This window comes from Primulina tabacum, chromosome 1, assembly GCF_025594145.1.
Source record: "Primulina tabacum isolate GXHZ01 chromosome 1, ASM2559414v2, whole genome shotgun sequence".
NCBI classification, from domain to species: Eukaryota; Viridiplantae; Streptophyta; class Magnoliopsida; order Lamiales; family Gesneriaceae; genus Primulina; species Primulina tabacum.
Genome location: NC_134550.1, coordinates 29,633,788 through 29,705,876, shown reverse-complemented (window position 1 = coordinate 29,705,876; position 72,089 = coordinate 29,633,788). Strand labels below are relative to the sequence as shown.

General features: G+C 38.7%; 3 protein-coding genes and 1 long non-coding RNA gene across 5 annotated transcripts; 3 read left to right on the top strand and 1 right to left on the bottom strand.

The window, feature by feature from the left end:
• Positions 1–30,446: 30,446 nt before the first annotated feature.
• LOC142543548 (vacuolar cation/proton exchanger 3-like) lies at positions 30,447–44,381 on the bottom strand. Of its 2 annotated transcripts, none has more exons than XM_075650886.1 (13): positions 44,253–44,381; positions 43,862–44,158; positions 43,698–43,765; positions 43,588–43,616; positions 33,761–33,954; positions 32,469–32,672; positions 32,239–32,373; positions 32,034–32,150; positions 31,901–31,954; positions 31,669–31,785; positions 31,073–31,166; positions 30,911–30,993; positions 30,447–30,794 (listed from the first exon to the last, which is right to left on the bottom strand). In XM_075650886.1, the coding sequence occupies exons 2-12, from the start codon at positions 44,126–44,128 to the stop codon at positions 30,983–30,985; spliced, it is 1,290 nt and encodes a 429-aa protein (XP_075507001.1). In that variant the 5' UTR covers positions 44,129–44,158; positions 44,253–44,381; the 3' UTR covers positions 30,447–30,794; positions 30,911–30,982. The 2 variants fall into 2 exon arrangements, with proteins under 2 accessions (XP_075507001.1, XP_075506991.1); XM_075650876.1 differs by having other exon boundaries at positions 30,918–30,993.
• Positions 36,575–37,312, top strand: LOC142543555 (uncharacterized). The gene has a single exon (XM_075650900.1). It carries the CDS (start codon positions 36,575–36,577, stop codon positions 37,310–37,312), a length of 738 nt encoding a protein of 245 aa, XP_075507015.1.
• LOC142543561 (uncharacterized) lies at positions 44,262–44,903 on the top strand. Its single transcript, XR_012819778.1, has 2 exons — positions 44,262–44,394; positions 44,742–44,903. It is a non-coding gene; the product is annotated as an uncharacterized LOC142543561 (long non-coding RNA).
• A 14,247-nt stretch (positions 44,904–59,150) lies between these two features.
• On the top strand, positions 59,151–60,158 carry LOC142507378 (uncharacterized). The gene is made up of 3 exons (XM_075619501.1): positions 59,151–59,205; positions 59,303–59,391; positions 59,604–60,158. Exons 1-3 carry the CDS (start codon positions 59,151–59,153, stop codon positions 60,156–60,158), a joined length of 699 nt encoding a protein of 232 aa, XP_075475616.1.
• The last annotated feature ends 11,931 nt before the right edge of the window (positions 60,159–72,089 follow it).

Here is a 72,089-nt window from a genome sequence, read left to right as displayed (position 1 = left end):
TTTTTCTGAAAATTCTTTGATGTATTTCGGTTTTGCATGATAAAACCTGATCATGTACTGAAAAATAATTGATAATATGACTTGATTGAGGTTTTAAAGAAATCTAGACATGCCTGGTTTCGTTTCGAAAGAAAACGAACGAAACGACGACGACGCGGCACGGAGGAGTGGAACGTTTCTTTTGTTTTCTTTCTTGCTCTCGGTTTTTTCTATCTTTCTCTCTAGCTAAGACTCACGATTTTACCTCTGAATACACTCTGAATTTCGGTGGTGTGGAGAGGGAAATAAGTGGTTAAAAGAGTGGAGAAGAATGGTGCAAAATATAAGGCCAAATCAAGACCAAGTCTCCCTCAAATTTGAATTTGAATTGTGGTTTGCTATCAAATCTTTGTTGGATGCTTCTAGAATAGGGTGGCCGAATTCTTGAGTTTATTAGACTAGGAAAATGCTAAATATTTACTTAATTAAGGTGGACCAAGAATTAAAAAGATCATTATGCTAATTCAACCAAGAATGGGTCAAAGGGTGATGAGTCGGCAAGGCATGTTGCTTAATCATCTAGGGGCCGAAATCTTACAATAAAAATGAAGGGAAAATATTGTTTAGTTACTAAATTTATAACCCTTAAAAGCCTCACCTATCCTTTAAATAATTTAGTGAACTAATCCTTTAATTAAGTAACTTAAATGAGCTTATTTCTTAATCACCTCAAGTAACTTAAATTAAATCCTCAAAACATCCTTTTTAACTTAAATGAACTTACTTGCTAGCTAAATTAACTTCTGGAAATATTTCTCGAATCTTAAATTCTATCTCAAAACTCCAACTCCAGTCCGGCCTCACTGAAATGCTAAAAAATCAAACTACTAGCATGAAATAAAAAAATAATTAACTTCAAAGAAATGCATTAAAATAATCTTGCAATGAAGTCAATTTAATTTTAAAAATCTAGAATTATGCATGGCTTATACGTAGACTGATTTACGGGTTCTACATTCTTCCCCCCTTAAAAGAAATTTCGTCCTCGAAATTAGAACTCACCGAATAACTCAGGGTATCGACTTCTCATCTCCGGCTCAGACTCCCACGTAGCTTCCTCCTCTGAATGGTTGAGCCATTTTACTTTGACTCACTTAACCAACTTGTTCCGAAGTTCCTTCTCCTGCCGGTCTAGGATCTGCACTGGTCTCTCCTCATAAGACAGGTTCGGAGTAAGTTGCAACGGCTCAAAGTTCAGCACATGCGAAGGATTTGCCATATACTTCCTCAGCATGGAGACGTGGAACACATTGTGTACTCCGGCCAGATTCTGCGGAAGAGTAACACGATAAGCTAGCGTCCCAACTCTGTCAAGGATCTCAAACGGTCCAATGAATCTCGGACTGAGCTTCCCTTTCTTCCCAAATCTCATGACACCCTTCATAGGTGCCACTTTCACAAATACATGATCGCCCACTGCAAACTCCAAATCTTTCCTCCGCTGATCGGCATAGCTCTTCTGTCGACTCTGAGCAGTCCTCATTCTATCACGGATCTTGACTACTACATCTGTTGCCTGTTGAACAATCTCTGGACCCAACTCTGCTCTCTCTCCTACTTCATCCCAATGGACAGGAGATCTGCACTTGCGGCCATACAGTGCTTCATACGGAGCCATACCAATAGAAGACTGGAAGCTGTTGTTATAGGTGAACTCAACCAATGGTAAGTTTGACTCCCAACTCCCGGAGAAATCAATGACGCAAGCGCGAAGAAGATCCTTCAAAATCTGAATAACTCGCTCCGACTGCCCATCTCTCTGCGGATGGAAAGTTGTGCTAAACAGCAACTTCGTACCCAAAGTCGAATGCAAACTCTTCCAAAATGAGGAAGTGAATCGGGGATCTCTGTCGGATACGATCGAAACTGGAATACCATGGAGTCGGACTATCTCTCGGATATACAGCTCTGCATACTGAACCATGGTGAAAGTCGTCTTAACAGGCAAGAAGTGCGCTGATTTGGTAAGACGATCTACAATCACCCAGATAGCATTCGATCCTCTGGCTGACCTCGGCAATCCGGTCACAAAGTCCATGGTAACATTCTCCCACTTCCACTCGGGAATAGGGAGAGGCTTGAGCAAACCTGCTGGTCTCTGATGCTCGGCTTTCACTAACTGGCAGGTCAGACACTCGGACACAAATCGTCTGATGTCCTTCTTCATACCAGGCCACCAATACAATAGCTGCAGATCTTTGTACATCTTCGTACTCCCAGGGTGAATGGAGTACGGGGACATATGGGCCTCTGACAAGATGTCTGCTCGGATAGAATCACTGCTAGGAACCCATATCCTGTCTTGGTATCTCACAATACCATCACTGACTGAATACAAGACACTACCCTTGGCTTCATCTCTCTTCTTCCACTGTGCCAATTGCTCATCTGCTGACTGACCACTGCGAATACGGTCCATAAGGGAAGACTGAATAGTCAAGGTAGATAAACGAGGAACTCTACCTCGAGGATAAGTCTCAAGATCAAACCTCTGCATCTCAGTCTGAAGAGGTTTCTGAATCGTCAAATGAGCCATCACTGCGACTTTCCTACTCAAAGCATCCGCAACTACATTAGCTTTACCCGGGTGGTAGCTAATGTCACAATCGTAGTCTTTCACAAGCTCCAACCAACGCCTCTGACGCATGTTCAGCTCCTTCTGCGTAAAGAAATACTTGAGGCTCTTGTGGTCGGTAAAGATCTGACACTTCTCTCCATACAGATAGTGCCTCCAAATCTTCAAAGCAAAAACTACAGCCGCTAACTCCAGATCATGGGTAGGGTAATTCTTCTCGTGGATTTTCAGCTGTCGAGAAGCATACGCTATCACCTTCCCATGCTACATCAATACTGCACCAAGACCGAGCTTCGAAGCATCGGTATACAGAACAAACTCACCGGACCCTGACGGCACGGCCAAAACTGGTGCTGAGATAAGAGCTTGCTTCAAAGTATCGAAGCTCTTCTGACACTCCTCGCTCCAAACAAATTTCACATTCTTCTTGGTCAGTGCTGTGAGTGGAACTGCAATCGAAAAGAACCCCTTAATGAACTTCCGATAATATCCTGATAAGCCAAGAAAACTGCGGATTACTGATGCATTCTGAGGCACAACCCAATCTCTGACTGCTGCAACTTTTGCTGGGTCTACCTCAATACCACTGCTAGAAACGATGTGGCCTAAGAACGCCACCTTCTCTAACCAGAATTCGCATTTACTGAACTTTGCGAATAATTTGTGCTTCTGCAATGTCTGCAACACTGTGGTCAGATGTCTGCTGTGCTCTTCCCGACTCTTGGAGTAGACGAGAATGTCATCTATGAACACTATCACAAACTGGTCAAGATACGGCTGAAATACGCGATTCATGAGATCCATGAAGATCGCTGGCACATTCTTCAGTCCGAACGGCATCACAAGGAACTCGTAGTGGCCATAACGAGTCCTAAAAGCAGTCTTGGAAACATCAGCATCTCTCATCGTCAACTGGTGATAACCAGAGCGCAGATCAATCTTGGAGAAAATCGAAGCTCCCTGCAACTGGTCAAATAGATCCTCAATCCTCGGAAGTGGGTATTTATTCTTCACTGTAACCCTGTTCAACTCCTGATAGTCAATACAAAGTCTCATAGAGCCATCCTTCTTCTTAACAAACAAGACTGGCGCGCCCCAAGGTGAGAAGCTAGGGCGAATGAACTCCTTGTCCAGAAGTTCTTGTATCTGCTTCTTAAGCTCTGCCATCTCTGTCGGTGCTAGTCGGTACGGCGCTTTGGATATCGGAGCCGTACCTGGCATAAGCTCAATGGAAAACTCCACCTCTCTCTCGGGTGGCATACCAGAGACGTCTTCGGGAAAAACGTCTAAGAAATCTCTGACAATCGGAACATCTGAGGCTGACTGGCTGGGTTCCTCGGGGACAGATAAAAAGTTCGCTAGAAATGTCCGACACCCTCTATGCATGAGCTTCCTGGCCTGAACATAAGGAATAATGCGCGGTAAAGGAAAGTACATGTCCGGCTCAAATAAGAACTGCTCCATTCCAGGCGGTCGGACAAGAACAGATCTCCGCTGGAAGTCTATCAACACTCTGTTCCTCAATAGCCAGTCCATCCCCAGGATGATGTCAAATTCTGGCATCGGTAGCACGATCAGATCCGCATAAACAAGATTACCGTGCAGCTCAAGGTCTATATCTCGTATAACATTGGTAGCTGCCATCTCCTCGCCTGACGGCAACACTACTGAAAAGGCTGTATCTAGCCCAATGGTCTGGATCTTGAGAAAGTTTGCAAAGACCTCCGAAATAAACGAGTGAGTGGCCCCTGAATCTATCAAGGCCTTGGTAGCGGAACCAGATATAAAAATTCTCCCTGAAAGAGCGGAGCTCTAAGTTGAATCAAGTAGCTACAAGAACTAAACTTATAGACATGCAATGGTCAAAGTTCTTCTAACTTAAATCTCCAAAATACTACTGAGTAGAGCATGCAATCCTATCACAGTTCTAAGTTCAATCTTAATCCTTATTCCCAAAACACGGAATTTCAAATAATAACTTAAAGTTTAAAGGTACCTGTCAACAACATAGTCTCCGAGTTGGTTTCCGCGGAATGGAGAGCAAAAACTCTGCCTTGGGTAGGCAGATTCCTCTGAGGGCACTGCAGCAACATGTGGTCTGGACTGCCACACTTAAAACACTTTCCTGAGCCAGACATACATGCTCCAGGATGGCGGCGTGAGCACTTGGGACAGACTGGGTGCTCATAAGTCCTCGGGGCTGGGCGTCCCCGCTGCTGCTGCTGGCCTCTGTTTCTTGGCGGTCCGTGAAAATGCCTCTTGTTCTGCTGCTGATGCTGATGAGGAGGAGGGCGGTGTGGTACCTGGACTGGGCGCTTGCCCTGGCGATCCCTCTCGATATCCTGCAGATCCTGCTCTGCGGCTAGGGCTTTGGAGACAGCAATCTCATAAGTAGCAGGGTCAGACACCCTAACATCCCGGCGCAAGATCGGCCGTAGACCCACCAGGAAATGCATCAACTTGGCTTTGGCATCATTCGCGATCAGGGGCACAAAATGACAGCCCCTCTCGAACTTACGGATGAACTCCGTAACCGTCATGTCTCCCTGTCTCAGGCTCATGAACTCAGTGGTCAACCTGGTGCGCACTTCCTCGGCAAAATATTTGGAGTAGAAAACCTCCGTGAAACGTGTCCATGACAGTGTAGCAAAGGTCAGGGCTACTGATGCTCCTTCCCACCATAAGCGGGAATCTCCACTGAACAGATAGGTGGCACAACGGACTCGGTCTGCATCTCCCAGCTCCATGAACTCGAAGATAACCTCGAGGGATTTGATCCATCCCTCGGCAATCATGGGGTCAGACGTCCCAGAAAACTCCTTTGGACGCATCTTCATGAATCGCTCGTAAACAGCCTCTGGCCCTGTCGGCCTAGTCACCACCGCATTGTTCCCCGCAAACTGTGCGAAGAACTGTGTCATCCCAGCTAGCATCTGGGCACTCATGTCAGGTGGGGGCGGTGGTGGAGGTGGAGGAGGAGGAGGTGTCTGCCTCTCTTGTCTCTAATCGTCATCGTCCTCGCGACGGTGCTCGCCACTACCTCTCGGGCGTCCTACTTGACGTCTAGGGGGCATACTGTTCCAACATAACCCATACGTAACTAACATGCATAATTCCATAATTTATTTTTTATGAACACAGAAATGCTGAAAAATCTGGTCGAAATTATTTCATGGAAGCATGCTGACAAAATAATTCATGCTTTAAATAAAATGCTGAACTGTAAAACTTACAGACCGAAGGCGTGGCTTCGTGAGCTTCTCGTGGTCAGTAGTAGTGTAACCCTATACAGAACCACCGCTCTGATACCAACTGTCGAGGCCCGAAAATCCTTGCTTGAAAATTTGCGGAAAATTAAAAATTTTCTTTTATAATAAATGGAGTGCCTCAACCATAAAATCAACTGATGAATCAAGTTCAATGTTTTAAAAAAAATATAGCAGCGGAAGAAAATAAAGTTTGCCGTAAATAACAATTTAAAAATATTCAACAGCTGATAAAATGTCTGAGCATAAAAAAATGGCAAGTGCTGAAACTGAGGTCCTCGGGTGCCACTACTGCCGACCCAAGCTGGCTCACTGGTCCCCGCCCTCGGCCCTGGCCTCATCAGTACCTACAACAATCAAGTCTAGTGAGCCTAAAGACTCAGCATGCAAATATCGTAGGTAACGAGTAAATACTGAAGTAAAATGTGCATGGGATAAAATATCATGTCATGAGGCATACTGAAAATAACTTGTACTGAGCAATTATAATACGTGCATAACTGAACTGAAATCATAGTAAAAATGTTTGCTCCTTGGAGCCCTGTACTGAAATAACTGGTAAAAATTTTCTGTTGAGATTATGGTCTATGCCTGTGGCCTCTGCACTGAACTGATCGGTAACTGGCTACCGGGGAGTATAAAACTGAACTGAGCTGGCCGGTCACTGGCGACCGGGTGGTACAAAACTGAACTGATCGGTCACTGGCGACCGTATAAAATAATGCTCCCATAATAGTGAATTGACCACAAGCCATATCGCATAAATCTCAAAAAAATAAGTATTTTCTATTTTCATGCACGTAATATAATTAAATGGCATAATGAAAATATCCTGTATATTTTACCAACTGGATTGGATCGCTCCCAGGCTCGCTGCAACCTACATATGCCATGAAAAATATGCAATATCTTATACTTGACCAAACTATGCAATTAAGTTTGAAAATGCGACAATTACGTCTAACGACTTCGTATTTAATCATGACTCCGAACCAACCCGAACCGACACTGAACCGACGTATATTCATGAATAAAATACGCTTAAAAATTATGAACTAATGCTCCTAAAATAATGAGGGTCGAAATCTAGGTGAAATGGAGGCCAAAACAAGAAACGCTCTTTCGAGAGTCAATTTGGCACATCGCACCGTAAATTCTCGTACGACCTCAAAAATGATCCGAATCACGAACGGTCAAAAACATGACCTTCCTAACTCAATGGGGCACTGTTCAGTCCAAGTCCATAGGCTAAAAGCTGACCGAGAACTCGAACGAGCCTCCGAACTGACACAGCAACTTGCTGTAAATTTCCAGCAGCTGCAACCTTGCTTGCATCGCGTCGTTTGCGAGACTTTTGGCCATTGGGGCTTGAACCACCAACCAAAGCCTCTCCACAACGTCCCAAGGAATGATTCGAACCATGGCTAAGGGCCCTAGGCCAGCCACAATCCTCACCTTTCCAGCAACCAACCGGAAACTCTTACCGAGGGCCCTCATGCGTGCGTGTTTAGTGTTTTGTTTTGATTGCTGTCTCGTGTCGTTCCAGTGGCCATTTGATTGACCATGGCACGATCTAGACATCTAGGGGCATGGTATGAACCATGGCTAAGGGCCATAGGCCAACCAAGATCCACACCAAACCAACTAACTTGAAGTACATGTGCTGTCAAAACCGAAGGGGCCGAGAGGGGAGGGGGCTGTTCTTGATGTTTTATGTAAAAACCGATGAGCCATGGACCAAGCCACCAAAAGGGCGACTTCGTCACGTCTTAGACATGCTAGGGGAGTGATCTAACCATGGCTATAGGCCCCTAGGGCAGCCATGATCAGATCCTTTCCCTTGGACAACCAAACTGAATTTTCGAACAGTACAAATGGACACATGTAGAGTTGCTGTCCTTTCCTTGTTTTCCAGCTAGTATGGGGTTAAACCAATGGACAAGTGGGGTCCTAATGCATCCTATTACATGCATAGACGTCGCCTTGGGAGCCTGGAGTCGATCCATAACCTGAAACCACAAAACAATAAGGAGCCGTGAACTGCACAAGAAAAATCGAAATCTGCATGGATGTTTTTCTGAAAATTCTTTGATGTATTTCGGTTTTGCATGATAAAACCTGATCATGTACTGAAAAATAATTGATAATATGACTTGATTGAGGTTTGAAAGAAATCTAGACATGCCTGGTTTCGTTTCGAAAGAAAACGAACGAAACGACGACGACGCGGCACGGAGGAGTGGAACGTTTCTTTTGTTTTCTTTCTTGCTCTCGGTTTTTTCTTCCTTTCTCTCTAGCTAAGACTCACGATTTTACCTCTGAATACACTCTGAATTTCGGTGGTATGGAGAGGGAAATAAGTGGTTAAAAGAGTGGAGGAGAATGGTGCAAAATATAAGGCCAAATCAAGACCAAGTCTCCCTCAAATTTGAATTTGAATTGTGGTTTGCTATCAAATCTTTGTTGGATGCTTCTAGAATAGTGTGGCCGAATTCTTGAGTTTATTAGACTAGGAAAATGCTAAATATTTACTTAATTAAGGTGGACCAAGAATTAAAAATATCATTATGCTAATTCAACCAAGAATGGGTCAAAGGGTGATGAGTCGGCAAGGCATGTTGCTTAATCATCTAGGGGCCGAAATCTTACAATAAAAATGAAGGGAAAATGTTGTTTAGTTACTAAATTTATAACCCTTAAAAGCCTCACTTATCCTTTAAATAATTTAGTGAACTAATCCCTTAATTAAGTAACTTAAATGAGCTTATTTCTTAATCACCTCAAGTAACTTAAATTAAATCCTTAAAAAATCTTTTTTAACTTAAATGAACTTACTTGCTAGCTAAATTAACTTCTGGAAATATTTCTCGAATCTTAAATTCTATCTCAAAACTCCAACTCCAGTCCGGCCTCACTGAAATGCTAAAAAATCAAACTACTGCATGAAATAAAAAAATAATTAACTTCAAAAAAATGCATTAAAATAATCATGCAATGAAGTCAATTTAATTTTAAAAATCTAGAATTATGCATGGCTTATACGTAGACTGATTTACGGGTTCTACAAAACCCACGGTTCAAATTCTGAAATTCTCCTACGATTCAAGCATGTTCTCTTGATTAATTTATCATGTTTTGTCCCTAATCAATCATATTTTATCATGTATTGGCAGCGCGTCAGTTGGGTTCATAACGATTTTTCAAATCAAGCGTAAAATCGTAAAAACGTTGAAAATATTTATATCGTGCCGTAAAATAATCGAACCCAATATTTTTTCATGCATAATCAATTAAATCAAGCATACTATGATTTGTATGATGTTTTAAAAGAGTTTAGAAAACGTGCCTTTGTGTTTATAATGCTCGATTATTCGATCTTCGGCGAGGTGCGACGTTGGACGACCGGATGACGAAGAACACAAGCTTTTCTTTCCTCCTATTTCTCAGAAATCTGAAGTTTTTGTGTGTGTTACACGACTGCTAGGGTGTGAATTTGTGGTGTTTTCAAAGCCTAGGTGACTTATTTGTAAATAAATTAACATGCTAATGGGCTTTGTTTTGGGCTTGCAAGTTTAAAGGTAATTGGGCCTTCTTTAAATAATTAAATTGGGCTCAATAACACTTAATTAAATAAAACATAAAAGTTAATAAAATTAGTTACTCAATAATAATATTTTTGATCTTTTAAAATTCTTTGTTTGCCTAAAACCGGTTTCCCGGAAAAAATCGAGCTCGACTCGTAAAATAATTCGAACTCCAACATTTTTAGAAAAATTAAATCATTTTTAAATCATATTAGGAAGCCTTGCCATTATTTAAATAAAAATACATATTCTTGTCTTGGTCGTCATCGGTCTCCTTTTCCATGCCTATTATCGAATATCCGGGTAAAATCCTTAATTTCATGTAAACGTGTCATATAATCATTTAATCATGCAATTATACATTTAATCATATAATAAACATCATGCTAACATTTAAAATCAATTAAATAAAACAATTAAGCAATTAAAATAATTTTGCATGCATGTGGTTTACGTAGGTTGATTTTTCGGACGTTACAAGGTGTGTCATGGGCTTCCTTCATAATAAGATCTCTCAAGGAATTGTCACTAGGAACCCATAACCGATCTCGATAACGAACTATACCATCCACCTCTTAATATAATTTTCGGCCATTGGCTTCATCTCTAGCTCTCCACTTTTGTAACTACTCATCATAAGACTGCCCATCACGAATCTTGTCTCTCAAAGTCGACTATACTGATAGTGTGGCAAGATTAGGGGCATCGCCCCTAGCATAAATTGTAAGCTCAAATCGCTGTATCTCGGACTGCAACGGTCTTTGGAATGATAATTGAGTAATGACTGCCGCTTTCCTGCTCAATGCGTCCGCCACTACATTAGCTTTTTCCGGATGGTAGTTAATGTCACAATCATAATCCTTTAATAATTCAAACCATCTGCGGTGTCTAATATTCAATTTTTTGGGTGAAGAAGTATTTCAAGCTTTTATGATCGGTGAATATTTTGCACTTCTCCCCATAAAGGTAGTGTCTCCATATCTTCAAGGCAAAGACTACTGCTGCAAGCTCAAGATCATGAGTAGGGTAGTTTTTCTCGTGAATTTTCAACTGTCTCGACGCATAAGCTATAACTCGGTCATTTTGCATCAGAACTGCGCCCAAACCAAGTTTAGAAGCGTCGGTATAAAGAACATACTACCCTTGCCCCGATGGAATAGATAACACTGGCGCTGAAATCAAGGCTTACTTCAACTTGTCAAAACTATCTTGGTACTCGGGTCCCCATACAAACTTCGCATTCTTCTTCGTCAAGGCGGTCATAGGTACCGCTATAGATGAGAACCCCTGAATAAACTTGCGATAATAGCCAGATAGTCCCAAGAAACTGCGAATCTCGGTAACACTCTTTGGTACTGTCCACTCTTTCACTGCCTCAACTTTACTTGGATCGACTTCCACTCCACTACTAGAGATGATGTGGCTTAAGAATGCCACTCTATCAAGTCAAAACTCGCACTTGCTGAATTTTGCATACAACTTTATATCTTGCAGTACTTGTAGTGTTGTACTCAAATGGCAACTATGCTCCTCTCTGCTCTTGGAATAGATTAAGGTATCATCGATGAATACTATAACAAACTGATCCAGATACGGCTGAAATACGCGATTCATGAGATCCATGAAGATCGCTGGTGCATTGGTCAACCCGAATGGCATGACCATAAACTCGTAGTGCCCATATCTTGTGCGAAATGCTGTCTTGTGAACATCTGACTCTTTCACTTTCAATTGATAGTATCCAGATCGCAGGTCAATCTTAGAAAATATCGATGCTCCTTGCAACTGATCAAATAAATCTTCAATTCTTGGCCGTGGATACTTGTTTTTGATAGTGACCCTATTAAGCTCTCGATAATCAATGCAAAGAGGCATACTACCATCTTTCTTCCTCACAAATAATACTGGTACGCCCCATGGAGAATAACTAGAGCGAATAAAACCCTTGTCTAGAAATTCTTGGATTTTATCTTTTAGTTCTTTCATTTCAGCAGGTGGTAGACGGTAAGGCGCTTTAGATATAGCAACAGTGCACGGCATAAGATCAATAGAGAATTCCACTTCACGATCAGGTGGAATACCAGTTACGTCCTCGGGAAAGACGCTAGGAAAATCTCTGACAATATCAACATTCTCTAATTTTTGACTGACAGGATCAAGTGTGGTAGTAACACATGCTAGAAAAGCTTGGCATCCTCGTTTAATAAGCTTCCTCGCACATAGACAAGAGATAATGTGCGGCATTTGCTTGTTCCTTGCCGCCTCAAAGACAAAAGATTTACCACTAGGTGGCCTAATAGACACTGATCTCTGACGAAAATCAATCGAAGCTCCATTCGCTGATAGTCAATCTATATCGAGTATAATATAAAATTCGGGCATAAGAAACACGATAAGATCTACCCGAACTACATCTTTGCATAAACGAAGCTCCAGATTCTTGACAATTTTAGAGGTGAGCACTTGATCCCCGGATGGAATAGAAACTTTGAAACCCAAACCCATATCTTGATGAGTAATATTCAGTCTTTTGATGAAGGTTTCAGAGATGAATTAATGTGTAGCTCCTGAATCTAGCAATGCATAGGTAGCTACCCCCTGAATGTTAATCTTCCTGCGGCGAAAATGTATTTTAAATCTTATCGTGTTGAAGCTTAAGAAATTTCTATCATTAATTTCCCAAAGTTATATGAAGATTACGTTTTGAACTTAAGCACTTCTTGAAAAAAAATTGCATTTTAGCCCTATAATTTTTCGAAATTTGCGTTCTAGTCCCCAAATTTTCTAATTATTACATTTTAACCCTTATATTTCTTTCGAAAATTCTTATTTTGATCCCTTAAGTTCCGAAAATTGGATTTGTGGTCCTTAAGAATTCGGTAATTTCATTTAGGTCCCTTAACTTTCGATTAATTGCAATTTGGTCCATTAATTATCGAAAATTACATTTTAGTCCTCGAACTTTCGAAAATTGTACATTTGACCCCAAAATTTTCGAAACCCCTATAAATCCCTTAGTTATGATTTTTTTTATATTTTGACCCTCAAACTTTTTATTTGGAATCAAATCATCCTTTACATAAAATAAGGCACAAAATTAATATCATTTTCTATGGTTTCTAAAATCATAACTTAAATCCAACTAAGTAGAACATGCAACCTAATTTCCATTAGGTTAAACTTAATCCCAATTTAAATTCAATAACCAATTTAGCATTTCATGCATTACTAAGCAATATAAAAATGTTAAATGACTATATTACCCGTGATAAGTGTAGTGTATGCCTCCTCCTCATCTTCTTCTGCATTCATAACATAAGCTCGCCCAACAGCAGGTGCTTTCCTCTTCGGGCAATCAGCGGTCTTGTGCCCAGCATTTCTTGCAGTAGAAACACTTAAATGATCCCCATTCACATTTGCCAAGATGTAAACGATTGCACTCCTTGCATGGTTGCCTCTCAGCAGGCTTTGGTGCTCCAGGATTCTGTGGCTTTTGTGGTGCTTGCTTCTTGAATTGACCTTGGGGCTTTGGAGGCCCTTGAGGTCTAGACAGACCCGTGTATGGCTTTTTATTTGGTTGATTATTGTTCTGAAAGTGCTGCCACATGTGCTGAATCTCCAAATCAATGTCCCTCAAAGACTGCTCAGACTGGAAAGCATAAGCAGTAGCAGTAGCATAATCCAATGGACGCATCATCATAACATTGTTTCGAAGGGTAGGTCATAGGCCATCCATGAAATGGCTAAGCTTCACTGCAGGATCCCCAGAAATAAGGGGTACAAAATGACAACCCCAATCAAACTTTCTCACAAATTCAGCAACCGTCGAGTCTCCTTGGCGGAGGGTCATAAACTCCCTCATCAGTCGCCCTCTAACATCGGCAGTAAAGTATTTCTCATAAAATATTTCCTTGAAACGAGCCCAAGTAATAGTAGCAAGATTAACCCTGTGCTCGGCTCCTTCCCACCATAAAGAAGCATCATCTCTAAACAGATAAGTGTTACACCTAACACGGTCCGCATCCCCCATATCCAGGTAACGAAAGTGTACCTCAAGTGAATGGATTCAACTCTCAGCAGCAAAGGGATCGGTGGTGCCAGAAAATTCCTTCGGCCCTAGCCTTCAGAACTGATCATAAATGTCATGCTGTGGCCTAGGTGCCTGCTGCTACTGCATCTGCTATAAATGCTGTTGTAGCTGCTGCTATTGTAACTGCTGCTGCTGTATCTGCTGCTCGAAGAGACGAGCCATCCCCTCTAAAGCACGGGTAACAGCATCCCCTGGAGAAGGAGGTGATGGTGCATTCCCTTGATGATTCACACTGTTTCTTCTTGATTCTCAACAATAAGGGTACGTCTAGGAGGCATTTTATCTGAATGTTTTCCAAATTCTAACGTAACCAACATGCATTTAAATCCAAGTTCCCTAATCATATGACATATCCTAACTCATTTAACAATTTAAGCATGCAAAGCATAAATACTCAAAAAGCTTGTAAACATGTAGCGTAAACATATTATTCATGTCGTCATGCAGGTAACATCATACAGAATCATATAAAGCATGTAAAAACTTACAAATTTGAGGCTTGACGACTGATCTTTCCGACGCTGATGGTGGCACAACCCTTTACAGGACCTTTACTCTGATACCAACTGAAAAAGTACTAAATTTTTTTTTAAAACTTAGTTTAATTCGGCCAATCACCCATACTACATGAAAATATTTTGCTTATTTCAAAATAAAACATCAACCAACTAGTATTTAAAATCAAGTGAAATAGTCAAAAAAATGAAATCTTCAAATGTTTACCAAACCTAAAAAGCAATAAATTTGAAAAGTATAGCCCATACTAAACCTCTCAAAAATCCCTCAAAAGCATGACTAAATAATCTTAAAATCTTTTAACGTAAATCGTAATCATAAATCATAATTGCTGAAGAAGTAAAAGCGCTGGTCCTCTGGTTGTGTGCACCTTCAGTCCAGTCAGGTCAACAATCAAGACCTCCATCAAACTCACCTGCATCCATCACACCTAGTGAGTCTAAAGACTCAACACACCTAATCTTTATAACAAATAATACGTATAAAAATAACAAGCAATAGTGAAAATACTTTTACGTAAAATTAACATTTTCATGACATGCAAACATAAACCTTAACCTTTTACTTTTCCTCAACATAACATGACATAAATCCTTTTATTATGATTATAAACATTTTCCTTTTCCTTTATTGAATTCAGATCGTTAATTGTGACTTTCCTCAAATCTCAAAAAGTCGATGGATCCATCTACATGAAATTGCAGTACTGAGCGGCGGGGAACACCAGAAACACTCTCACCGATCAACTGCGCCCTGGCCTATCCTCATTCAAATGAAAATACGATCTTCGGGCTCCCTCTGGGCCTTTTCCCATAAATGGGCTTCCTCTGGGGCTTTTTCCCTCACGACATTCTCATTCTTACCTCAAACCCTCATAACCTCAATAGTCACAATTACTTCACTTCAACGTTTTACATTCTCATCACTTTATAAAATCATGCATAACATATCATTTTTTTTTTTGAAACCAAGCATGCAACATATCTTTTAAATGTCCACATTAAATCATAAAAATCCAATAGACATTTAAAAATCATAATTTAATCATGTAAAATTTCATAAACATTTAAAATTACTCATATTATCATAAAAACAACATTTCGAGCATTTAATTTCTAGGTGTAAAATAACAGTTTTACCCTAGACGTAAAATTTCATGTTTTTGACATTTTCTTAATTTCATTAACTCTAACATGTCTCAATTAATTACTTAAGCTTAAATTAAAATTCTCATAATTTTATTTAGCTTAAAAACTAGGCTTTTTAATTAATTCGTAATTAGTCGTTTTAATCCCGAAAAATTTCAAACTTTAATATAAAATTCTTAATTCAAAACTTAGTCTTTTTATATTATTTTAGTCCTCATGAACCATGACTCGACTCCCGTGAGCCATTTTTCGATATTTAAACTAAAAAAGAAACCTTAATCGAACCTTATGTGTTAACCTCGAGCCATATGTGTTTTTCCATGAGCCACGCCCGAACCATCCTGAACCAACCACGAGCCAGACCCCCTATGGACCCTACTGGACCCTTAGAACCCATTAGGACTCACCCCAAGCTCGAAACCGAAGCTACATACCAGTAGCAAGCCATGGCCGAGAACTTTACTTGGCTTAGGACTCTAACCAACCGAGCTAGGCCCTGGACCAACCTGTCGTGCACCCTCTTAGGACCCTAGTGAGACACCCTAGCCCAGCCCGTGACCCCTGGCTGAACCGCAACGTCGCCTGCGCGCTGCTGCACCAAGGCGTGCAGCAGCAACCCTCTCAAGTGGGAGTCCTAGTGTACAACCCGTAAATTAGACTACGTATAAGTCATGCATAATTCCTAGTATTTTAAATTAAAATGATTTTATTGCATGAGTATTTAATTACTTTTTTTTGAATTTAATTATTTTATGCAGTAGTTTAGTTGCTATCTTTTCAGTTAATTAAGTGAGGCCGGACTGGAGTTGGAGTTTGGAGATAAAATTTAATATTAAGAAAACATTCCTAGAATTTATTTAAGATAAATAATAAGTTAAATTAATGTGAAAGAAAGTTTAAGGAATTATTCGAATAATTTGAGATAAGTAGTAAATAAATTTCAATAATTAATTTCTTAATTCAATAAAATATTTAATGAGTAGATAAAACTCTAAAGAATTAAAATACAAGATTTAAGAAATATTTTCCCCTCCATTTTTATCTACAATTTTCGGTCCTTCCCTAATTAATTTAAAAATAGTTGTCAACCCATTTATTTAATATCTTCCCCTATCCATTTCATGATAAATAATTCACTAAAAAAATTTTATCACCACTAATTAATATTTAAGCAATATTCTACCATGTTATCTAGCAATATTTCCCTTTTTTTTTCGAAATCGGCCACTACCTTTGGAAGATTTAAAAAGTTTAACAACTCATTTCCTTGATTTCTTTCCTTATCCATTTTCTTGGGAGATAATTCCATCACACTAAATCTTCAATAATTATTAATTAAGCAATTTACCACCCCATTTAATTGAATAAAATCGGTCATCCCTTGATTTTTTTTAAAAGATTTTAATTAGTTGGACAATTTATTCTTTAATTATCTTTCCTTAACTTTTTCTAGGTAGATATCTTCCCCACCTTTTAATTCACTAACAAATAATTAATTAAGCAATTTTCTTCTTGAACCTAGACTAAATTTCGGCCCCTTGCACCTCTAATATTCCCCAAAAATCTTTTGATATCCTTCATATTTTCCTTATGTCACAAATTCATGGATAGCAAGATTTTTGTTACCATTTAATCTCCCATTCTATCTTGCAATTTCCATTCACTCTCCTAACCATTATTCCCTCTTCTCACCACCGAAAATCAGAGGAACCTCAGTGTAAAAAAAAAAACCGTGAGAAATCTGAGAGAAAATAGAGAGGAAAATTCGAGTAAAAGAAAAGAAAGAAGAAGACTGCTCCTCCGCGCCGTGTCGTGTTTTTTTTTTGTTTTCTTCAAAACAAAAATCCAGGCATGTATATGTTTTTAGTTACCCTTCAATCAAGTCATATAGGTATTTTTAAACAACGCATGTACATGATTTTATTGCAAGAAAATCGAAACTCATATCAATTATTTTCGAAAAAAGTAGATGCAGATTTCGGCCCCTTCCCTTGCTACCTCACGGGTTGGCTTGTTTTAATTGTTTCAGGTATTGGTTCGACCCTAGGCTCCCAAGGCTGCTTCTAGACATGTACTAGGACATGTTAGGACCATGTTGGTCCAATAGTTCAAGCCCCATGCATGCTGGAAATCGGATATGACAGCAACTCCCTCCTAGTGTCACTTGTGTTTCAATTTTCTGTCATCTTGCTGTCAAGGGAGAGTTTCTGATCTTGGCTGCCCTAGGGGCCTATAGCCATTGTTAGAACACCCCCTATCATATCTAAGACTTGACCAAGTCGCCCTTTCGAGGCTTGGTCCGTGGTGGAATCGGTTTTCAAATAAAAGAAACAAGAACAGCCCCCCCCCCCCCCCCCCTTTCGGCCCTTTTGAATTCTTCATGTGTCCCTCGGTTTTCGGTGGTTTTGGGTGGACCTTGGTCGGCCTCTGGCCCTTAGCCCTGGTTCACACCCTACCCCTTGATGTCTAGATCGAGCCATGGTCAATCAAATGGCCACTGGAATGGTCCATGACAGCAAGATCCATAGCAACCTCCCACGTGCAGGTTTAGTGCTCGGGTGGGACGTGTGGTTTGATTTCTGGAGTGGTTCGAATTTTGGCTGACCTAGGGCCCTTAGCCATGGTTTAAATCATTCCTTAGGACATTGGTAAGAGGCTCTGGTCGGTGGTTCAAGCCCCAATGGCCGATAGTCTCGAAAACAACACAAGGAAACGGAAGCGCGGCTGCTGTAATTTTGACAGCAAGTAGTGCTGAAGTTCAGAGGTAAGTTTCGGGTTCTTGTTTAGATTTTAGCCTATGGGCTTGGACTAGACAGTACCTCATCGAGTTAGGAAGGTCATGTTTTTGGCTGTCGTGATTCGGATCAGTTTAGAGGTCGTACGAGAACTTACGGTGCAGTGTGCCAAAGTGACTCTCGAAATAGCGTTTCATGTTTTTGGCCTCCATTCACTAAATTTCGAGTACTCTAATTTTAGGAGCATTATTTCATCATTTTAAGAGTATTTTAATCATGACTAAATGATGGTTCGTGGTTGGTTCGGGTTGGCACGGAGTCATGGTTAAATACTAAGTCGTTGGGCGTAATTGTCTCGCTTTTGGAGTCAATTATAAAGTGTGGTCAAGTTAAACCATTTGCATATTTTTCATGTGAGATTTAGCTCACAGCGAGCCTGGGAACGGTCCAACCCATTCGGTAAAATTAATACAGGATATTTAATTTCGTTGTTTAATTACATTACGTGCAAAAATATAAAATATTCATTTTTGAGAATTATGCGATATTGCTTGTGGCCATTTCACTATCATGGGATTATTGTATCACCCGGGGGTCACTTACCGGTTAAGTTCAGTTCCACCCAGTATACTGTGGCATTAGTCTGATCAGACAATCATTACTTCACCCGGTAGTCAATTACCTGTTCAGTTCAGTACAGTTCATAGGGCCACTTGGGTAGAACATATTCTCAACAGAAAATTATTATTTCATGACAGGGCTCTACGGAGCGAACATTTCACTTATGATTTTAAGTTCAGTTACGCACGTATTATAATCACTCATGACATGATATATATTTACGTTACTCCAGACTCATGACATTTTACCTTGCATGCAATTTTATTATTTATTTACTTACTCGTTATTTATGATATATGCACGTTGAGTCTTTAGACTCACTAGACTTGATTGTCGTAGGTACTAATGAGATCGGGACCAAGGACAGGGACCAGTGAGCCATCCTAGGTCGGCAGTAGTGGAACCCGAGGACCTCATTTCAGCATTTACCAATTTTTTTTATGCTCAAACATTTTATCTTTCGTTGGATTATTTTAAATTGTTATTTTGCAAACAAATATTTACTTCCGCTGCTATTTTGAATATTTAACTTCATCTATCGGTTGAACTATGAATGAGACATTTTAATTATTTAACGAGGCATTTTAATTATTTAAAAAGAAATTTTTTAATTTTTTCGCAAATTTCTAACACGAATTTTTGGGCCATTATAGCTGGTATCAGAGCAATGATTCTGTATAGGGTTGTGCTACTACTGACCTCAAGAAGCTTACGAAGTCACGTCTTCGGTCTGTAAATTTTACATTTACGCATTTTATTTAAAGCATGAATTATTTAAACTGCATGTTCTCATGGATTATTTTTACGTTCAGATTTTAATTGTTCAGTATTTATTTAAACTTAAAATAAATTATGAAATTATGCATGTTGGTTACGTATGGGTTATGTATGGAACAATATGCCTCCTACACGTATTCTTGAGCGTACGAGAGATGATGAGCCTCGCCAGGAGGACAGAGAGGAGCAGAGGCAGGAGAGGCACGGACCTCCACCCCCTCCACCTGACATGAATGCCCAGATGCTAGCTGGGATGACAAAGTTCTTCGCGCAGTTTGCGGGGAACAATGTTGGAGCAGCCAGGCCGACAGGGCCCGAAGCTGTCTATGAGAGATTCATGAAGATGCGTCCTAAGGAGTTTTCAGGGACGACGGACCCCATGATTGCCGAGGGCTGGATCAAGTCCCTCGAGGTTATCTTCGAGTTCATGGAGCTTGGAGATTCAGACAGAGTTCGATGTGCCACTTATGTATTCGGAGGAGATGCCCGCTTATGGTGGGAAGGAGCGTCAGTAGCCCTGAACTTGGCTACGCTGAGCTGGACACGCTTCACGGAGGTATTTTACTCCAAATATTTTACTGACGAAGTGCGTTCCACGTTGACTAGGGAGTTCATGACCCTGAGACAGGGAGATCTGACTGTTGCGGAGTTCATCCGTAAGTTTGAGAGGGGCTGCCATTTTGTGCCCCTGATCGCGAACGATGCTGGTGCCAAGTTGAGACACTTTCTGGATGGTTTACGACCGATCTTGCGCCGTGATGTTAGGGTGGCTGGCCCTACTACTTATGATGTTGCCGTCTCCAGAGCTCTAGCTGCAGAGCAGGACCAGCGTGACATTGAGAGGGATCGCCAAGGGAACCGACCGATTCCAGTACCACACCGCCCTCCTCCTCCTCAGCAGCAGCATCAGAATAAGAGGCCTTTCCACGGCCCACCCAGAAATAGAGGCCAGCAACAACAGCAGCAGCGGGGACGTGCAGTCCCAAGGACCTTTGAGCACCCTGTCTGTCCCAAGTGCTCACGCCGCCATCCTGGAGCATGTATGTATGGTTCCGGGAAGTGTTACAAGTGTGATAGCCCAGACCACTTGCTACCGCAGTGCCCACAGGGAAGTCTGCCTACCCAAGGTAGAGTCTTTGCTCTCCATGCAGCAGAGACGAACCCACACACCATGCTTATGACAGGTATCTTACAGCTTTAAGTTTATATTTGAAATTCGATGTTTTGGGAATCTGGGTTAATATTTTGAACTTAGAATTGCGATAGGATTGCATGCTCTACTCAGTATTATATTCGGTAATTAGGTTAGAAGAACTTTGACCATTGCATGTCTATAAGTTTAGTTCTAGTAACTATTGGGTTCAACTTAGAGTTCCAATCTTTCAAGGGAGAATTTTTATATCCGGTTCCGCTACGAAAGCCTTGATAGATTCAGGGGCTACTCACTCGTTTATTTCGGAGGTCTTTGCTAACTTCCTCAAGGTCAAGACCGTTGGGTTAGATGTGGCGTATTCAGTAGTACTACCTTCTTGGGAGGAGATGACAGCTACCAATGTGGTCCGAGACATAGACCTCGAGCTTCATGGCAATCTTGTTTATGCGGATCTTATCGTACTACCGATGCCAGAGTTTGACATCATTCTAGGGATGGACTGGCTATTGCGGAACAGAGTTTTGATTGACTTCCTGCGGAGATCTGTTCTAGTCCGACCACCTGGGATGATGCAGTTCTTATTTGAGCCAGACAGGTACTTTCCTTTACCGCGTATTATCCCTTATGTCCAGGCTAGGAAGCTCATGCATAGAGGGTGTCGGGAGTTTTTAGCAACTTTTATATCTGTCCCCGAGGCACCCAGTCAGTCAGCCGCGGATGTTCCGATTGTTAGAGACTTCTTAGATGTTTTTCCTGAGGACGTCTCTGGTATGCCACCCGAGAGAGAGGTGGATTTTTCTATCGAGCTTATGCCAGATACGGTTCCGATCTCAAAAGCACCGTACCCACTAGCACCGACAGAGATGGCAGAGCTTAAGAAGCAGACACAGGAATTCCTTGACAAGAAGTTCATTCGCCCGAGTTTTTCTCCATGGGGCGCGCCAGTCTTGTTTGTGAAGAAGAAGGATGGCTCTATGAGGCTTTGCATTGATTACCGGGAGTTGAACAGGATGACAGTGAAGAACAAGTACCCACTTCCGCGGATTGAGGATTTATTTGATCTGTTGCAGGGAGCTTCGGTATTCTCCAAGATTGATCTGCGTTCTGGTTACCACCAGCTGAGAGTTAAAGATGCCGATATTTCCAAGACCGCTTTTAGGACTCATTATGGCCACTACGAGTTCCTTGTGATGCCGTTCGGTTTGACGAATGCGCCAGCGATCTTCGTGGATCTCATGAATCGCGTATTTCAGCCGTATCTTGATCAGTTTGTGATAGTATTCATAGATGACATTCTCATCTACTCAAAGAATCAAGAGGATCACAGCAGACATCTGACCACAGTGTTGCAGACCTTGCAGAATGCATAAGTTATTCGCAAAGTTCAGTAAGTGCGAATTCTGGTTAGAGAAGGTGGCATTCTTAGGCCATATTGTTTCTAGCAGCGGTATTGAGGTAGACCCAGCAAAGGTTGCAGCAGTCAGAGATTGGGTTGTGCCGCAGAATGCATCAGAGATCCGCAGTTTTCTTGGGCTACGAGGATATTATCGGAAGTTCATTAAGGGATTCTCCTCTATCGCCGTTCCACTCACATCATTGACAAAGAAGAATGTGAAATTTGTGTGGAGCGATGAATGTCAGAAGAGCTTCGATACTTTGAAGCAAGCTCTTATCTCAGCACCAGTTTTTGCCATGCCATCAGGGCCTGGTGAGTTTGTTCTGTATACCGATGCTTCGAAGCTCGGTTTAGGCGCAGTGTTGATGCAGCATGGGAAGGTGATAGCATATGCTTCTCGACAGCTGAAAGCTCATGAGAAGAATTACCCTACCCATAATCTAGATTTGGCCGCCGTAGTTTTTTCCTTGAAGATTTGGAGGCATTATTTGTATGGGGAGAAGTGCCAGATCTTTACCGACCACAACAGCCTCAAGTATTTCTTTACGCAGAAAGAGCTGAACATGCGTCAGAGGCGTTGGTTGGAGCTTGTGAAGGATTATGATTGTGACATTGCTACCACCCGGGTAAAGCTAATGTAGTCGCGGATGCATTGAGCAGAAAAGTCGCCGTGATGGCTCATTTGACAGTTTCGAGACCTCTTCAGACTGAGATGCAGAGGTTTGGTCTAGAGACTTACCCTCGAGGTAGAGTTCCCCGTCTATCTACCTTGACTATTCAGTCCTCTCTTCTAGACCGTATTCGCAGTGGTCAGTCAGCAGATGAGCAGTTGGCAAAGTGGAAGCAGAGAGATGAGGCCAAGGGCAGTGTCTTGTATACAGTGAGCGACGGTATAGTGAGATATCGAGACAGGATGTGGATTCCTAGCAGTAATTCTCTCCGAGCTGATATTCTATCAGAGGCCCACATGTCGCCGTACTCTATCCATCCAGGGAGTACAAAGATGTACAAAGATCTGCAGTTATTGTATTGGTGGCCGGGAATGAAGAAGGATATAAGACGGTTTGTATCCGAGTGTCTGACTTGCCAGTTAGTGAAAGCGGAGCATCAGAGACCATCAGGTTTGCTCAAGCCTCTTCCCATTCCCAAGTGGAAGTGGGAGAATGTTACCATGGACTTTGTGACCGGTTTGCCGAAGTCAGTCAGAGGATCAAATGCTATCTGGGTGATTGTAGATCGTCTTACCAAATCAGCGCACTTCTTGCCCATTAAGACGACTTTCACCATGATTCAGTATGCAGAGTTGTATATCCGGTAGATAGTCCGACTTCATGGTATCCCAGTTTCGATCGTGTCTGACAGAGACCCATATTCACTTCCTCGTTTTGGAAGATTTTGCATTCGACCATGGGTACGAAGTTGTTGTTTAGCACAGCTTTCCATCCGCAGACAGATGGACAGTCAGAGCGAGTTATTCAGATTTTGGAGGATCTTCTCCGTGCTTGTGTCATTGATTTCTCAGGGAGTTGGGAGTCGAACTTGCCATTAGTGGAGTTCACCTATAACAAAAGCTTTCAGTCGTCTATAGGAATGGCTCCGTTTTAAGCACTGTATGGCCGTAAGTGTAGATCCCATGTTCATTGGGATGAAGTAGGAGAGAGAGCAGAGTTGGGTCCAGAGATTATTCAGCAGGCTGCCGATGTAGTAGTCAAGATCCGTGATAGGATGAGGACTGCTCAGAGTCGACAGAAGAGTTATGCGGATCAGAGGAGGAGAGACCTAGAGTTTACCGTGGGCGACCATGTCTTTGTGAAGGTGTCACCTATGAAAGGTGTCATGCGGTTTGGAAAGAAAGGGAAGCTCAGTCCGAGATTCATTGAACCATTTGAGATCTTCGACAGGGTTGGGACGTTAGCTTATCGTGTTGCTCTTCCGCCGAATCTGGCCGGAGTACACAATGTGTTCCACGTCTCTATGCTGAGGAAGTATATGGCGAATCCTTCGCATGTCTTGAACTTTGAGCCGTTGCAACTTACTCCGAACGTATCTTATAAGGAGAGATCAATGCAGATCTTAGACAGACAGGAGAAGAAGCTTCGGAACAAGCTGGTTAAGCGAGTCAAAGTCAAATGGCTTAACCATTCAGAAGAGGAAGCTACGTGGGAGTCTGAGCCCGAGATGAGGAGTCGTTATCCTGAGTTATTCGGTGAGTTCTAATTTCGAGGACGAAATTTCTTTTAAGGGGGGAAGGGTTGTAGAACCCGTAAATTAGACTACGTATAAGCCATGCATAATTCTTAGTATTTTAAATTAAAATGATTTTATTGCATGAGTATTTAATTACTTTTCTTTGAATTTAATTATTTTATGCAGTAGTTTAGTTGCTATCTTTTCAGTTAATTAAGTGAGGCCGGACTGGAGTTGGAGTTTGGAGATAAAATTTAATATTAAGAAAACATTCCTAGAATTTATTTAAGATAAATAATAAGTTAAATTAATGTGAAAGAAAGTTTAAGGAATTATTCGAATAATTTGAGATAAGTAGTAAATAAAGTTCAATAATTAATTTCTTAATTCACTAAAATATTTAATGAGTAGATAAAACTCTAAAGAATTAAAATACAAGATTTAAGAAATATTTTCCCCTCCATTTTTATCTACAATTTTCGGCCCTTCCCTAATTAATTTAAAAATAGTTGTCAACCCATTTATTTAATATCTTCCCCTATCCATTTCATGATAAATAATTCCCTAAAAAAATTTTATCACCACTAATTAATATTTAAGCAATATTCTACCATGTTATCTAGCAATATTTCCCTTTTTTTTCGAAATCGGTCACTATCTTTGGAAGATTTAAAAAGTTTAACAACTCATTTCCTTGATTCCTTTCCTTATCAATTTTCTTGGGAGATAATTCCATCACACTAAATCTTCAATAATTATTAATTAAGCAATTTACCACCCCATTTAATTGAATAAAATCGGTCATCCCTTGATTTTTTTTAAAAGATTTTAATTAGTTGGACAATTTATTCTTTAATTATCTTTCCTTAACTTTTTCTAGGTAGATATCTTCCCCACCTTTTAATTCACTAACAAATAATTAATTAAGCAATTTTCTTCTTGAACCTAGACTAAATTTCGGCCCCTTGCACCTCTAATATTCCCCAAAAATCTTTTGATATCCTTCATATTTTCCTTATGTCACAAATTCATGGATAGCAAGATTTTTGTTACCATTTAATCTCCCATTCTATCTTGCAATTTCCATTCACTCTCCTAACCATTATTCCCTCTTCTCACCACCGAAAATCAGAGGAAACCTCAGTGTAAAAAAAAAAACCGTGAGAAATCTGAGAGAAAATAGAGAGGAAAATTCGAGTAAAAGAAAAGAAAGAAGAAGACTGCTCCTCCGCGCCGCGTCGTGTTTTTTTTTTGTTTTCTTCAAAACAAAAATCCAGGCATGTATATGTTTTTATTTACCCTTCAATCAAGTCATATAGGTATTTTTAAACAACGCATGTACATGATTTTATTGCAAGAAAATCGAAACTCATATCAATTATTTTCGAAAAAGTAGATGCAGATTTCGGCCCCTTCCCTTGCTACCTCACGGGTTGGCTTGTTTTAATTGTTTCAGGTATTGGTTCGACCCTAGGCTCCCAAGGCTGCTTCTAGACATGTACTAGGACATGTTAGGACCATATTGGTCCAATAGTTCAAGCCCCATGCATGCTGGAAATCGGATATGACAGCAAGATGACAGAAAATTGAAACACAAGTGACACTAGGACAAGTGACACTAGGAGGGAGTTGCTGTCATATCCGATTTCCAGCATGCATGGGGCTTGAACTATTTGATTTCTGGAGTGGTTCGAATTGTGGCTAGCCTAAGGCCCTTAGCCATGGTTTAAATCATTCATTAGGACGTTGGTAAGAGGATCTGGTCGGTGGTTCAAGCCCCAATGGCCAATAGTCTCGAAAACGACACAAGAAAACGGAAAGCGCGGCTGCTGTAATTTTGACAGCAAGTAGTGCTGAAGTTCAGAGGTAAGTTTCGGGTTCTTGGTTGGCTTTTAGCTTATGGGCTTGGACTGGACAGTACCTCATCGAGTTAGGAAGGTCATGTTTTTGGCTGTCGTGATTCGGATCAGTTTAGAGGTCGTACGAGAACTTACGGTGCAATGTGCCAAAGTGACTCTCGAAATAGCGTTTCATGTTTTTGGCCTCCATTCACTAAATTTCGAGTACTCTAATTTTAGGAGCATTATTTCATCATTTTAAGAGTATTTTAATCATGACTAAATGATGGTTCGGTGTTGGTTCGGGTTGGCACGGAGTCATGGTTAAATACTAAGTCGTTGGGCGTATTGTCTCGCTTTTGGAGTCAATTACAAAGTGTGGTCAAGTTAAACCATTTGCATATTTTTCATGTGAGATTTAGGTCGCAGCGAGCCTGGGAACGATCCAACCCATTCGGTAAAATTAATACAGGATATTTAATTTCGTTGTTTAATTACATTACGTGCAAAATATAAAATATTAATTTTTGAGAATTATGTGATATTGCTTGTGGCCATTTCACTATCATGGGATTATTGTATCACCAGGTTGTCACTTACCGGTTCAGTTCAGTTCCACCCAGTATATTGTGGCATTAGTCTGATCAGACGATCATTACTTCACCCGGTGGTCACTTACTGGTTCAGTTCAGTACAGTTCATGGGGCCACTTGCGTAGAACATATTCTCAACAGAAAATTATTATTTCATGACAAGGCTCTACGGAACGAACATTTCACTTATGATTTTAAGTTCAGTTACGCACGTATTATAATTACTCATGACATGATATATAATTACGTTACTCCAGAATCATGACATTTTACCTTGCATGCAATTTTATTATTTATTTACTTACTCGTTATTTACGATATATGCACGCTGAGTCTTTAGACTCACTAGACTTAATTGTCGTAGGTACTGATGAGGTCGGGACCGAGGACGGGGACCAGTGAGCCATCTTGGGTCGGCAGTAGTGGAACCCGAGGACCTCATTTCAGCATTTACCAATTTTTTTTATGCTCAAACATTTTATCTTTCGTTGGATTATTTTAAACTGTTATTTTGCAAACAAATATTTACTTCCGCTGCTATTTTGAATATTTAACTTCATCTATCGGTTGAACTATTAATGAGACATTTTAATTATTTAATGAGGCATTTTAATTATTTGAAAAGAAAATTTTTTTATTTTTCCGCAAATTTTCAAACACGAATTTTCGGGTCATTATACCTAGCGTGGATAGGACTCCTTCCACAGCCCTTAACTCGAGTCCTAGCATGGCTAGGACTCTCCCCCTGACCCATGATGGACACTGGCCGAGCCCTGACCCAAGCCAAGACCAAGCCAACCCCTTATCCATGAAACCCGATCCCATAAACCCTTGACAGCAACCAAAAAAAAAAAAACGATTTCAAACGTGTTGCTTGTGGTGCAGCTTCTATGGCGTGTTTAGGACCTTCAAAATCATGTAAAAACAACACTTGATCATAACCTAACATCATGGCAGCCCCTTACACGTATAGAACAAGTTTTTGGATTAAAATTCATGAATTCAATACATGTATGCACAAAAATCCGAAAATAATCACAAAAATTTCATGCTTTTCATGCACACAATATTTAACCGATAGTACGATGTGATAGATGAGAAAATGAGATGTATGACGTGCCTTCGCGTTTTAAACGCACGAGAAACCGTTGACGACGAAGAACGACGACGAGGAGGGCCTAAGCTTGATAAATCCTTGAAGCTCTCGATTTTTCCTCTCAAATAATATGTGTGTGTATCATGTAAAAAAGGGGTGAATTTTTCAGAAAGTGAGGCGTGTGTTTTGTGTAGTAGAGTGTAGGGTTTGGGGTGGTTTACATATATTATATACTAATTAAATCCCTAAATAAGGCTTAGGCCTAATAAACCTACCTATTAGGTCCATTAGTTTTAATTAAAATTTAATTAAAATATTAAAATAGTTTTGGCAAAATAAGTTTGTGAATTTATTAGTCGGGTTGCCAAAAAGTTTGTATTTTTGTTGAAAAACTAACACAGATAAAATTTACGTCCCGCCGTATAAAATCACCTCAAAACTCCTTATTTTCAAAATTATGAAAAAGTATCGTTCATATTTTAAATAATTAAAATTAATTATTTAATAAAAACATTTTACGTTTTTCAGCCCTCGGTCTCCGTTCCTCGATCGCAATTTGAATAATCCTTAAAAATACAGTTTTATGCATAATGAAAACAAAATCCTATTTAACATATACGCATGTATGTCACATAATCAATTAAGCAATTAAAGTTAATTAATTAGTCATTTTCATATTTCCTAGATTTGCATGCAGTTGGACTACGTCGTCTTAATTTTTGGACCTTACATCTAATCTCAGTCCAGTAGGGTCCTTAGGGTTTGGTCATGGTCTTAAGAGGGTCAGCTAGGGTCTGGTTGGGTTGGTTAAGAGCTAGGGCCGAAGGGTGCAAGGTTAGTTAAGCTAGGGTTTTGAAATATAAGTGCAGAAAAATTCATAGCTTCCTAGGCTTGTTCAAGGGTCTTGATTGGCTTGATTTGAGTTGAATATGGTTTATTTAGGTGTTATTAAGCTTGGGTGCAAATTTGGTAAAATTTAGGAAAGTTACGAGTCAATACAAGTCAAAAACGTGATGTACGTCTAAAATTTAAAAACGATTTTGGAAATTAGTCGAGGGGCATAAGTTTACGTCTAAGGAATATTTATGAGAGTGCTTTAAGGTTATATGTTACGTTTGGAATGATTTGAGACGTCGTTTCGAGGTCTAAGGATAAAATGAAAAATTATGCTTTAGAGATAAAACCGTCATTTTACACCTGAAAAATATTAAACGTCATGGCAGTGCCATGAATGCTGTAATATATGATAAAATGATTAATTTAAACCTTTATGGAATTTTATGATGAAACGTTAACGTTAAAAAACATGTTGCATACTTGGTTTAAAAGAAAAATGATTATTATATGCATGAATTTTATAAAGTGATGAAAATATGAAATGTTGAAGGAAGCGAGTAATTGTGACTAATACGAATACGTAAGGCCAATGCTTAGTTGACGGATGAGAGTGTCGCTGATGTCCCCGTCGCCCAGTACTGTGGTTACATGTAGATGGATCCATCGACCCCTAATACGAATACGAAAATCACAATTAACTATCTGAATTCAACGAAAAAGAATACGTATACGTTTATGATGAATATGAATATGTTTATGATGATATGAAAAGGTTCAAGTTTAAGCATGATTATGAAAATGTTATTTCACGTAAAAGTATTTTCACTGTTACGTATGATATGTATACGTATTATTTGTTATCAAGAATATGGTGTGTTGAGTCTTTAGACTCACTATGTGTGATCAATGCCGGTGAATATGATAATAACGAAAATAGAGGTCTTGATGGTTGATCTGACTGGACTGACGGTGCACATAACCCAAGGACCAGCACTAGTAGTTTTCCGCACTTATGTTTATGATTTAGGATTTTAAGTTTATGTTAAGGAGATTTTTATGACTTCTATTTATGTTTTGAGAGGTTTTGAGAGGTTGATAAAGTTGGCTTTATTTTTAAACATTGCTAAGTTAAAAATTGAAAACGGTTGACGATTTTATGTTATTAAACTATTTCATTTGGTTTTCAAATATTGTTGGACGTTTTATTTTTAAAATGGTGTCAAAAATATTTTATATATTTTTATATGTGTTCGGCTGAATTTGTGAGGGTTTTAAAAAAAAATATTTCTAGTACTTTTAAAACAAAATGAGTAGCAACAAATCAAGACTAATAAATATGTGCGTGAGCATGTTGAATAAATTTCATATAAGGTTGTTAACGGTTCGTTAACTTCCAGAACCGAAATAAAAAATTCGGTTTCACTTAAAATTGAAATATTAACTCCATTCGGTTTTTAGCTTCTATTTTCGTTTTAAGTCTGGTTCAATTTTTTTAGCTCAGTTAACCGAACCAAAAACCTATTTTTATTATTTTTTTTTAAAATCGTTTTGTAAATTTGAATTAATTTTTTATTTATTTTTATTAATAAATAAATTATTAAAAGAAATAGAAATTCGATTAAACCGAAAAATCAAAAATATTTCTGTAAATCCAGTTCAGATTTTTGGAAAAATTCGATTGAGTTAACAAATTTTCGATTTGGTTCGGTCCAAATTTAGACATCTAGTTTTATCACATTTTTGGTAAATCCCCTATACCATATACAATTTTTTAACTTTATATTAAAATTTGTGACGTTAAAATTACTGAGTAAACAAGAATCAATAGTCATACCAAAGGTTAGTTTTTAGTACATATTTAGTCATTTATTACGAATTATACAAAACAATAACAATAATCGTCGGTCAATAACCCATGTACGTAACATTACATTTGACAAAATTGAAGTTGAGCCCGAATAGTATCTCGAACTCGGGCTTTGATGTCTCGTGTCAAAGACTCAAATTCGTTATATTATTATTGTTGTTCTTGTTATAAATCCTTTTGTCGTATCATAAAATATACATAATTCAACATTTAATTGTAAAAACTTTCAAGAGCATGAATCATATCCATAAAACAAAATGTACTACTATTTTCTTTCAAAGTCGAGCTCGAGTAGGGTGCTACTCGTTGTCGACTGCGCCCCAACTTTCAAGAAATAACGTAAATATTACCTCAAAAGTCTCTAAAAACAATTGCAGCACATGAGATTTCATATAGAAAGAATGAGAATTCTAACCACATATTTGTGTGCTTTGTTTCCCATTTTAACTGTAATGTTTCATTTGCATCCCAACAACCTGAACAACCAAAAATTAAGATTTCTCAATTCAGCAGCCAGCCTTTCCCTCGTTAAATTTCGCATAAACATATAATTTTAAATAGAAAAAAAGAGAGAAGAAATGAACAACTAAACAAATTACAGATCGATGAGGTATACTGGTCGCCATCGTTCCATGGCACAAAATATGTAATTTGTTGGGTGTCGTTAATCGTCAGCTGCACAAGAACACAACAGGTAACAACATTGTCATTTACTGTCTTGAGGTTTAATGTTTAAAGGTCAACAAGGACTCACCATTTGATGGATCGACATGCACGAAGAAACTGGCCGCGACGATGAGATAGCACAGAATAAGCATCAAACCTTTAAAATAATTCGAACGACCTTCCTGTAACCACAAATTTGTATAAGTTTTTGCATAATGTAATATGCCTGAAAATCCTGTAAATTTTATTTTTTTTTAAAAAAAAAAAAAAAAATTTATATGGACAGGTTTTTTACTTCTCCATAAGACTGACACAATCTTGCTATCCTATACTACACTGAAAAAAGTTACTCGTCTTTAAATATCTCTATGAATTTTTCATAACTCATATATTCGAAAAATAAAATTATTCATTTAGTTATTACATTCATAAAAAATTTCTTATTTTTTACCATGATTTCTATTATTTTATTTCAAAAACAATAAAAATAAATTGAGAAAACCTGAACCCGAACCAAATCCAATCTGCGCCGGTTATAGTTACCCAGGCATGTTATGACCTAATAGTAAACCGAACAAGCTAAAATTTGCACGAAACATGACTTGCTTAACTCGTTCACACCTAATATGTACAAGTCCCATATGAATTTCACGTGTGATCATATGACAAGGAGACAGGACAAACCTGAAGCATAAAGGCAACCACTAAAACGGTGATAAACAGAGTAGCCGTCTCGAACAGTTGAAAATTCAAATCCATTCTCTCTCCCATAAACCAACCAACCATAACACAAAATGGAATCTGCATTCGGCATCATAAATAACTTAGAACTGAAACACAAATCCCCCAGACCGAATATTTTATTTCCCCGGTATCAGCAGAAAAAAATGAAAAAACAAAATGAAACAAAGCTTACCGCAAACATTGATATTTGAGTAGAAGATCCAATAGCAACTCCAAGACTAATATCCTGGAAATACATCCATCAATCACACAAAACAATGTTTAAGAACCTAGCCTGGAAATTTCTACAATTTTTCAGGACTCACAAGCTTGTCCTTCATCGCGAACATGATAGCACTAGCATGTTCTGCAGCATTCCCCACAATCGGAAGCAAAATGACACTAATAAAAGCCAACGGTATGTTCATTGATTCAGATGCTCCCTGAAAAGATAAAATTTTTAACTTTGATAATCTTTTTTTACTTTTTCTTTTCCCTCTTTTTCATTTTCTTCTTCATCAAGGTAATTACCTGTATTGCATCGACAAGATATCCGGACAAAACAGATATCCACAGTGTCAAAACAGCGAGCCACCCGATTGCTTCCCAACTGGTAATCTCACGTTCCTCGTCTTCATCAGAATCTTGTTCATCAGTTTCCCTCACCTGCACCGACCAACATTAATGGGAACAAGCATAAATCATTTATCATCATACTACGCAAGATGTCTGTCCTCAAATTACAAGCACTACATACGTACCTCGCTGTAAAGATTTTTTTGAACCTTGAGCTGAAAGAAGAGATAGCTAGCATACGCAACCAGCATTACGCAGCTGCTAAATCGTGAAAGAGCAAGCTCTGACTTGCCCTTATGCACTTCTGTATGAGTGAAGTGCAACACTGCTGGAAACAATAAACCCATAACAGCCATCAACAATAACCCAGAATTCACCTGGGCAGCTGCCTGAAACGTTTTCGTGTCCGTTAGCTAGTGACATACATATTTAGGGTCACCAGGATCAAATTGATAACAAAATGGATTTGGCATTCAGAAAAGGTGCAAAGAAACAAAGCAGGTTTGAAAGATTTTCAGCCAACTCAAATATTAGTCAATTCATATTTGAAGCATCAAACTTGAGCCCAGGACAAATATGCTAGGTTTATCTTATGAGCCAAATTTGAGCACGAATTATTCTATTCAGCTCGCGATCTTTAACGTTTCTACTATTTTATAATAGTTGAGACTATTGAAACAAGTATTTGGGTATGGCAGCATCCCGACAAATATTCTTCCCACGTTTGCTTGGCGTCATATTGGATATGTAATTTCAACATTTCTCACCAAATTTTTCCAGCCATTTTCTCATTTCTCTCCTACTGTCCTCCCATAAATTCTCTTAAACTCGGTTCTTTCTCAGCATGAAGTTGTGTTCTTTTAAATTTCTAAAACTACAATCTCCTAGATTTTCTCCAACTTTTCCCACCCTCCTCAACTCCTTCAGTTCACGTCTTTCTCTTCCCTCCATTCAAATCAATTTCCTACAAATTGTAATAATTTTCTAAAAACAAAATAGTTTTTGTAATTAAATAGACTCGAAGAGATAAAATACAAAACCCCAGGTAATGCCAGATTTCTACATTCGAATCCTCCATGGCAATACTGGATAACTTAATTCATTCATCCATCATTTTATAGGTAGAAAATTATAACTAAACCAATTATTTGAAAAATAAATAGATAAGACAAGTAATACATGATATTCATATATTATATTACAAACACGCAACACATACGTTTCATGAACTTGAGCTCGAATTCGAGCTTTTGCTCAATAGAACTAGATAGTTAAGTTCAAATTAACAAATCGAGTTCAAATTCAAACTTTAAGTCGAGCACAAAGCCTTAAATAATTATTTTTTCGAGCTTTGAGCCACCTAAAAAGATTTGAGCTCGAGCTATAATACTAGAAACATAAATAGTATTTGGCTTTATTTGGTCAGTAACACTCCTAATTCAAAATGTTTGACTGCTAAAATACAAAGATCCATCACCTGGTCAAAAACTTGGATTTTTTTATTATGAATCCCACCGCAGAAGAATGCACATCCAAGCACCAAAAGCATGTTTGACAATATTGAACCTAGTAATGATTGCTGAACCACCCTAATCATCCCGTTCTTCAAAGCATACATTGAAATTATCACCTCAGTAGCATTTCCAAATGTAGCATTCAGAAGCCCACCCACTGCAGATCAAGAAAAACAAGAAAACTATGCCGTAAAGAACACCTATACTAGCCAGGAAATTATTATAAGCGAATAGATGTAAGCATTAAGGTAATAAAATTATCAGCCAAAATTGCTAGATACAAACATTTTGAAAGCACACACGGACAGAAAATTCCACTCAGCTTAAACAATCCAAAACCTTATCAACTAAGCACAAGATGTCTGTGCAAGCAAAAATGGGTAACTTAATCCATCTTCACGCTCATTCACGCCATATATGTCAAATAAAACAAAGTTGGAAAGTAGACGATATATAATCATAAACTTAGTATAGATCATAATACATTTACAGAATACTTTGAGATGCCAGGATGAATTTATCTCATCTAAGATTTTATTATCATGGCACATGATTCATATTTACAGAGTGCAAAACCAAAAACAGTGCAAAAAGAATCATTGCGACACACTTCGTTCTTTCATCAGAAACTGAAGGTTCACTGTAGATTCAATTGCATAGTCTCTTAAACCCCAAGTGTAGGGTGAACCAAATTTTGCGCTATATATTTTTGTAATGAGAAAGCCATAATTAAGAAAAGAGAGAAATGTTGTTGAGTGATTCAACCTTTAAATTTTGCTGACGACAAATCAAATATATACTATTTGGGTGAACCGAATTTTGCTAAACTTTTACTCATGTATAGTGTTACATATATTGGTGTGAATTATAGCATATATGCTTCTATCATCAAATAAAGACGAGAGAACTGAGGAGCCATGTTTTTTGAGTGATTCAACCCTTAAATTCTTCTTGTTTGGAGGTTCATTTCCCAAGCCTATTATGATAAACTAATGTCAAATCAGATATCATTTATTATATGAAAGTTAGGTCTAACTACAGCAATATCAACTTGGGTAACAAACAGACATCGCTATGATACTTAAAGATGAAAGCCAATAGTAAATGTTGTCACATGATTTGGCTTTAATAAAATAGGCAAACATTGAATATATACGTCGGACATGGTTTGGCGGGAAAAAGTAAATATCAACTCCATTTAGATGTTAGACGCGAGTTTGCTGAAATATATGGACACTTATTACATAAAATTTTTGTGATGATGTTTATTGATGTGGATACTTGTGACAGATTGCAAGCATATGCTGATGCAAACGTGGTTGATCAAGCACCAAAGAAAGCATGGGAGTCGTTGGAGTTGCCCGAAGGACCTATAACGAGGGGACGAAGTAAGAAGTTTAAAGATGCACTTCAAGGACTCATGATGAGCTATCAAGGAAGTCCTACAAGTTGGATGTCTAAATTAGAGGAGGTTAGGAATCATGGGAATAATATTGGAGGTTTTTGGAATGTTATTCAAGTGCAATTGCCGAAGGTGGAGCGCACCCGCGCCAGTTCAGGGACTGCACTCGCGGTCCATGATAATCAAATTTAAGAGAATATTGCCGAAGCTATACCGCGCCCGCGGTCAAGCAAGGATCGCACCCGCGGACGGCAAGCGCACCCGCGCTCCTACAATGACCGCACCCGCGGTCCTTTTATTCGAACTTAGCCGAAGCCACACCGCACCCGCGGTCCACTATGCAGCGCACCCGCGGTCTATTGTCAACTTCCGTGTCAAAGTTGCTAGTTATCTTCTTTAATGCTTTCTACACTACTTTTTATGGGTTTTATTAATTATATAATGCATTGTAATGACCAAAAACGAGATAATTGAAGATTGATATCAAATACATTGAGTTCTCTCAATTTTCAAAGCTTTTAGCTTTGTTCTTCACAAGAAGAAAACCAAATCAAACTTATCAAAGATTTTCATCTTTGTGGCGTTTGTCGATTGTTCTTCGTACGGATTGTCAAAACAAGTTCTTTGAAGGTTCGTTTGAAATTCAATTGTTTTATCGTTGATATTTGTTGCTAAGTTATAATCGCTTAGAGGTGAATATCACAAAATCGTTACTTGTTTCAAAAGATCGGGACAACATAATCGTTCCTTGTTTGTTATTGAATTGAGGGTGCGATTTCTATATTCGTGCTTGCCTTTCATTCGTACGAGGATTCGTATCATTTGGTATCAGAGCCTTGGCTCATTGAATTCAAGTAAGTATCGTTGTTGTTATTTTTCAGATCTGTCCCAAATTTCATTCTGTTTTCAGATCTTTGGTATCCTTTTGTTTCTATTGTCATATCTACCAAAAACAAAAACAAAAATTTGTTCTATTTCAAGTTTTGTGTTATCCTTTGTTCTATTTTAAGATCTGCGTTATTTCTATCATCTTTTGATAATCCAGAATTCCCGAAAAATTTGTTCTGTGTTATTCTGTCGTTCTTGTTTTTGTGCAATCCATGTGAAACAGTTGCAAGTGTTCACAAGTTGAATCTTGTTAGTTTGATAAAAAAAAATAATATATATATAAAGATTGAGCACACCTTTGAGAGAACTATCAAATTCTAGTGAAAAAACATTTGAGTGCGAGTGTTATTTCTTTGGAGTGATCGTGAGAATTTGGGTGAGGAAAATCTTTTATTTCTACTAACATTTTATTGCAGGTACAAAATCTGAAATTAAAATAGAGAGGGAAGTAGGAGAGAGTTCGAACCAAGGGTTATCTAAGGTTCAAATGGAGGCGTTATTTGGGCATTTTAGTAGAATGTTGAGGGCCGAGTTGGATCCTTTATATGAGAGGTTGGATAGGCTTGAAGTTAGTACGAGTGAAAATAAATCTAAGCCTAAAGGTTTGGGTAGAGTGGATGAAGAAGAGAATGATTATGATTTGGAAGGAGAAGAGGAGAGCCAAAACGAGAATTGGGGTAGAAGCGGAAGAGGTAGAGGATTTGGTAGGGGAAGAAGAGAAGCCTTAAGTGGTAGGTACGATGATGGGAATAAGGAAGATAATAACATAGGTATAATTAAGATGAAAATTCCGTCGTTCCATGGTAAGTCGGATCCAGAGGCTTATTTAGAATGGGAAAAGCGAGTTGAATTTGTGTTTGATTGTCACCATTATTCCGAACAAAAGAAGGTTAGGTTGGCCGTGGTTGAATTTGTTGATTATGCACTTATTTGGTGGGATCAATTAGTGACCACTAAGAGAAGATGCAATGAGAGGCCTATAGAAACTTGGGCGGAGATGAAAAGTGTAATGAGGAAGAGGTTTGTACCAAATCACTACTATAGAGAAATGTTTAAGAAGTTACAAACTTTGAGACAAAGTGTGAAGAGTGTTGAGGACTACTATAAAGAATTGGAAGTAGTCATGATTAGAGCAAACATAGATGAGGATAGTGAGGCTACTATGGCTCGTTTTCTGTGTGGTTTGAACAGGGAAACTCAAGACCAAGTGGAGCTTAGACATTAGTTGGATCTAGATGAAATGGTGCAAATGGCGATAAAACTGGAGCAACAACTCAAAAGGAGAGGAGTTGGTCGTACCACACAAACTGGGAATACATCAACACCTTGGCATTCCAACGTTGTTAAACGTGAAGAAAGCAGGGTAGTGGTCAAGCCCAAAGTTGACATTAAACAGGAGGCGCCTAAGCAGGAAATGCAAGGTAAACCTGAAACTCCTATTAATCGTTCTAGAGATATTAAATGTTTTAGGTGTCAAGGAATTGGACATATTGCTAGCCAATGTCCCAATAAAAGGGTGATGGTGTTGAATAATTATGGGGAGTATGAATCTCATAGTGAGGGAGATGATGGAGAGGATGAAGATGAGATGTCTGCATTAGAGGATCCTGATGAGGGATATGAAGCAGTTGTGGGTGAGGCATTAGTGACTATGCGTATCATGAGTGCCCAAGTCAAAGAAGAGGAGACGAATCAGCGGGAAAACTTGTTCCATACTAGATGTTTTGTCAGTGGCAAAGTTTGCAACGTTATTATAGATGGAGGAAGTTGTACCAATGTTGCTAGTCTTGAGATGGTTGAAAAATTGAGCTTGCCTACTTTGAAACATCCTCAACCATATAGGCTACAGTGGTTGAACGACTGTGCTGAAGTGAAGGTGAACAAACAAGTTTTGGTTGCATTTTCGATTGGGAAGTATGTTGATGAGGTATTGTGTGATGTGGTACCAATGCATGCTTGTCATATTTTCTTAGGAAGACCATGGCAATATGATAGGCAAGTGACACATGATGGGTTTAGAAATAAATATTCTTTTGTACTCAAGAAAGAACCCATTGTTTTACTTCCTTTGTCCCCAAAACAAGTGTTGGAGGACCAATTGAAAAAAAAGAAGAGAGATGAGGCCGAAAGAAAGAGTGAATTAAAAAGTGAGATGGCCTTTGAAAAGAAAAATGAAATGGCTAAAAACAAAAGTGATAAAAAAATTGAGATAGCCATACAAAAGAAAAATGAGGAAAAAGAAAATGAGAGGAAAGAGACCAAAAAGAAAATATATATGGTCCAAATGAGTGACATGAAACAATTGCTGCACACACATGCTACACTTGTGTTGATTCTTTACAAAGAGATTCTCTTTAACACAAGTGATATAGCCGGAAATCTTCCGAGCATTGTTGTTTCCCTTTTGCAGGAGTTTGATGATATATTTCCGGAGGAGCTATCTCAAGGAATACCACCATTGAGGGGGATTGAGCACCAAATTGATTTTGTGCCCGGAAGTGCATTACCAAATCGTCCAGCGTATAGAAGCAATCCGGAGGAGACCAAGGAGCTTCAACGACAGGTAAGTGAATTATTAGATAGGGGTTTCGTGCGTGAGTCCATGTCTCCTTGTGCTGTACCTGTTTTATTAGTTCCTAAGAAAGATGGCTCATGGCGTATGTGTGTAGATTGTAGGGCAATCAATAACATAACAATTAAGTATAGGCATCCCATACCTAGACTAGATGATATGTTAGATGAGTTGCATGGTGCTTGTATTTTTAGCAAGATTGATTTGAAAAGTGGATATCACCAAATTAGGATGAGAGAAGGTGATGAGTGGAAAACGGCTTTTAAAACCAAGTACGGGTTATATGAGTGGATGGTCATGCCTTTTGGCTTAACTAACGCTCCTAGCACCTTTATGAGGTTAATGAACCATGTCTTGTGTGCATACATAGGAAAATTTGTTGTTGTTTACTTTGATGATATCCTAGTATATAGCAAAGACTTGGATAAGCATGTTAATCACTTGAGAATTGTGCTAATCACACTAAGGGCTGAAAATTTATATGCTAATTTAAAAAAATGTGATTTTTGTACAAGCAAACTTGTCTTCCTTGGTTTTGTGGTAAGTTCGCAGGGAATACAAGTAGATGAGGACAAGGTAAGTGCTATTCGAGATTGGCCAACACCTGCTAATGTTAGTCAAGTTCGAAGCTTTCATGGTCTTGCAAGCTTCTATAGGAGGTTTGTAAAAGATTTTAGCACACTGGCGGCACCGATGACGGCGGTGATTAAGAAGAACGTTCCATTCCATTGGGGCGAGGAGCAAGAGAAGTCTTTTAATATTATTAAACAAAAATTAATTACTGCACCTTTACTTGTTTTGCCTGATTTTTCTAATACTTTTGAAATTGAATGTGATGCTTCAGGTGTAGGTATTAGTGGTGTTTTGATGCAAGGAGGATGACCAGTGGCGTACTTTAGTGAGAAACTCAATGGAGCAGCGCTGAACTATCCAACGTATGACAAGGAGTTGTACGCGCTTGTGAGGACTTTGGAGATGTGGCAACACTACTTGAGGCCTAAGGAGTTTGTGATCCATACCGATCATGAGTCTCTAAAGTACCTTAAGGGACAACAGAAACTGAACAAGCGGCATGCTAAGTGGGTGGCATTCATAGGTACATTTCCCTACATAATCAAATACAAATAAGGTAAGGATAATGTAGTGGCTGATGCACTATCACGGAGGTACGTATTAATCTCTACCTTGGAGTCGAAAATCTTGGGATTTGAACATATGAAAGAGTTGTATTTGTTGGATGAGGATTTTAAGGAGATATTTGAAACATGTATGCATGGTCCACATGACAAATTTTATTTGCATAATGGGTTTTTATTTAGAGAAGATAGATTGTGCATTCCTAAGTCATCAATTCGTGAGTTACTTGTGAGGGAGGCACATGGTGGTGGTTTGATGGGGCACTTTGGTGTGGCTAAAACTTTGAGTTGTTTGCATGAGCATTTTTATTGGCCACATATGAAACGTGATGTTGAGCGTGTTTGTGAAAAGTGCATTACTTGTAGACAAGCTAAGTCTAGAACACAACCACATGGATTGTATACACCACTTCCCGTCCCTAGTGAACCTTGGGTTGATATTTCTATGGACTTTGTTTTGGGGTTGCCTAGGACAAAGAAGGGGAGAAATTCTATATTTGTTGTTGTGGATAGATTTTCTAAGATGGCACATTTTATTGCTTGTCACAAAACTGATGATGCATATCACATTGCGGATCTATTCTTTAGAGAAGTCGTTAGGTTGCATGGCATGCCTAGGACTACTGTTTCGGACCGTGATGTTAAATTCTTGAGTTATTTTTGGAAAACGTTATGGACTAAACTTGGCACAAAATTGTTGTTTTCTACTACATGTCATCCTCAAACGGATGGACAAACTGAAGTTGTTAATAGAACTCTAGGAACACTTTTGCGTGCTATACTCAAGAAGAACTTAAAGAATTGGGAGGATTGTTTACCCTTTGTTGAGTTTGCTTATAATCGTTGCGTGCATTCTACTACAAATTATTCGCCATTTGAAATTGTATATGGTTTTAATCCTTTGACTCCGTTGGATTTGATGTCTTTACCTGTGAGTGAAAGGTTGAACATGGATGGAAAGAAGAAAGCTGAACTCGATAGAAGTTTGCATGAGAAGGTCAAGGATAACATCGAGAAGAAGAATTTACAATACACGAAGCAAGCCAACAAGGGAAGAAAAAAGATGGTTTTTGAAAAGGGAGATTGGGTGTGGTTGCACTTAAGGAAGGAAAGATTTCCAGAAAAGCGACGTTCAAAACTCTTACCTAGGGGTGATGGACCATTTCAAGTGCTTGAAAAGATCAACGACAATGCCTACAAATTAGACCTACCAGGTGAGTATAATGTCAGTTCTACTTTTAATGTTAGTGATCTTTCGTTGTTTGATGTAGGAGATGATCAAGATTTGAGGACAAATCCTTTTCAAGAAGGGGAGAATGATGCAAACATGGTTGATCAAGCACCAAAGAAAGCACGGGAGTCGTTGGAGTTGCCCGAAGGACCTATAACGAGGGGACGAAGTAAGAAGTTTAAAGATGCACTTCAAGGACTCATGATGAGCTATCAAGGAAGTCCTACAAGTTGGATGTCTAAATTAGAGGAGGTTGGGAATCATGGGAATAATATTGGAGGTTTTTGGAATGTTATTCAAGTGCAATTGCCGAAGGTGGAGCGCACCCGCGCCAGTTCAGGGACTGCACTCGCGGTCCATGATAATCAAATTTAAGAGAATATTGCCGAAGCTATACAGCACCCGCGGTCAAGCAAGGATCGCACCCGCGGACGGCAAGCGCACCCGCGCTCCTACAATGACCGCACCCGCGGTCCTTTTATTCGAACTTAGCCGAAGCCACACCGCACCCGCGGTCCAGTATGCAGCGCACCCGCGGTCTATTGTCAACTTCCATGTCAAAGTTGCTAGTTATCTTCTTTAATGCTTTCTACACTACTTTTTATGGGTTTTATTAATTATATAATGCATTGTAATGACCAAAAACGAGATAATTGAAGATTGATATCAAATACATTGAGTTCTCTCAATTTTCAAAGCTTTTAGCTTTGTTCTTCACAAGAAGAAAACCAAATCAAACTTATCAAAGATTTTCATCTTTGTGGCGTTTGTCGATTGTTCTTCGTACGGATTGTCAAAACAAGTTCTTTGAAGGTTCGTTTGAAATTCAATTGTTTTATCGTTGATATTTGTTGCTAAGTTATAATCGCTTAGAGGTGAATATCACAAAATCGTTACTTGTTTCAAAAGATTGGGACAACATAATCGTTCCTTGTTTGTTATTGAATTGAGGGTGCGATTTCTATATTCGTGCTTGCCTTTCATTCGTACGAGGATTCGTATCATATGCTATTTGATGACATTAGCTTGTGGCAGATTGCAAGCATATACTGTTTGACGACATTAGATTGCAGCGAACTGTGAGCATATGGTGTTTGATGTTAGCACATGACATACTACGAGCCGGTGATGTTAGACTTAAGGGCGCTTTCACGTAATGAAAAGAAAGAATGCGAAATTCCCCCATGTTGCTTGCGGCAAACTGCAAGTGTGTGCTGGCAGTCTATCGATGTGGGTCATTGTGGGCAAGCAAATGTTTGTTATACAAGATAATTTGATTGAGGATACTCAAAGAAACAGCCATGTATGCTTTAATCATTATTAGAATAATGATTCATTTCAATAGAGAATTCTTGATCAGATTAGAAATTTTAGGAAGTATAACCTATCTCGTTACTTTGATTACTCCTTAATCCTTATAATGTTGAGGGGTTTGTATCTAGCGAATAAGGTAATAGATTCTTCCGTAAGGAGCTACGCATTAGAGTGGGAAACCAAGATTAGTTTTCGGCCATGGTTAGTGATATAAGGTCGTCGGAGTATTTTGCATCATGAGATAGATTACCATCGAGACATTTAGTATGCTTTGATTTTGGGTTGCTTCCAAACCTTGATGTCCATATATGGTTTTGCATATTTTCCTTGAGCCATTTTTTTCTGTGTTTGTACAATGCATGCCTATGAGGTAGCATTCTGTTTTGGGGAAAATGCATTGTGGACATGGGTAATATGTATTGTGCTAGTACATATGTCATATTATTGATGAGATCTCCAGTCTTCATGTAGATTATGTCAAAAATTTATTGAAAATCTTGAATCATAATAGCGTGTTATGACGGTGAATAATATTGTTAATTGCCAAGCTTTTGAAGTATTGGCCATATTTTACAACGATTGCTTTCTTCAAAGATATACGGCATTTAAACCTAACAAGAACATGTTCCAGGAATATTGCCCAGCGCAAACAAAGATCATGGTCAAATAAAATACTTTTGCGTTCATCAATCTCATTTATCACAATCGGCACGTCGAAGGATTCTTCACCTAATTTGACCTCCTCTTTTACCTACGCATGGTCTCACCTAACAATCAAAAAAATACAGAATTGGGCCCCTTTTGGCTACATTTCCTGACAAAGTAGTTAAATACCAATGATTACATTAGTGGGAAGGGTAACCTAACCTTAGTACCCATGATGGTTCTGATCTCTCGACTATTCATTTTTTTTATGTGGATGTCACAATACCTTAGTTAATTGCATCTTAAGAATCGAGAAGGTGATACCGATTAGCATCTCTGGGCTGCAATTGTTTTTAGCAGACAAAAAGTTGGCAAAATGTAATAATCTGAACATTAGTCAGCTATAATACTCCGTACACAACAGAAAGCAAATGCATTAAGAAAATCAAATTAGCTTCTACAAGCACTATACAAAATTTACACTACTTTAGTACCTACCCTTATGAAATATAAGGTAGAAAACCTCTTGTCATCTTGAACTACTTAAATTAGCATCGATCATCGTCGAAATAAGAAAAATGAAATGACTCAAGAAAAGCTACCTGTTGGTCCCGTATAAAAAGAAAGTTGCCTACAACAAATGCATCGAGAATGATGTAAGTATTTCTGTCGAGAAGGGTAATAAAACTAGCAGAGCAAAAGTGGTACTTACTCAGTTACATAACCTAGGCGCTCTGCCAGAGGAGTAATGCCAAGTAAGCTGAAGAAGAAGACCCATCCCTAGAATACGTTGCAGGCCAAAAAGATCATAAAGAAACCGTAACTTGAGTCAAGTAAAAAAATCCAGGAGGCTAGGGAAAATTTTTATATCCTTACATGTTGATTGGTTATATAGTGTAGCATTATTGCCAATGGCCCAAAAGGCAATAAAATGTTGATCTTTGCTTTAATCAAGACAATGGGAACACTTCTGAGAACACTGATTCGATGCGCATTTCTTAGAATCCATGAAGCAGAAAATTTTGGGAATGAGAAAACGTAAGGCCTTTCACAATTCAATGTTTGAATTTTGTTCGTCGGCTGTGATACTCTAAGTGGGATCTCGTCAGATTCAAATTCTACCTTTTCTTCTAAGGATACCATCTCCAGTTTCCACAAATCCAGAGAATCTCCCTAAGAATCAATTCAGGAATGGCATAAATCAATACACAAATTTACTTTAAATAAAGGAGATAAAAGCTATATTTAGCATATTGATCGTACATACCTCAATGTGTTAAATCGCAAAGCTGGATCACAAGTCTAGAGCATAGCCCCAACAACAATCCAAGTTTCTATTCCCACATCAATCAGTTTCCAAGAAGATGGGAATTCGAATGACCGAAATCAAATCCTTCTGCTATATAGATGTACAAAATCATTTCAAGCTAAACAGAATGCACGATAACATCAGTAATGTAAGGCAACATGAAACTCTTTTCACTTTTCAAATCCAAATCAGGTTCGCTCAATAAGCAAAGAAAATGTATAATGGTGGCCAGATCAATTATAAACACAGCCAAAAACACAGAGCAGCAAAATGCAACCTTGAAAAACACAACGTTAGTTAAAAACAAATACATAAGCAACACCACCACTAGCAAATACAGTAACCAAGATCAAGGATTCTTCAAACTAAAAATACATCAAAAGAAGACAAAAATTCAGCAAGAAAGAATAACGCAGATGATAAAGTTCCAGTCTTTACCTTTTTGAGGTTTAAATAAGTTTCACTTCTCTCACTGATCCAAAAATCTAGACCCGCAAACTGCTCAAGAAAATGAATTATTGTGCCAATATTTTCTTGAATTTTTTTTAAGAAAAAAGAAAACAAAGAGAACTACTACATAGTTTACGCGTCAACGAAATAAGAAAAGAAGTTAGTTGAAAATAATAACATTTTTGCTTTAGTTTCTGGTCCTGTAAAGACAGAGAAGGAAGGATTGAAGCGTGAGGGGCCGCGTTGAGAAAGAGGAAGGTTCAAGGAAATTGCCTATGACGCGCCATCTTTTTATTTTTAATTTTTAATTTTAATTTTAAATGGAGAAGAAGACTCAAAGACCAAAGATAATTGATTAAAAAAAAGGAGGAAAAAGATAATTTGATTCCAAAGAAACTAAGAGATAATGGGTTTTCACTTAAGAATTTAAATCAACATAAACCGTTTGCAAGCTATTCAGAACTCGGCTCGATAAAAACCTCTTTTGAGTTTGTTTATTAATCATATCAAATCATGCTCAAGTTTAAGGATATTTGGCTCGTGACCTCACAAACATGTTCGATAATAGGCTCTCGAGCTCAAGCTCGGCTTGTTTAGGTGGCTCGTAAGCTCGAGATCGAGCTCGATTAGTTTAAGTGGCTCGTAAGCTCGAACTTGGCTCATTTGTTGAGTTGATAAATAAAAATATTGGTACTAATATTGTAACGTCTACTAATTTAAAATATAAAAAAATATAAACTTATTTTCAAAATTTAAAATTTTGCATGCATGCAATACTGTTGAAAATACATCTTTTAAAATTAATCGAAATCAATAAACGGACAAAATACTACAGTTAAAATTTTTCAACTCGGCCATCAGAAAGGTACTTAGAAATAAATCAAGTAAAAATCCTGATAACTAACACCATGTCAAAACCAAGTGTAATAAAATGTTGATGTCCACGCTAAACTCATAAAACGTGATGTGCGGGAAATATATGGTCATCGGGTTCACGTGGGCACATCCAGCTACGCCTACTCAGACTTCGGTACCTCCAGCCTCCTCGTCAAATGCTCACCTGCATCATTCACACCTAGTGAGTCTAAAGACTCAACAAACCTGTAACGTTATAGCAAGTACATATACATAACAAGCAACAGTGAAAAATAATGTAATAAAAATACATTTCATTATCGTAAAAATCGTATGCATAATCATAACTTATCGAAGCATAAATATTTTCATAACATATCACTTCATATCAGCATATATGTGTTTTTTATCTTAATTTGAATTCCGTCCGTTAGTTTTGACTTTCGTATTATCGTACCAGTCGATGGATCCATCTACATATAACTGTGGTACCCGGCCGGCAGGGACATCAGCGACAGCATTACCCGTCCACTAAGCCCTGGCCTTACATGTCGTCGTTTCATCGTGTCATCGTATTAGTCACAACAACCTCTCATCCTTCAAAAACATGACATCATATTTATCACTTAATAAAAACATGCATATACGTAAATGTTTCCTTAAAATCAAGCATGCAACGTATTTTAATAATTTCATAAAAATCATACTCGTGATACATAAACATTTATATAAAACATGTCAAATTGTGCTCAGGAGCTGCCAGGACTAAAAACTCGACCCAGGTGCAAAATGATCATTTTGCACCTGGACCTCAGGATGACCATTTTACCCCTGGACCTCAGGATTTTGACCCGAAGCTTACCAAACTCCTCAAAACACCTCAAAACATACTTATAAACATTTCTTAGACGTAAACTCGAGCCCAATACAAAACTTATACGATTCATTTTAAAAGTTGGACCGGGGTCCCGGTTTTAACCCAAACCAACCTGAAACTTATCCAAACTTTTCCCAACTCAAACCGTGACTTAAACCTACATGACCAGCTTCTAAAACATCCGTTCCAGACCACTTATGACCCATGAAACACGCCCCAAATGTTGCTGTAATTTCATGCACATCCTAGCCGTACCTTAGCTGTGACTCTTGAACCAAACCATCGGCCCTACACCTAACCAGCTCGGACCAGCCCCTCCTAGACCATACTCACAAAACTTCCCAGAAACAAGCCGCAAACCCAAGGAAACTCGTTCGGCCCTCTCTTAACTCAACAAAGCTTCCACTCCAGCCTAGAATTCCCTTCATCCTCGACGTGAATAGCCTCTTAGGACCCTCACACACCAGCACTGTAACGTATCATTCTTTTAAACTATTTAAAATTTGCGGAAAAATATAAATTTTCTTAAATACAAAATAAAATTTCAAATTTGCATCAAAATAACTTGCTCATCCAAAAATATTTGCAATAAAAACAACCAAAACGAAGTTTGCCAAAAGTAATAATCGTTTAAACATCATAAACCACTTCATGAAATTAGATTATTAAAAATCGTCATGCATAAAATCTTAAAACATGGGCGGTCCTCGGGTTTAGCCCCCTGCGCAGTCCAAGCCGGCTCATTGGTCCCCACCCCTCATCTCCTCAAAGTCATCCTCACCTGCATCGATCAAGTCTAGTGAGTCTAAAGACTCAACACGTATAAACTGGATATAGCAAGTAATACTTAATAAAACCACATGCATCTCTAAAGTAGGGCTTACATACTTGAAACGTGAACATAATAGCATAAACATACTTGCAACTTGAACGTAATAGCATAAACATACTTGAAACTTGATCGTAGTAGCATAAACGTAGACGTGCCATCATCATAAAACTTTTCATAAACATGCTTGCTTCATACATACTTGAACATACATAAACTTCATCATTTTGCGTAGAAATATGTTTTAAAGCAAGTGACCCATACATAAATGCGCCTGATCAGACTAAACCATAGTACTAGGCTGACAGGAAAAATCCACTGCCACATACATGAGATCCCCGGTCATGCTTTATCGGGTGGATTGGTCCCTGGTCATACTTTACCGCTTTCAAATCTTGATCTAAACCCGGTCATGATTTACCGGGGTGGAGAGGTCCTTGGCCACGTTAACTGACTTCCAAACCTGTTCATAATTTGGTCACAAGACATTTAGCAACCTCAAAAACATAAAATATTTTCTTTTGCACGTCGAACATACTTACATGGCGTTGAGGGATTTATTGGATCTCGCTTGGGGACACTGCTGCACATACTAACATGAGTACGAATACCTACCTTGCATAGCATAGACGTATAGTCATGCTCACACCCAAAAATGACAAATTTCCTTATGACATTCTAAATCTCTCGGGACTCGACCTCGTTTAATCATCGTACTAAATCATGACATCAAAACCCCAAAACAATCCCTAAAAAAAATTAATTTTTTTTATAGGACACGGACCCCGTGTAAGGGTCCATGTCGGGGTCCGTGTAGGTGCTGGAAATTCGCATTTTGAAGAAAAAAGTGCACGGACCCCGTGCCAGGGTCCGGCTACGGGTCCGTTTACCTACTGGAATCGCGAACCAACGGAAATTCACTACAGTTATGGCTTATTCCTCCTAACTCGATCATACGGACCGTGAACCAATGCCTCGAAACCCATCCTAGGATGCTATGACACTTATTCAAACTCAAACAAACGTCCCAAAACAACTACGCATCATAAACAACGCAACCCAATCCGTGAACTCGACATTTGACACCAAAACGCATCCTACGACTTCTATTGCAACCAAGTGCCAATCGATGCGATCCGACACACCAAAAACCATCTCAATATCATACTCAACATACTTAAATGCAGCAGTGATCACCCGTCAGTTTCCGACGAAGCATGCAACAATAAAACTTCAAGAACACATCAAGAACGCATTTTCAGAAAATCGCAGTTTGAGCAGTCCCACGAAAACGATCATAACTCACTCATTTCTTATCCAAGTATTTCGAATTTACTGTCAAATCGAAGGTATCGAAAATTTCTATGTTTTATATGTTGAAAGTTTTTCCATAAAATCGCAGTATTTAAAATGACAGAAAATTTCGAGTTTTCAAATCTAAAATCGTTTCAAAACCGATCCAACAAAATTTTCTCAAACATTTTACAACATACATGGATTTTTATGCATAATAAACATAAGAACATATAATATAACAAGATCGATGCAGAAACAAAATATTATACGTGCCTTTTGATATTTAAAGTTACCGAAACGACGATAACGAAGCTGGAAAGATGCGAGGTTGATCTGGAACGATTTGTGGCTCGATTTTCTTGAAGAAAACTCAACGAGATGTTTTGGAAAAATGTAGAGGAAAGGGGCGGCTGCTCAAGCTCTATGTACCCTAGGTTTTTCTTTCAAAAATTAAAACAAAACAAATGACATATGTCTGTGTGTGTCTCGGATGTGTATTGTGTGTAAAAGTGTGTGTGTGCGCGTGTGTTTAGTTAAATTAGGGGAATAGAATTGGCTTAATTAGTAATTAACAACTAATTAAACATGCTAACTCTTATTTTAAAATAAAATGCACAAGTGTCATATCTTTAAAAGTTTAAAATCATTAAATCACCTAATAATTAAATTAGGCTTTTAAATGCTAAAAATTAACTAAATATTTTAAAATGCCCCCATTCTAACTAAAAATAAAATACCATATTTTAAAATTTCCAAAAATTGTCGTCGGTGTCTTTTCCTCGATCCCGTATCGAATAATTTTCTGAAACATGAAACTCAAGGAAACATTTTAACGTGCATCACATAAACATAAATAATTTAAAATAATACAATTTCATAAAACATGCATCGCTAAAATCATTTTAAAATTAAATAAATAATTTAACCATTAAATAAGTGCATGAGTTTTACGTGTACTGAATTTGGGCTCTACAGTTCCTCCCCCACTTAAATAAATTTCGTCATCTAAATTAAATCTTACCAAACAGTTCCGGGTAGCGATTTCTCATCTCTGCCTTGGTCTCCCAAGTGGCTTTCTCCACTGATTGATTCAGCCACCGGACCTTGACCAGCTTAGTTACTTTGTTCCTGAAGTCTCCGCTCTTGTCTGTCTAGGATTTGAACAGGTCTTTCCTCAAACGACAGATCCAAAGCAAGCTGTAACAGCTCAGAGCTCAAAACATGCGAAGGATTAGCTAGGTACTTCCTCAGCATCGAGACGTGGAATACATTGTGTACACCGGCCAGATTCGACGGTAGGGCAACACGATAAGCTAGTGTCCCAATTCTGTCAAGAATCTCGAACGGTCCAATGAATCTCGGGCTAAACTTACCTCTCTTCCCAAAACTCATAACACCATTCATGGGTACTATCTTTACGAAAACGTGATTGCCTACGGCAAACTCAAGATCCCTTCTCCTCTTGTCAGCATAACTCTTTTGACGACTCTGGACGATGTTCATCCAGTCTTGGATCTTGACCACCACATCTGCAGTCTGCTGAACAATCTCTGGACCAAGTTTTGATCTCTCACCGACTTCATCCGAATGAATCGGTGATCTGCACTTCCTCCCATACAATACCTCGTAGAGAGCCATACCTATAGATGATTGGAAAGTGTTGTTGTAGGTAAACTCCACTAGAGGTAGCTTCGATTCCCGATTCCCATGGAAATCGATCACATAGGCTAGCAAAAAATCCTCCAAAATCTGAATCACTCGCTCAGACTGACCATCTGTCTGAGGGTGGAAAGCTGTACTGAATAGCAACTTCGTCCCCATGGCTGAGTGCAAACCCTTCCAAAAGGACGATGTGAACCTCGGGTCCCTGTCGGACAAAATAGAAATTGGGATTCCGTGCAATCGAACTATCTCCCTGATATAGAGCTCCACATACTGCGTCATGGAGAAAGTCGTCTTCACTGGCAAAAAGTGTGCCGACTTAGTAAGTCTATCCACTATAACCCAAATGACATTGGATCCTCTGACTGACCTCGGAAAACCAACAACGAAATCCATGGTGATATTCTCCCACTTTCACTCAGGAATAGGGAGTGGCTTAAGCATCCCTGCTGGCCTCTGATGCTCTGCCTTCACCTGCTGACAAGTGAGACATTCAGACACAAATCGGCATATGTCTCTCTTCATACCTGGCCACCAATAAAGAATCTGTAAATCCTTGAACATCTTTGTACCTTATGGGTGAATGGAATACAGAGATGCATGTGCCTCTGTAGGAAAATCCTCTTTGATCGAAATAACACTAGGCACCCACATCCTTCCTCTGTACTTCACAATACCATCGGACACTGTGTAGAGTACACTGCCCTTGGCTTCATCCTTCAGTCTCCATTTCTGTAAGTGCTCATCTGAAGACTCACCTCTATGGATTTGGTCAAACAATGAAGATTGGACTGTCAGATTAGACAGCTTAGGAGTTCTGCCCTTAGGATAAACCTCTAACCCAAATCTCTGAATCTCTAACTGAATAGATCTCTGTACTAACAGCTGCGCTACGACTGCAACTTTTCTACTCAAGGCGTCTGCCACTACATTAGCTTTCACTGGATGGTAGCTAATTTCACAATCTTAGTCTTTCACTAACTCTAACCACCGTCTTTGTCTCATATTTAGCTCTTTTTGCGTGAAAAAATACTTGAGACTCTTGTGATCAGTGAATATCTGACATTTCTCGCCGCACAAATAATGTCTCCATATCTTCAACGCAAAGACAACGGCGGGTAACCCAAGATCACGAGTCAGATAATTCTTCCCATGCACTTTCAACTGTCTGGAGACTTAAGCTATAACCCGACCATCATGCATAAAAAATGCGCCTAACCCGAGCTTAGAAGCATCGGTGTACAACACAAAATCGCCTTGCCCTGATGGCATGGCTAAAACTGGCGCTGTAATAAGAGCTTGCTTCAAAGTATCAAAGCTCTTCTGGTACTCTCCACTCCATATGAATTTAGCATTCTTTTTAGTCAATGAAGTGAGTGGCACTGCTATCGAAGAAAATCCCTGAATGAATTTTCTGTAGTAGCCTGCTAAGCCTAGGAAATTGCGGATCTTTGACGCATTCTTCGGCTCAACCCGTTACTTAACCGCTGCTACCTTAGCTGGATCCACCTCAATGCCGCTGCTAGAAATTACATGCCCCAAAAACACTATCTTATCCAACCATAATTCACACTTACTGAATTTTGCAAACAACTTGCGACTCTTCAAGACCTGCAAAACTGTATCCAAGTGCTGACAGTGCTCCTCATGGCTCTTCGAGTAAATAAGAATGTCGTCGATGAACACTATGACGAACTGATCTAGGTAGGGCTGGAATACTCGGTTCATAAGGTCCATAAATATAGCTGGAGCATTAGTCAGTCCGAATGGCATTACTAAGAACTCCTAATGCCCATATATAGTCCTGAAGGATGTCTTATGAACATCTGTATCTTTTACCTTCAGCTGATGATACCCTGATCGAAGATCTATCTTAGAGAACACTGTAGCTCCCTGCAACTGATCAAACAAATCCTCGATCCTTGGAAGTGGGTATTTATTCTTGATCGTTACCTTGTTCAGTTCTTGGTAATCGATACACAGTCTCATGCTCCCATCTTTCTTCTTTACGAAGAGTACTGGTGCGCCCCATGGTGAGAAACTAGGGCGAATGAATTCCTTGTGAAGAAGCTCCTGAATCTGCTGTTTGAGTTCTAACATCTCGGCTGGAGCTAGTAGGTATGGTGCCTTAGAAATTGGCACAGTGCCTGGCACAAGATCAATAGAAAACTCCACCTCTCTCTCTGGTGTAAGGCCTGTGACGTCATCTGGAAAAACGTCAGGAAAATCTCTGACCACTGGCACATCAGATATCGACGGAGTGGGTACGTCAGGTGCAGAAATAATACTGGCCAAGAAAGCCGACACCCCTTGTGAATAAGTCTTCGTGCCTGCATGCAATAGATCATGCGAGGGAAACTTCTCCATCTATCTGGCTCAAAGAGAAACTACTCCATGCCCAAAGGTCTTACCAACACTGACCTTTTCTGGAAATCAATAAGAACTCTGTTCTTCGTCAGCCAGTCCATTCCCAAGATAATATCAAAATATGGCATCGGCAACACGATTAGATCGACATACACTAGGTGGCCTTGCAGCTCTAGATCGATGTCTCTGACCACGCTAGTAGCTGATAATTCTTCCCTGATGGGACTATCACTGAATAGCTCACGTCGAGTCCAATAGATTTGACGTCTAGATGATTAGCGAATGTCTCCGAAATAAAAGAGTGAGTGGCCCCTGAATCTATCAAGGCCTTCGTGGCTATTCTCTTTATGAAAATATTTCCTGAGAGACGTAGGTACAACTCATATGGTTTCAATTGCCGTGAGGCATAAGCGATTACTTGACCCTCTTGCATAAGCACACACCCCAATCCTTCCTTTGATGCGTCGCTGTATACAGCGAAATTTTTACCTTCCTCGGGAAGAATGAGTACTGGTGTGGATGCGAGTTTTGTCTTTAGGGTTTCGAAACTCTTTTCACAAGCTTCATTCCAAATAAATTTCGAATTTTTCTGAGTAAGTTTGGTGAGTGGAATGGCTATTGAAGAAAATCCTTCCACAAATTTTCTATAGTAGCCTGCTGATCCCAGAAAACTTCTTACTTCAGTCACTGTCTTTGGTTGTGGCCAATCCTTGATTGCCTCTACCTTCTTAGGGTCTACTGACACTCCTAATTCAAAAATTATATGCCCTAAGAACGCCACACTTTTTAACCAAAATTCACATTTCTTGAATTTGGCGTATAGTTCCTTTTCTCGAAGTGTCTGCAAAGTGAGACTGCAGATGCTCTTTGTGTTCTTCTTCACTTCGTGAGTACACAAGGATATCATCTATAAAGACAACCACAAACTTGTCGAGATATGGTTTGAATACCCGATTCATCAGGTCCATGAATGCTGCAGGGGCATTTGTTAGGCCAAAAGGCATTACCGTGAATTCGTAATGTCCATATCTTGTCCTAAAAGCAGTTTTAGGGATGTATTCCGCTTTGACCTTCAACTGATGGTAACCAGATCTCAGATCTAGTTTTGAGAAGACCTTGGCTCCCTTTAACTGATCAAAAAGATCATCTATTCTTGGGAGTGGGTACTTATTCTTTATGGTGATCTTGTTCAACTCCCGGTAGTCAATACATAGCCTCATGCTTCCGTCCTTTTTCTTTACAAAAAGCACTGGGGCTCCCCATGGGGATGCACTGGGGCGAATCTGCTTCTTGTCTAATAATTCATGCAGTTGCTCCTTTAGCTTCTTTAATTCAGCTGGAGCCACTCGGTATGGTGCCTTTGATATTGGTGCAGCACCAGGGACCAAATTGATTTCAAATTCTACTTCCCTATCTGGTATCTCTCCCGGTAGTTCCTCGGGTAAAACGTCTGAAAATTCTTGAACAATCGGAATATCCTCCAACCTTGGGACTTCTTCTTCTTTGATTTCATTGATCACTGCCAGATAAATTTATTGTCCTCCTCTTATGGCTTTCCAGGCTTGTGAGGCAGATAACAGAGATTTTCTTTCTTTTGATTTTCCATGGAATAAAATCTCTTCTTCATGAGGAGTCTGGAGTCTAACATTTTTCTTTTGGCAGTCCACAATGGCATGGTATTTAGCTAACCAGTCCATTCCAAGAATGATGGCAAACTCAACCATATTGAGTTGAATCAATTCTGCTTCAAAAATTTGTTTGCTGATACAAATTTTACAGTTTTGATACACTTTTTGGGTCTCAATTATTTTACTTGCAGGTGTTGCTACTCTTAATGGTTCACTAAGAGTATCATGTTCGAGTTTAAGCTTCTTAGCAAACCTTCTAGACACGAATGAGTGTGTACCACCACAATCAAATAAGGTATAAGCAGGCATTTCATTGAGTAAGATAGTACCTGCCACCACTTCATTGGTATCATCAGCTTCCTCTTGGGTGATTGCATATACCCGTGCATTGGTCTTGTTTTCATTTTTCTTGTTGGACCCCGTCCCTTTGTCCTTGTGGTCAGGACAATCTTTAATTCTATGACCCACCTTTCCGCACTTAAAACAAGCGCCCGTCTTCCGATAACATTCTCCAACATGTTTCTGTCGACATGTATCACACCACTTTCCTTCGGTGTTACCAGCACTGCTAGAATTTCCTTTGAAAGACCCACCTGAATAATTTGGTTTCTTAAACTTGGGACCGTTCTGAGTAGATTGACTGCTCATCGGTCTTTTGTTCTTGTTTTCATCCTCGCATCGCTTGATATCAGTTTCTGCGCTCATTGCAACGCCCATCAGATCCGCAAAATTGTTTGGCTTGAATACTGCCAAGCCGACTGAATTCGACTGTTGAGTCCCTTTTTGAAACGATGCATTTTTAACGTCTCATCCGACATGATCGTTGGGACATAGGTTCCTAGATCGTTGAACCGGGAAGTGTATTCCATTACTGACATGTCCGGAGCCTGTTTGAAATTCTCGAACTCACTCAACTTCTGTAGTCGAAACTCAGCTGGATAATATTGTTTCAAAAATTCTCTCTTAAAAATCTGCCATGTGATTTCTTCCACTTCTGCCAAGGATGGCGACACAGTTTCCCACCATTTTCTAGCTCGGTCTTCCAAAAACGGTGTTACAACCTCCACTCTCAGTTCTTCAGATATCTCCAGTAAATGTAGTTGTGTTTCGACGTTCTTGAGCCAGTTGTGGCTGACCTCTGGGTCTGGGTTCCCATCAAAAGTTGGAACTCGATTCCTTCTGAGAGATTCGTAATGGTACTTAATCCCACGCGGTTGCGGTTCAGGTGGTGGTTGGATGGCGTTAGCCAATGAGTTCACGAATCCTTGCAATGTCGCAGCTACGATAGTGGCTATTGCCATCATATCCTCTTGACTGAGATTCAATCTTGGTGGTGGTGGTGGTGGGTTTTCATCTTGGTTGGCGCCACGAGGGTTACGGTTGTTTCGGGGTGGTCTACCTGCCATTTCCTATAAACAGGTATTTTATTAATTTGTTTGCCACAATATTTAATCAAAGAAATAATTTCATTAAATTGTAAAATTTTTCATACAACCAAATATTTTTCAAAATGATTAATCAAATATTTCTAGATACAATCGAAGCCTATTCTAGAACTTTCTCTCCCTACTCGTCTATTACTTCTCCGTCTCCTACTGCCTCGTTAATTTCTTCCTCCACAGGGTTCTCTTCCAGTTGTTCTATGAGTTCTTCCATATTGACCATCTCATTTTGTAGATGCTCGATGTAATTCTGCAATTGTGTGTTGTGGTGATCGAGATTGTTTACTTGATCCTGTAGTTCTTGTATTGTTGATTGACTCACTTTTTCATCGATTTCTTGCTCTTCAATCCGTTCCTGAAGACGACGTTGGGTTTTGAGAAGACTATTTTCCCGAATTTCGAGCGTAAAAATCCTATCTTGCGCTTTCTTCAACTCTTGCTTGGTGATCTCGTGCTGACGCTCTGACTCTAGATGATAAGCCGCGTAACTTCTAATGTCTTCGCGTAGTTTCTTCTCTTCCACTCTGGCCTCACGAAGATCCTCCATCATGCACACGTTATTTCCGTCCAACTGATAGTTATCTCTTTCAAGTTTATCATTCTTTTCTTTCAGTGTTTTAATTTCTGACTCCTTTTCTTGAAGTTGTTTCTGAAGTTCATTTATAATGCTTTGAAAGTTCATGTTGGTTTCCTATAAAAACATTTAAATAAGATACTCATCCATTCTTAAATATGCAATAAGATAATAGAAAGTTTAAAAATAGTTTGGTACTCATATTATTTTCTTAGTCACAAGTTTACTACAATCCAGATACTTTATTATAATGCTAATCTAATCGATCATCTCTCCGCCGTCGCTGTCGCTGGCACTGTCGTCTCTGGCCACCTCCATCGGTGCTACCTCCTCTTCCTCCATGTTCTCTATCACCAAATGTAGGTAGTTATTCTGATCCTGAAGTCTGTCCATAGCGCTGTGGAGCTTCGAAATGTACCGATCCTGTTTGGCGTTGTACTCGTCCTGGCGCTGACGGGCCTGAGCAGCACGTCTTCGCTCTATCTCCACTCTCTTCAATAATTCCTTGTTAAGTGAAACTATGCGTGTGATGCAAAGGGAATTGGTCGATATCTGCAACAGCTGGCTCTCCGCCAAGTCCAGATGATGAGTCAATCATTGTACATCAGTCTCAAGCATGTGTCTAATCTCACTAAGCTCTTGTTTCTCCAATCTTTCCTTGGCTAGTTGCGCTTTCAAAGTCGCGATCTCCCTAGTTTGATTAACTATGGTAAGCTGACGCATACGAAGAGCAGCCTGTGCGCGGGTACGAGGAGCAGCCATTTCCTAGGATAAAAATGTAAGTAAAACATCAGAATCATATAAAGGATAGAAAGGCACAAATAGTAGAAACAAAGTTGTCGTGGAAAATTTTTCGATACTCAGAGTTTGTGGAATGATCAAAGGGATAGATCTTTGAAGTCTATTCGAAATTTAGGAAACAGATGAAGGTTAGAATTCAAGAACGGGTGAAAGTTGGACTCAAATTAGGATACACTAGGCTTTTGCCAAAATTCGACTTCGCCAAATTTTGTCTATCAAAATCCCAGCGGGATTATGAACCTGGCGGCTCTGATACCACTTAAATGTCACGCCCCGAGTCCGAAGCATCGGTGACATCCGGCATTGTTTAACAATTAAATTGAAAACAATAAAGCCTCGTATCTAATCAAACTAGTCTTTTTCATAAATAAAGTATTGTCTTACAATGACAATGGAATAAAATACATCAGAGTTTCAAATAGCGGAAACGAAAGAAAAGCAAAATCTTGAGTTCTGATCTTGATCTCCGGTTCACCAACCCCATAAAGCATCTTGCTCTCCTCATCCAATTGCTCCTCATTTTTATCTGAAATTTGTAAGGGGTGAGTGTTTTGGGAAACACTCAGCAAGTGGGGGTCGATCGATTCCAAAGATACATATAGAACTTAGTTTTCTTAAAACGTTCTTTTAACAGACTTTCAAAACTTAATATTCTTAGCTTATCAGGACAGAGACAAATCGAATAAATGACAGAATTCATTAGATGATTCAGAACAATTCAGAAACAGATCAGAACAATTCAGAACAGAACAGATCGGAACAGACAGAACACTGTTACTCATCTCATTTCCATGGTCAAATTGTCCCCAATATGTTAGTTCTCTAAGGGGTGATGCCAGAACATGGTTTTATACCCACCAATGTGGGCCAGAACAGAACATGGTTTTATACCCACCAATGGGGGCCAGACAGAATTACAATTCTCGTCCCATTTCAAATCAATTCGTAACAGTGCAAACAGAATTAAGAGACAACAGACAGAACTTTTCAGATATTCAGATTTCAGAGTTTTCATACTGACACAGCGGAATCAACGAATTTCGAAGCATAAAAGAGAACACATAATCGATCGAAATTTTAAATAGAACAGATAGCAATTTTCGAAAATGAAGACACAATACATGCATGTCATGATATACATATTAAAGTTTTAAAATACAAACGAATATATATCAAAAGTCCACTTACTGTATTTGCAGATTTTGATACAACACGTCTTCTCAAAAATCGGGCAGCACTTCAGCGTAACTTTAACGAATTCTGTTGTTGATCGAGCAGCACTTCGATGCAAGGTTCTTGTACTGGACTGCACGAACTTCCTTCTTCTTCTTTGTTTTGCTTGGCCGAAACTTGGAGAGGTTTGAATAGGGTGAAGACCGAATTTTTATGCTTATTTTTGGAGCACATTTCCTTCAACCTTGAAGTCTTATTTATAGGAAATTTTTGGTCCTTTCTCCTCCCCCATGGCCGAACTCTTGTTCCCCAAGAAAGGATTTATTGTGCTCATAATGTAGGTACAAAGTTTCATGCATGAAAATCCAAAATCCCATGCATTCTTCAAGTTCTAGATTAGTCATGAATGTGGCTCAAAATCTCATGTACTCCTTAAATGTGACCTCGATTTTCTAAAGAGTCATTTCCTGCATCATCAATATGTCCTAACCCTTAGCTTCTCCCGCAGCTCCTTCATGGGTTAACGCAAAGGTTATTTCTTGCATACTTAATTTGTCCAAGCCTTTAGCTCATCCTTTAGCTCCCTTTTTGGTCTTGTTAGGACAAGCTTGGTTGAGCTGCTTTGAGCTGAAAGATCGAGTCCTTGAGCTGGGGTTTTACTCCTCTCGTGACAATACTTCGATGGATGTGGTTACTTGCAGCTCGGCTTCCGGTTGAGCTCATCCCCGAGCTTTGAAGTTACTTCCACGAGTTACTAGCTGAAAATCTAAGTTCATATTTAAGTTTTATAATTAGAATGAAAGTATTTTGATCTTATATTAAGCTAAGTTTTAAGCTCGTATATTTCTTACCTTATTTACTTGGGATCGTAAAATCTCGGGTTCTCACACTACTGGCCTACAATGTTCAAGGATGCACACACTTATGTTTTGAATTACAATGAATGCCAACGTATTGGTAATATTTCAAGGAGACACGAAATGTCATTGAATAATATTTTAGTCTGTGAATTGTTTGATGTGTAGGGAATTTGATTTCATGGGGCCTTTTCTAGATTCCTTAAGAAATAAATATATTTTGGTGGCTGTGGATTACGTATCCAAGTGGGTGGAAGCAAGTGCTTGTAGAACCAATGACTCTAAGGTTGTGATCCAATTTTTAAAGAAAAATATTTTTGCAAGATTTAGCACACCTAGAGCCATTATTAGCGATGGGGGAACACATTTTTGTAATCGCAATTTTGAATCTCTTTTAGCTAAATATGGGGTCACGCACAAGGTGGCAACACCTTATCATCCTCAAAATAGTGGTCAAGTAGAAGTGTCAAATAGGGAGATTAAAAAATTCTTGAGAAGACTATTGGATCTTCGAGGAAGGAATGGGCTAGTAAATTGGATGATGCGTTGTGGGCATATAGAACAGCATTCAAAACCCCTATAGGAACTTTCCCTTTTCGTTTGGTCTATGGAAAAGCTTGTCACCTTCCTGTTGAACTAGAGCATAGGGCATTATGGGCTACTAAATTTTTGAACTTTGATGTGCAAGCTACAGGTGATCAGCGTCTTCTACAACTCAATGAGCTGGAGGAATTTCGTCTTGATGCATATGAGAATGCGAAAATCTACAAGGAAAAGACAAAGAAGTGGCATGATGCAAGGATTGTGCACATGGAATTTGAGTCTGGACAAAAAGTTCTTCTTTATAACTCTCGTTTGAAACTCATGCCAGGTAAACTTCGTTCCAAATGGTCTGGGCCTTTTAATGTTACTGAAGTTTTTCCATTTGATGTTGTAGAAATCCGTGGAGATTTTGGAATTCTCTTTAAGGTGAATGGACATCGACTGAAAATTTTTCATGAAGGAATTGTGGAGCAAGAGGAGCCAAGTACTCCTTTGCACGATCCAACCTAATTTATAAATGGAGTTGTCTAGCTATAGACAATAAATTTAGCGCTTGCTGGGAGGCAACCCATTGATTTATTTTATTAGTTTTTATTTTAATTTTTTAAGGTTAATCCTCGGTGATTTTGGTGTGTGTAGAGAATATTGGACAGAAGAAAGATGTTTTGATTCTGCAAAGCTTAAACTGTTGAAATAAAATATAACAAGCATTGAGGAATTCTACCGGCCCCATAGAGCACTTCATGGATCTCAAAGCAACACTGTCAGAGAAGTTCTCTCTTGCTATTCTACATCAAAATTTTATATTTTTTTGAATGGCATGAAACTGAGGACAGTGTAAATCTAAAGTGTGGGGGGGAATTACTAAACAACACTTAGCATGCATTTCAATGTTTAATCCTCGGGCATGAAATTTTTTTTTCTGGTTATTCTTTGAGAAACTGCACTAGTGATTAAATGATACACTAATTGACTTTCTAGATTTTTGAACACTCAAGAAATTACATCACATAGAACTGATTGAGATGAGCTGTAGTTGTAGCCGAAGGATTTGAGCACAAACTAGTTTTGTATCATGTTTTGAGACATCATGTATGCACTTTAAGTCATACTTATATGAATTAATTGTGAATTAGCAAGAGGTGAGCTCATAAAAAAAATTGAAAAAAAAAGAAAGAAAAGAAACAATCTAGAACTTGTCTAATTATCTTTCGAGGCGAAAATACGGAAAAAATGACTTACGGATGATTTAGGCAATCCTTGGACCGTTTGAGCCTTTCGAGCCTATCCAATGCATCATTTATATCCCTAGTATCCCATTTTGAGCCTAATAAATCGAATGGAGTATGTCAAAGACATACAATTATCCCTCATTCGTATTCCTTCGAAATCTCACATCAACTACCCAATTTTAGCTCATACACTATTCATCTACCTTAATTTTGAGAGAAATAAACCCCTTTAGCGCTTTAAAATTTTCAATAACTCTCATGTGTTGATAATTGATAAGAAAAATTGGAGGAATTTGAAAAAAATCATGAAGAAGGGAAGGGGATTTATGAAATAAATATATATATATATATATATATATATAATGAAAAAAGAAAGGAGGAAAGAATATTGTATGATGTGGTGATTGAAAAAAAATAAAAGGGAATGTTGTTGAAGAATGAAAAAAAAAAGCTGAAGGAAGAGAGAAAAATAATGGGGGAAGATGAATGAAAGTTGAAGGAAGATGAAAAAGTTAGATGGAAGAATAATGAAATTCCACAAGGGAAGGAAGATAAGAGATGAAGGAGTGCGCTGTATGATTAAATTTTTTATTTTCTCTCATTTTGAATCTCCCTACCTTTATTGTAGCCGTGAGCCGTGACCTAACTTTATAAGCTTAAAAAGACCTATTGACCGGGTCATATTCCTCCAACATTTAGTGGAGAAAGGTATGAAAGACAAGCTTAGGGAGAGTTTCTTAAAAAAAAAAAAATCAGAAGCTATGAGCATTCCTTGAACTAAAACACCTTTGAGGAATATGAGTTTTGATTTCCACACTACACACGTCTCATTATCTTGATCTTTTCTGGTGGATGCTTGAGTTTTAAAGTTGCAACGAAAGTGAATTTTATGATTTTCGAAATGTGATCTTTTGATTGAGTGTGACGGAATTTGGTAGGTTGAAAAGTGTTGATTTTGTCATTTTTTTGTGGTGAATCATTGAATATTCCTCGGTTATATTTTTTCTCTAATTTGCTCGAGGACGAACAAAGGCTAAGTGTGGGAGGATTGATAAGCTCAAATCTTATAGAGATTTTTAGGGATTTTATTTGTGGTTATCTAGACTTTTTATCCCAATTTATGTGCTTAATTGAATTAATAATTGTATATTTGAATAAAAGAGGAAAATGATTAAATTTAGAATAAAAGATGAATTTACAAGACTTCAAAGAAAAAATACTAAAAGAAAAGAAATAAAATATTCTTTTATTTTATATCTTGATAATATTGAAGTTTTGGAAAAATCTATGGAGATCTTGATCAAGATAAAGCCTAATCTTTGAAAATAAAGTTTAATGTGGAGATGGGCTTAAAAAGAATACAAGGAGGAGGCCCATTAAAAAGAATAAAAGAGGGCAGAAGCATACAGAAGAAGGAAGCAGCCATAACAGTAGAAAAAGAAGAGAAGCGCATGAGAGGAAGGGCAGAACAGAAAGCTACTGTGAAGTAGCACCAGCGCGGAAGAAGGAAAAGAAGGGAGGAAGACAGAAGACAAAAGCTGGAGGAATTCCCCAACACACGCCAAATCATTGAGAATTCTTTTCACTCTTTCTTAACTATGTTTTGTTCATTGAACTTAAACACGGATTTGCAAGTTTATTTTGAAGTTATGGAGTAGATTTTTATAGACTAGGACACGATAGGGCCGACACAAATTATTTTTGATGTTTTGAGTTTGATTCAATTTTATTATTTATTTTTATTCATTGATTGATGTCGTTTATCATGTGTTCTTTTAATCTGGCCAATTAAATAGAATATTTGTTTGTTAATCTAAAATCGGAAGGCGATAGATTAATATTTGCTTCACACATCAATAAATACATGGTTAAATTGACTAGAAATAGTATTCGATTTCAGTGTGCGACTTTAGGTTGAAAAACAGGAATTTCACAGCAATTTAATGCGGTTAAATCTAATTAAATTCAGTTAGGAATAATTGGACTGTTAGATTTAATTAGGTTTATTAATTCGAGAAATCGTTTAATGAATAATTTTGGAAATTCCATCGTGAATTAAATAATTAATTTAATGAATATGAATTTGACACGTAATTTATAAGTTGTCTCGGTACCGTTGTGCGCCTTAGTCGTTTTCAAATAATTTGAATTTTCGTCTAAATTAATAGTTTGGTTTAGTTTTACTTTAGTTAATTTATTTAAATTGTGTTATTTAGTTTTAGTTAATTTATCTCCCATCATTTGAATTTTATTAGCCTAAATTAGGAAAAATAATTCATATTCTAGTATTTAAACATCGATCTCTGTGGGTACGATAACTGGGCTCATCTTCAAATACTATTACTTGACCTAGTCTGCTTGCTAAATTTATTTCCAACCGAAATCGTCGGTCACACACCATTAATCCTTAAGACCCAGACAACATAGAGGCTTTGCGTACTAGAGTTGCAATTTTACCATTTATCGGCGGTGTGAGGGTCACTAGGTGGCCAGGTTAATCTTGACATATGTCTTAGCTGAATTATAGTTGGAAATTCATTTATCACCTATTGGTGTTGATATCCTATGTGATCTGCTGAATTAATAATGCAAGTCTTTGGCCAGAGTATGAGATGAGCTTTAGGGTAAATTAGTTCCATAGTTTCACATACGATGGCACTATGATTATTCAAAGATACTGATAGAATTGGTTAAAGAAGTTTAAGTGTTTAGAAGGATGGTTTAATAAAAAACTTAGAATTTTTGAACTCATTTCAAATATGTGAATCAGTTCTTTGAGAAAATGATCCTAGAATCTTGTTTGTCGATATAAATCGATCAACTGTTAAAAATGCGGAATAAGACTGAAATATAGATTGAATACTTAATGTTAATATGTTGTAAAACTGAAATGATAACTGAAACAAACACACAAATTTTTATGGATGTTCGGAGACTTTAAATGCTTCTACGTCACCCTTCTATCATGAGGATATGATTCTACTATAAGACTTTGATATATTACAACTGATTGTAATAATCCACTTAAGTTGGTCTGACACACTGCCAAACTGAAACTCTTAGTCTAACAACTCTGTTACAGTAATAAACTGAAAATGCTCTAACTGGTAGCCTGAATGCTACTGATAAATACAATGAATGTAGAGCTTCAGTGTGCGATCTACATATTGAGGAAATACTAGTGAAAAGTGTCGCAAATGATTGAAGATTATAAATTGATTATTTCATGTGTGTTCACTCACTTCCAGTAACCTTCTTCAACTGATTCAATCAGCTATATATAGTCTTAGATCTCAACGGTTGTATTGAATGCATTAAATGACAAATATCCATTGAATCGTCATCTAGCTACTTTATCTGACAATAGTACGGGGTATTCAGACTGTTATATTATGATTCATATGTTCTGCTTTGGTACGATCTGTCAGTCTGTCTGCTGATACTTCAACTGATGACGCGGCTAACTGATTTGGAGTCAACTGATCAGCCGATCAGTTCAGCTGTACATTATCAGTTCTAACTGATGTACTATCAGTTACGAATTCTTCAGTTGATAAGGTTTTTACAATTCAGCTTGAACGAATTCTTCAGTTATGGTTACACGACTGCTCGTTCAGTTAGATTCTTCAGTTCTCTTAAGTATTAATGTCACGTCCCGTGTCCGAAGCGTCGGTGACATCCCGCATTGTTTAACAATTTCTTGAAAACAATTAAGCCTCGTATCGAAATGCTAAAAACCAGTCTTTTTCATAATTAAATCATTGTCTTTACATTGACAATAGAATAAATCATTGTCTTTACATTGACAATAGAATAAAAAACATCAGAGTTGCAAATGCGGAACTAAACAAAGGAAAACAAAATTCTTGAATCTTGATCTCGATCCTTGATTCACCATCCCCAAAAAGCATCTTGCTCTTCCTCATTCAGTTGCTCCTCGTTTTTATCTGAAATTTGTAAGGGGTGAGTGTTTTGGGAAACACTTAGCAAATCGGGGTTCGGTCGATTTCCAACGATACATATAGAGAACTTAGTTTTCCTAAAACATTTCTTTAATAAACTTTCAAAACTTATTACCCTTAACATATCATAACAGAAACGAAGCGATTATAAGACAGAAGTTAAAAGATGATTCAGAGCAGTTCGGAAGCAAATCAGATAATTTCATAACAAATTCACAAACAGACACAACACTGTTACTCATCTCATTTCCATGGTCAAATTGTCCCCAATATGTTATTCCTCTAAAAGGTGAGGCCAGAACAGAACATGGTTTTATACTCACCAATGGGGACCAGACAGAATTACAATTCTCATCCCATTTCAAATCAATTTGTAACAGTGCAACACAGAATTCAGATTTACCACACAGAACTTATCAGAATTTCAGATATCAGAATTTCAGACGGATTTAGCGGAGTCAATGAATTTCGAAGCATAGAAGAAAACATATAATCGATCGAAATTTTAAAAGACGGACATCATGCTGTTTTTGATAATGAGGACACACATTCATGCATGTCATAACTTATATATTCAAGATTTAAAAATACAAACGAATATACATATAAAAACCCCACTTACCGTATTTTGAAGTTACGGTTCGAAATGTGCAGAACTTGGGCGAACGAAACTTGTTGAATTTCCGCCAAGTGATGACCGAACTTGGAGAGGATCTTCACAACAATGTGGACAGCAAATCATAGCATTGAAAAGCCGGAACAACTCCTCATTCTTTCTTCTTGCAAATGACAGCCGAGAGGTGGTTTTGGAGGGGAAAGGAGCTGATTTTCTAGCTGAATTTTTGAGTGCATTTTCTTTAACATGTTGTGTGTATTTATAATGAAATTTGTGACCTTTCCATACCCATTTGGTCGTTCACCTTGATGCCCAAGCAAGGGAGTAATTTTAGTCAAGGTATATCAAGCACCAAAGGTCATTTCCTGCACCATAAATGTGTCCTAGCCTCTTAGCTCCTCCCTTAGCTTCTTCATTGGTTTTCTCAATAGTCATTTCTTGCATAATAAGTTTGTCCAAACCTTTAGCTCATTTAGCTCTTTCCTTGGTTAACTCAATGGTCATCTCTTGCACAATAAGTTTGTCCAAACCTTTAGCTCCTCTTCTTGATTAACTCAAAGGTCATTTCTTGCACATTAAATTTGTCCAATCCTTTAGATCTTCTCCTAGTTCCATTTTGGTTCTTTTAGGACAAGAAAGGATGAGCTTCTTTGAGCTAGGATATTGAATTCATGAGCTAGGGATTTCCTCCCCGACAATCAATGAGCTTCCTTGAGCTGAGGGTTTTAGCTTATGAGCTGAGGGTTTCTTTTCCAAGTGACGTACCCTCAATTCTCAAGGTTTTGCATTGCCTCGGCTTTTTTTTGAGCTACTTTCCGAGCTTTTTGAGGTGCTTTGCTTCGAAAAATCCGGGTTCTCACAATTAATTTGTCAAACTCTGAAACTTATAATATTCCAATATATACATCGCATCATTGTTAAATTCATATGTAACCCTCGATAGACCAGTGGTTGCATATTCGATATATATATGTAAAGTCCAGGAAATTTAAACTGCGTAACCTGAATGAATGCAAGCTAGAGTTTTTATTTAAATAATGTGTTTATTAATTTTATGCATTTAATGCATAATTATTGCATGATTAAGGTTTATTTCACAATATTTTAAAGTTCCATGCATTAGGGTTTTAAGTTGCATTTTGCGCTCGAACGGGAAACGGAGACCGGGGATTATCAGAAAAAATATTTTTATTGAATGATTAATTTTAATTAACTAGTTTGAAGTGTTTTAATGATGATTATTGAAAATGGGCCTTGGCTGGGTATTTCAAAAACGTACCTAAACGAAATATTTTTTGGGAGTTCATTTTGGCTTGTTGGGTTTGTTTTAATGCTTAATGGGCGCAACACATTTTTTTATCCCTTAATCCTTATTTTTGGCCCATTAATGCATTGTTTAACACTTAATTGTAACCTAAACTAATCCTAACCCTAAACCTAAAGCATTCAGCCGCCCACCCCTTAATTTTCAACAGATTTCTCTCGTGTTCAGCAGCAGCCATCGGCCCTTGGGGGTTTCTTCAAGAAAAACTTCTCCCCGTCTCTCCGGTTCACGACCTGCGCGTAGATATTCAAGCTTTTGATCATTTAATCTATAAGGCACGCCATGTATCTTCCTTTCTCATCATTTCATGTTGTAATTATATGCTGATATGTGTCCCATGGTCGAAGGTTTCATAGTTCTTTCATGTTTAGACGTTTATGGCTTCAGTTGTCACGATTTTAGCACACATTCTTTTCACAACTCACGTTTTTGTTACCATGGTGCAAGGGGCTGCTAAAGCAAGGGTCCTAGGAGGCTGTACATGTCGAGGCGTATGGTGTCACTAGGCTGGAGTCAAGACTTGGTGGTGTATGATGTAGGCTAAGAGGTGTTGGTCAAGGGGCGGCTCGTTTGTGTTAGGGTTCAGGTGAGAGGCTGAGCCGACTGTGAAAGGGCCATACCTAGTCATGAACCAGACTCTGGTGGGTCGAAGTCATGGTCCAATATGGCTTGCACATGGGTGGAGCTGGTCACGAAGCCGACCGATCGAAGGGTGGACGTTGGCCGCGGGTATGGGTGTGTTTGACGCTCCTCGAGTGTGCGGGTGTTGGGGCGAGTGTGGGGATGCAAACCATGGTTAGTTGAGTCCAGTAGGGTCTGGTCTTGGTCCTAGGTGGTCTGGTTCTGGTCTGGTCGGGATGATATCGAGCTAGGGCCGAGAATTGGTAGTTAGGGTTTTTCGAATTGTTGGTGATGCAAAATTCAGTAGGTTGCATCAAGGTTTTGGGGACCTTGGTTGGCTCGAATTAGAGGGTTTTAGGTCTGATTTTATGATATTAGGTTATGTTTTAAGGTAAAATGATTTGGTTGAGTTTTGGGTTGATTCGGGTTAAAACCAAGATCCTGGTCCAAGTTTTAAAATAATCGAGTTTACGACTAAAAAATACTTTTAAAAAATGTTCTGAGGTGTTTTGAGGAGTTTGGTAATTTCCGGGCAAAAATTTTGAGGTTCAGGGATAAAATGGTCATTTTGGGTTTCTAGGGGCAAAATGGTCATTTTGTATGCGGGTCGAATTTGTTAGACCTGGCAGCGCCATGAGCACAATTTGGCATGTTCTAATCGCGGTTATACATAGATGGATCCATTGCCTAATACTGATGATATGAAAGTCACAGCTGATGAACTGAATTCAAATTAAGAAAACGAACACGTATATGTTGATATTTGATGAAATATTTATGCTTTAATATACCATGATTATGCATACGATTTTTTAAATTAATGAATTGTATTTTTATTACAGTACTTTTCACTATTGCATGTTATGTATATGTACTTCCTACTAACGTTACAGATGTTTTGAGTCTTTAGACTCACTAGGTGTGAATGATGTAGTTGAGTATGTTGATCAAGAGATAGGAGGTGCCCAAAACTGAGTAGGCAGGACTGGATGTGCGCACGCTAACCCAATGACCTTATTTCTTCTGCACATCACATTTTTTTAAAAAAAATCGTTGCATTTTAAAATTAGTACACGTTTCAGTTGGTATCAGAACAATAGTCCTATATTGGGTTGCTCCATCGCAAGCTTCTGCAGCTCAGTTTTCAAGCCTCAAGTCTAGAAACTTTTATGTTTTAAATGTTTTTACTGCTATTACCTGCATGATTGCATGATTTATGAATTTCAGTACATGTTTTGTTGCTTTTATGATTTAAGGATTAAATTTTTTGAAAAAAAAAAACTAAATTAAATTGCATGATGGGTTACGTTTAGAATTTGTACTGTACTCAGATATCATGCCTCCCAGACGCTCCCCTAGCACTGATTGCCTGGATGAAACTACTGGAGGCGGTAGAGACCACCCACCACCACCACTGCCATTGGATGAAACTACTCATGTTCTCGAGGGCATGGCTAGACTTCTGGAGCAGGCTCAGCGCTCCCCGACCACAGACTGATATATATGAGAAGTTTAGATGGCTCAACCCGAAGGAGTTTGGGGTACCACTGATCCGTTTTTAGCAGAGGGATGGATCCGCTCATTGGAGCTCCACTTTCAGTACTTGGATATGAGAAATGGCGATCGGGTCAGGTAGGCCACGTATATGTTGAGAGTTGATGCATCCCTTTGGTGGGAAGGAGCAGCGCACGCGCTGAATTTAGCTACTCTCACTTGGGAGCAGTTTAAGGAAGTGTTCTATGAGAAGTATTTCCCATCTGATGTCAGGGGTCGCCTGACGAGGGAGTTCATGAGTATCCGCCAGGAGGACTCAAGGTGGCAAAGTTTATACGGAAGTTTGACAAGGGCTATCACTTTGTGCCCCTTATTGCTAGAGATGCCGCCCAGAAGTTGAGGCATTTCATAGATGGCCTCGGGCCTACTTTGCACGGGGATGTGATGCTTATGAGACCGGCTAGTTATGATGAGGCGACTGGTTCTGCTTTTCAGGTGGAGCAGGCCCTCCAACATATTGATTCCGAGATGCAGCGGAAGAGGCATCAGGCCTAGCCTAGCTCCCAGCCACAGAAGAAGTAGTTTACAGGGCCACCGAGGCAGCAAGGGCAACAGAAATGTCACGCCTCAAGACCGAGGTGTCAGTGACATCCAGCATTGTTTAACAATTACATTGAAAACAATTAAGCCTCGTAGAAAATGGCCAAAAACCAGACTTTTTCATAAATCAAAACATTGTCTTTACAATGACAACAAAATAAAAATTACATCAGAATTGCGGAAGCGAAATACAAAAGTAAAATGTAAATTTTGACTTTTGTTCTTTTCATTTGATCACCATCCTCAGAATGCCTCATGTTCCTCCTCATTCATTTGCTCCTCATTCTTATCTGGTGAGAGATGTAAGGGGTGAGTGTTTTGAGAAACACTCAGCAAGTGGGGGTCGATCGATTTCCACAAATACATATAGACATAATTTTAAATCATCTTTTAACAGAATTTCAAAAATTATTTCATTGATTTATCATAAAAGAACCGAATCAAATTTGAATTATGATACAAAGATTATTAGATAATTCAGAGCAGATCAGAACAAACACACACTGTTACTCATCTCATTTTCTATGGTCAAATTGTCCCCAATATGTTAGTCATCTAAGGGGCGAGGCCAGAACATAGTTTTATACCCACTCATGGGGGCCACACAGAACACGGTTTTATACCCACTTATGGGGGCCAGAACACAGTTTTATACCCACTGATGGATGCCAGACAGAATTACATTTATCATCCCACATAAAATTCGAATTGTAACAGTAGATTATAGAATTTAGATGTATCGGACAGAACCTATCAGAATTTTGGAAGGAATTCAGCGAAATCAAAGAATATCGAAACCACAAGAACATAACATTCATCGATCAAGATTTTAAAAATGGCATATTTCGAAAATAAGGAGACACATACAAGCATGTCATGTTATATTTATGCAAAGTTGAAATTACAAGAAAAATACGCAACAAAAACCCACTTACTGAAATTCGAAGGCGTGGTCCGTAAATTTTCTTGATATTTGAAGGAAGTTTCATCCGAAAAATCCAGCAGCACTTCGCCTATTACTTGAGAAAATTATGCCGCCAATCCAGCAGCACTTCGACGTAATTGCTGCGCACACGAACTGCACGAAGCTTCCTCCTTATTCTTTCCTAGCCTTGGCCGAATTTTTGGGAGGTTGTGGGGGATTTTTGAAGTGCATTTTGAGTGAGGTTTGGGGAGGTATTTATAGGTGCACACATGAATTTTCCTTTCTTCCCCTTTTGCCGTCCACTTGGTGCTCAAGAAAGGCATTCAATGTGGTCAAATTGTCATCCAATTCAAGGGTCATCTTGGTTAGTTCAGGAGTTACTTCTTGCATATTAAATGTGTCTTAGTCTTTTAGCTCCTTTCCTTGGTTAACTCAATGGTCATCTTTTGCACATTAAGTTTGTCCAAACCTTTAGGCTCATTTACCTCATTCCTTGGTTAGCTCAATGGTTATCTCTTGCACAATAAGTTTATCCAAACCTTTAGCTCCTCTTCTTGGCAAACTCAATGGTCATAAATATGTCCAATCCTTTAGCTCTTCTCCTGGTTCCATTTTTGGTTCTTTTAGGACAAAAGAAAATGAGCTTCCTTGCGCTGAAATCTTGAGTGCATGAGCTGGGGTTTTACTCCTACGATGATGACTCTTCTATTGTTGCGTTTTCTTATAGTATAGATCCATTTCTTAGCTAGTTTTTGAGCTTTAAAGTTACTTCTTCGAGCAGTTTTAGCTGAAATTTCACGTTTGTAGTTGAGTTTTATAACTAAGCTTAAAGTTTTGAACTTAAATTTAAGTTTTATTACTTACATGTTTTGCTTCGAAATTCCGTATCCTCACATCCCACCCTCCTTATTTGATGTTTCGTCCTCGAAACTTGGATCGGCTTGATCTTTTAAAGAGATGAGGATATTGAGTGCGCATCCTTTCTTCTAGTTCCCAAGTTTCTTCTCGTTCAGTATGATTTGACCATTGTACTTTTACTTATGGGATTGTTCGGTGTCTCAGCACTTGTTTTTTGGTGTCCACTATTCGAATATGGACCTCTACATATTTCAACTCTTCATCCAAGTGTCCTTCGATCATCAACGGTGCAACTTTAAGGATGTGACTTGGGTTTGGGATATATTTCCTTAGTTGTGATATCAGGAAAACGTTGTGAATTCTTGATATATCTGGGGGCAAAGCCAATCGGTAAGCTAGGGTTCCCACTTTCTCTAATATCTCGAATGGTCCTACATATCTTGGATTTAGCTTTCCGGACTTGATGTACTGAACTACTCCTTTCATAGGGGAGACTTTAACATACGCCTTTTCACCGATCTCAAATACCAAGGGTCTTTTCTTTAAATCTTCCCAACTCTTTTGTCTATCTTGAGCTGTCTTGAGTCTCTCTCTGATTATGGCTATGGTATGAATCCACGTACTGTAAGAATAACAAACACGATTAATCTAGAATCGCGCCCTCAATTCAATAACGAACACAGATTGTTTTTGTGTCCCGATATTTTGATTCAAGTATGACGTGATTTTCACCCCTAAACTACGTGGTTTAATAACAAAAAATCACAATAAAATAATTGAAAACCAAACAAACCTTCAAAGAACCTGTC

What these genes read in the sequence shown, in the direction of transcription:
- LOC142543555 (XM_075650900.1), top strand. Translation starts at nt 36,575, where the DNA reads ATGGAGGCGTTATTTGGGCATTTTAGTAGAATGTTGAGGGCCGAGTTG.
- LOC142543548 (XM_075650886.1), bottom strand. Translation starts at nt 44,128, where the DNA reads ATGGTATCCTTAGAAGAAAAGGTAGAATTTGAATCTGACGAGATCCCA. An exon ending in TTTTTATACGGGACCAACAG is followed by an intron (nt 33,955 to 43,587) that starts GTAGCTTTTCTT and finishes CTTGATCTGCAG; the next exon opens with TGGGTGGGCTTCTGAATGCT. An exon ending in CTCAAATATCAATGTTTGCG is followed by an intron (nt 31,786 to 31,900) that starts GTAAGCTTTGTT and finishes TGCCGAATGCAG; the next exon opens with ATTCCATTTTGTGTTATGGT.
- LOC142507378 (XM_075619501.1), top strand. Translation starts at nt 59,151, where the DNA reads ATGTTCAAGGATGCACACACTTATGTTTTGAATTACAATGAATGCCAA. An exon ending in CAATGAATGCCAACGTATTG is followed by an intron (nt 59,206 to 59,302) that starts GTAATATTTCAA and finishes GGCCTTTTCTAG; the next exon opens with ATTCCTTAAGAAATAAATAT. An exon ending in GTAGAACCAATGACTCTAAG is followed by an intron (nt 59,392 to 59,603) that starts GTTGTGATCCAA and finishes ATTCTTGAGAAG; the next exon opens with ACTATTGGATCTTCGAGGAA.